The sequence below is a fragment of the Prionailurus bengalensis genome, chromosome A3 (genome assembly GCF_016509475.1).
Source record: "Prionailurus bengalensis isolate Pbe53 chromosome A3, Fcat_Pben_1.1_paternal_pri, whole genome shotgun sequence".
Lineage (NCBI taxonomy): Eukaryota > Metazoa > Chordata > Mammalia > Carnivora > Felidae > Prionailurus > Prionailurus bengalensis.
In genome coordinates, this window is record NC_057354.1 from 115,355,052 (window position 1) to 115,420,441 (window position 65,390).

Sequence of the window (65,390 nt, forward strand, 5' to 3'; positions counted from 1 at the left end):
CAGAGAAGGCAATAGACAAACACACCTACTTAAACTAACCCTTATCTTCCTTGTTCTTGTCCTAGATAAGGAAGTTCATGTCTTAGTTAAAGAGGTTTAGGACTAATTAGTTTTAGTTGGGCTACCACTAGCCCAAACTCCTTTGTCTGGTCAATTATTCTGATTTATTATTTCTTTGTCTAAAAGGTATGAAAGCTTTCTGCTTTGGCCACTTTGGGTCTTAATCCCGTGTTCCCACATAAAGGCCCCTATGTTCATGTAAAGAGTCAGTAAATCTGTGTGCTTTTCTCCTGTTAATCTGTCTTTGTCAGTTTCATTTTCAGACCCAGCCAGGACCCTAAAAGTGTCGAGGAGAACTTTTTCCTTCCCTACATCTCTCACAGAGTAGTTATCTGTATGGTGCTAGAACCCATTTAGACCAGAAATCTAGAAGTCACTGTGGTTGGAGCCATTTGCTGGCCTCTGGACATTAGAAGTCACTAACTGAAGCTCTGGATGATTCTAGAGGAAGGCAGTCAGCTCTCAGCTCAGTTTGTCATCCTTTTTTGTGGTTTGGGTCGGGATGCACCCTGGATATGGGTTAAACATTGTTCCAGAAATGCCAGGTGTAGTCTTCAGGAACTCAAGGCTAGGACAGTGATCCTAGCCTTGAGCCAGTGGAGTGGACCTACCTTTTTTGATCTGGGGAATCTCCCTGACAAGATAGGGTGAGAGGGTGTCTTTGACTTTTAGAATGAAGATTCTTGGACTTGGTGGGTGCTGACCATTATACAGAGTGAGCACCTTGCAGTGAAGAGAAGAAGGCCCTCCCTAGAGGGAGAGCCTGGCCACTGATCTTGATTTCCTTGTGGGCAGAAACTCTAATTCATCCTGTACTCCTATCATCAAGGGCAATGCTGGCCCATATAGAGGCACTCAATAAAGCCTTGTTTAAATGAGTTGAATCTACCACTTTTCAATCTCCCTGTAAATCTCTCTACTGACCAATCAATAGAAAGGAATAGAATAGACTCATCTATTAGTGGCATAATTGGCTTTGTGATAAATGTGTCCACCCCAAGGGTAACCAGTAAACTGGTTTCTAACACAGAGATTGGTTGTGCCTTTTTTTGAAAGTTACTTAAATGTCATCATAGGGTCGTTGTGCCTGGATTTTTTCACTCAGCACTGGTGTTTGTGAATTCTATCCGTATTGTACCAAGTAGTTCTTGTTTGTTCATTCTCAATGCTGTGTGGTATTCTGTTGTGTGAATGTAGCCCAATACTATTCATCCATGTTCACGGGCATATGGGTAGTCCATATCCAGTCCAGGCCTACTTTGAATAATGCTGTTATGAATGCTGTTGTATATGTATTTTTGTGCATAAATTTAAGCATTTTTATTGGGTTACATCCAGGGATTGTTGTATCATAGGATGTGTATATGTTTAGCTTTAGTATTTATAGACAAATAGTTTTCCTAAAAGATGTTTTTGATGGACTTACTTTTTCCAAAGTTCTGTCTTAGTTTCTAACTACACAGCATGATATTCTAGAGTAGTATAAATCATAACTGAAGATGTGGGGCTATCATTCCTCAAGTCTGGGACTGAGCCTTTGTGGGGGCAGGGAATGCTCTTACTCAGCATCCTCCTACCCTGTTCACACACTTGAACAATGGTCAAGTAAGCGCTAGGTCATGACAGATTCAGGACTGTCCTTTCCAGGCAGCTCCTTTTACAATGGTCTCTGTTGCATAAGATCAGAGACCCTTAGAATACCTTTTCTAAGGTAATACGTTGGTGCATCAGAGAGGAGACTCACCTGTGAGGAGAAGATCAAGTATGCTGGAGGGGCAGAGAAGACTCTGGGAAGGAAGGGAAACTTGGGCTGAACTTTGAAGGATGGATACATTGGAACCAGAGAGAGCAAGAAAAACCCTGTGTCTGTGTGCACATAAAAAGATAAGTTGAGATAGAGGAGAGGAGTGTGCTGCAGGTTGTTTACACAAAAGGGGGGCAAAACACCAAGAGGTGAGCCATTTGCTTTGAGGCTATGGACTGTGTGGATCTGAGGGGAGTGGTGTGGAATGGCCACTCAGAAGCAAATGTAGGATCAGTTGGAAGAAAAACTACCTCTGTCTGACCAGGTAATGTAGCACTAAGTCTTGGATGCTTTTAAGATGCAAATGCTCTGGAAAAAATAAGGGGAACTAATTTAGATCTATTTTAAAACTGATTCTTATTCAAATGTGTTTTGAAATGTTCAGAAAGGAGACAAATCAAAGGGGTTGGTCCATTAAAAGTGTGGACGGTGGTGGAGAAACATGGGCAGGGTGGGTGCTGACCCTGGGTGGGTGCTGTAAGACCAGAAGCAGGCTTGAGGGAACAGAGTGACCCCACTTGGGTTCTAGGTGAGGGCCTCACCCCCATATGGCTAAACAGGCTGAGGGCCCATTGAACTTCCTCAGATGTCTCACGTGTACACAGAGATGCTGAATGGGGTGACCACCAAATTCCTTCTAGCCTGATATTTGGTTCATATGCAATAAGTGACATCATTCCACACAGCTAAGTCAACATTCCTAAGCCCAAGGAAAGCTATCTCCCCAAAGGTGTCTGTATTTCTACGAGGCCACACATTTGTGGCTGTGCAGTGTCCCATGGAATCAGATGGAAGATGGGGCAGTTGGGAGTGGTAGAGAGCTCCAAAAAAGTTTAACATCTCCAAATGGGCATACAGTCAGCCCATAGGAACCTTCAGGAACACTAGCTAAGCAGGAGGCTTTCTGCCTCTCCTCCTCCCAATCTATTCCTAAGGTGTATGTTCCCTTTGGAGACTCCTTTCTCCTTGAAGGCTGACCTTAATTTTACTTTGTTCCCCAGAGTGTTTTGCCTTAGAATCTGCATAATTCCTCTGGAAAGTAACCCCAAAGCCAGCATGGATTAGAAGGGAGGGCTGTTAATGAAGCCCCCAAAAGCAAACCTCAACCTAAATTAGTCCTTAGGGATGTGATCAGAACAACAGAAGAGCAGCCAAATGATTGACGGCTCAGAAAAAAAAAATTCACATTTTATATCTCATTTAAGCTTCACATCAGGAGGGGCAGGGAGGGTAGGCTTTTATCATTCGTTACGTTTTGCAAATGAAGAACCATCCATTTGTTCATTTAGTCAGCCTGTCAGCAAGCATTTATCAAACATCTGTTTATTCATGATATATTGCCTGGCTTTGTTGAATCCAGAAAAAGATATATACCATTCTTATCTTCAATAGCTTATAGTTGGGCCACATTCCTCATTGTTTCCTCAAAGACAAATGTCTCATCCAATAAATAAAGGAATGCTTGGGGTCTTCTGTTAAAAACTATATCTAAATTAGACATATCTAAATAGTAAAAAATTTCATGATCCTTTCAAACCATTAATTTTGCTGTTGGGGAGGAGAACTTTCCTCTACCCTCCCAGATTCTTTTGCCTTGTCTAAGAATTAAATTGACATGAAACAGATTAACAACAGAAAATCAAATTTAATTATGTAAGAGGGGTCCAAAAGAATATGGCAATCAGGCAATTGAGGCTTATATGCCATTCAAAGCTAATGAAAAGGAGGTAGGGTTGAGGACTTGAAAGAGAGACAATCCACAGGAAGATGAAAACGAGTAAATGTTTGGTAAACAAATGTTTGCTGAGCCTATAGCAACAATGGGAGACAGAGAAGAATTTTAACCAACAGACTTTTCTAGGTCCTACCCTGTCTACCACACCTAATTCATACTGAACTGTAGTTATCTATGGTAATAGCTCCTTTTCTGAAATAAGTCCTCTATCTAAACTCTCTTACTTAGGCAGTCAGGAGAGAGGCAAAAAAAGAAATACTTCTTGAGTCCTCCGTTTCTTAAAAATAATCAGCCTAAAATAGTTCACATGCCAAAGAGACAGTTTGGGGTGGCAAATTTTGCTCCCCTACACTGCAAAATAATTTTCTCTTTTACAAACAGGTCATGATCTGTTCATAGAGATGTGGGTTTTCCTATTCATAATCAGTACCCGCAAAACCACGTGAAAGCTGCCCAGGAATGTCTGATGTCATCACATCTAAAAAAATTAATTAGAGACAAGACTTTAGCACAGAGAAATGGCAGGCCACATCTTCAAGTCTTTTTGAGACACAAATGTAATTGTAAATGCTAAAAGTCTATAAAAAAGTAATGAATCAATTAGAGATAAAATTCTGTTGCATTAAGATAAATTCTTCATGATGGACCCAGTTAATCACATTTTATTCTCTGAATTCCTCCTTGGAGCCTACCCCTGTGCAATAACAGTCTATGTGAATTACACAGTGCTTTAAGCAAACTTCTCTACAAAGGGCCAGCCAGTAAATATTTTAGGCTTGTTGAATATATGATCTCTGTTGCAACTACTCAACTCTGCTGTTGTAAAGTATGCTGCAGAAATAGCCACAGACTATTACCTTGTACAAAAACAGGTAAGTGTAGCTGTGTTTCAGTAAAATTTATTTACAAAAACCAGTGGTGGGCCAGATTTGGCCCATGGGCCACAGTTTGCCAACTCCTGCTTTAAAGTTTTTTTCAAACTACTTTACACAGTTATCTCTTTTGAGTTCTGAGAGGGGACACAGTATATGTGAGCTCCATTTTACAGGTAAGGAAACCAACTCAGAAAAGATAAGGGGTCTGCCCACAGTCACACAGGTAAGAAGGGACAAACCCAGCCACGTTCTGGGTGTTCTAATTCCACATCTAGTGCTCCATGACCACTGTACCTTGCCAGTGACACAAAAGAAGTATAGTCCCTGCCCAAGATAAATCAGGCAGGGCCGACACGTAGTCTTGTTCTTTTGTTCCAGCTGCCAAGAGCCTGGGATTGATCATGTTTCCAATCCGATGCTTTTTATCATGCAGACAGACCATGGTGTGAGAAGCCTAGGTTTCTTTTCTAATTTTACCTCTGACAGCTTGGTGGGTTGTGGCGGGATGCCAGAGTTCTCTGGCAATCAGTCATCCCCTAAGAGGATTCTTTAGGTACGTAGCACCTGTGAATGAGAATGTGGTTCTTACTTCTTTTGTTTCTTTTCCAGAGCCCCGTCTCTACCCTTATGTGAGTTAAGGGCTAAGTGTATGTGCCTAGCGTGAGTACAGTGTTTGGCACAGTGTAGGTGCTCAATAAACATCTGAATTCACTGAACATCAGGGCAGGGACTCAAGGCATGGAACACTCAGGTGTCTCACCTGGCCATGCCCCTCAGTGTTCACCAGCCAGTTAGCACCCAAAGGCCTCATCTGGATTAGGAGCACGAGGGACACCCCATCATAAATGTCCCTCTTGCCCTGAATGTCTATCGCAAAGTCAAGGACAACCAATGTTCACAAGTGAAGGTGGAGGCTCTGAGTACTAATTTGCTGAGTATGAGTGAACCCTGACATGAATAACGTGACAGAGGAGTCTAGCACCCTCTGGGGAGGCAAGGAAAGGACGTTCAGGCATGGGGGGGGGGGTGTCTCTAGGCTGCACACTTGCATATCAGGTGCCCCGGTCAGCTTTTCCACATTCATTTGCATAGTCTTATGCTAATGGCCTGCTGCAGCACTGTCTACTTATAATAGTTAAAATTAATTTCCAAATACAACCAAGATGCATCTGGCCCTTTGCAGAGAGCTGTGGCAATCTGAGAACAAGCTGATTTCACCCACAGCTTGTAACATACAGAGGACATATAAGAATCGCCAACTGCCCACATCTGGGTGTAGACTCTCCTTCAAGTGCCTTAGGAATACTTATTTAAAGGCAAGATATTTGTGTGTGTGGTTTCATTCTGAAATTTGGAGGGTGAGAGGATCTTGTGTTGGGCACTTTATCCTCTGAGCCCCACAAGGCACCAGGACTCGTTATGTGATGGGATGTTTTCGGGCATGGGGAGAGATCTGAGTGTGACCCAGCCCTTGGGAAGGAGGGCACGAGCCTGGGTCAGCTTCTGAAGCTGAGGGACCTGTTATTATTTGTCATGTCACAAGCTGTGAAGGATTGCCGCTCAGGCTTGAAGGGACAAAAACAGCAAGATTTAGCCTCTCTGTGGCTCTGTGTTTGTTTATAAGTGTAAATGTGGTGCAGGAAGCTTCGCCTGATTGTCCATACCAGTAAGCAACTCGCGGGAAAAACACAAGGCCCCAGTAACAGTGTTTGGATCCCTGTAACCCCGGTTGGGACGGGGCTGGGTCTTCCCCCAGGAAGCATACCTGAAACCGTGACATAGAAGAACAACCGGGAGTCAGGCTAACCTCAGAGAGAGGTAAGGGTGTGAGACAAACGGCATTCCGCCGGCATTAATCCTGTGGGGGATGAAAACGGGTGTTAGACAGGTGAGGTTTCAGTGTGTGAATCACTCAGAGCAGAGCCCGCAGGGGAATCCAAGGACAAGGCCGTTTCGTGAACTGGTCCCTCACGGCGCTTGATGAGCTAAATACAAAACCAAAGGTAAGTGTTCAGGAACTTTTATAGCAATGGACCAAATAATTGTGTTTCTGTTGAATCTGAAAAGAATTTTTAAAGGAAGGCTTGTATTTTGTATATCTTTTTTTAAATTTCATTTTTCTAATAATTTATATTCATTAATTTGTGTGACAAGTTGAAGATAAAAGAATATAGGTACTTCGCTAGTGATAATTTGAGAAGCACCAGTGTCCTAGGTGGTAGGCAGTGGGTCAGTAGACAGGCAAGGTGAGGGGAACTCAGTGAAGACCGGAAAGTCAAGGAAGGCTTCCTGGTGGAGGAGATAAAGTTGGACTTTGGAGGATGGGTAAGACCTTGACAAATGATGAGGACCTGCAGATCATCCTACCGCTGTGAGGGAGTACTTGTACTTGGCATAGACTTGATGGCAGACTGCTTTGAGTGCATATACAATCTGTCCCAAGCACTGTACTGGTGCAAATGAGAGCTGTTCGCATTGAGGGCTGAGAACTGTTATGGGGATCAGGGCCCTGGGTTCTGGATAGGGCTCTGGTGAAATTTTCCCATGCAACCCTGGGAAGATCATTTGATCCCCACTAGGCTGGAAGAACCATAAAGGCAGGGACTACCTCTGGGGAATGATGCCTACCTAGCTCAAGCTCACCAGATGACAAATTCCCAGTAAAATTTTTGATGAGCCAATGGATGAATGGGTTTTGGTTTTAATACTTAAAAAATGAGTGGGGCTAGATAAGACTGGTGGGTTTCAAACTATAAAATGAGAAACCTTGCAAAGATGCACTGTGGTCCAACCTGCCTCTACTCTTGAGTTTCTATAGGATTTCATTTGAAGAAGGAACCCCACAGCTAAAATAATTTTGGGGAAATACTAGATTTGATGATTTCGAAAGCCTATTCTAGCTTCTGACATTTTCAGATTCTAAGTAGACAAGAATGCAAATAATAGAGGCCATAAAACCATTGACTTATGGAATCACCACTGCACAAAAATAGATGTAGGAGATGTAAGGAAGCACTAGAATATTGGGGTTGGTGGGGTCCTATTGGCTTGCAGAGCTCTTAACATGAAGCTTGTTGATGAGCTTCAGAAGGAGGATCCATTGATCTCACGAAAATGTATGTAAAATTTTACATGCCATTGACTGTCACTTAGGAGTGCTGTGGTTGCCTGTAACAGACACAACAATGGTTGACGTAGAGAACCCTGCAGAGTCTGGCCACCACTATGGCTTAAATAAGCAAATGGCTTATCTTTCTCATGTAATAAGTCTAGAGGCAAGCCACCAAGGCTGTACGTTTGTTCAGGGAAATCATCAAGATCCAGACTCCTGGCATGTGGCTTTCTCCTAGTGATCCCAACACAGCTACTCTATCTCCAGGTGTTACATCTGCTTTCTAGGAAGGGGAAAGGGCAGAAGTCAAAAGTGGTGCCAACTGGGAAAGCTGGTAAAGTCACAGCTTTTCCAAAAGCCCCACCTGATAGATTACCATATTGATCTAATTGGCCAGCACTGTATTGGTGGCCAACTTGTCCTACAAGAAGGTCTTGGAAATCAAGTTTTATAATTGAGTGACCCAAACTGAGATCCTATTAATAAGGCAAAGGAGTGAATGGGTAGGTAGAGACAACTGTCAGTATTTGCCATGATATGTATGCGAATGTTTTTTTTTTTTTACATTGCCAAAAATGTCTTTAAGGAAGGAGTTAATTTTGAAGAGAATATAGAATGAGGAAAGCCAGAGATGGGGAAGGTGCAGGAGGAAGGATGCGTGCGAGTGTAGGGGTGATGGCAAGCAGGCTCTGCAGGGCAGGACAGAAGGTGCAACCACTGCTCCTTCCTTGTCTGGCACCGGGACCCTCAAGCCCAATGGACTGAGCTTCTGCTTCCTGCTGCCCTCCTCCCCACCTCCCTGCTAAGCAGAAGTGTCCCAGTGACATTGGCATGGTCACAGGCCCAGGACCCAGCCTAAGGCTGGTGACACCCCTCTTTTCCCTCAGGCCTTGGTAGTGGAGCCTGGACCCCCAACTCGAGCCCCAGCACTGGACAAGCGCTCAAGGACCCTCACTCTCTAGGACAAGAACTGGCCCAGGTGCCCTAGCCCATCTCACTTTCTCTCCATCCTTCTCTTCTCTGGATGTAGCAAGTAAACTGAACATCGGCTCTCCATTCCAGGAGCAACAGAGACCATCCCAGAAGACCCCGAGGGTCCGTATCCACACTCTGCCATGTCTCTGTGTCTGTCTTTCCGAGGCAGATGGAAGATGGGGCAGAAGAACTCACTGGGGGGCTCCTCGCAGCTCCCCAAGCAGGACTACAAGGCCCTGAGGGAAAGGTGCCTGATGGAAGGCCGCCTCTTTGAAGATGACAGCTTCCCGGCCAGCCTGTGCTCTGTGGGCAGCGGGCCCCTATTGCGGAAGCTGCCGCCCGGCCTGCAGTGGAGGAGGCCTCCGGTAAGGGGGGAATTGTGGGGAAGCATCCCCTCAACACACACACACACACACACACACACACACACACCCCCACACACCAAGTCAACCCAGACCAAAGAATGGTGGAGTGTTCCAGATGCAGCATCTTACTCACTGTCATTGATTTCTATGTGAGGGGAATGTGGGAGTGCCCACATTCCTATTTTCCAGATGGAGAAAACCAGGGGTGATGCTGAGAGAAGTCTGAGGTGTGCCTCTCCCTCAGCTCCTCCCCAGAAATACACTGGGCAGCTGTGGCCAAAGTACTGTCTGACTTCATCTAAGATGGTAGGACACCCTGAGTCTCTGCTGAGGCCATCTGCAAAGAGACACATTTTCACATATCTTCACTCCCAACCCCAAAGTCAGGCCCATGGAACACGTAAATTAAGAAGCTATTAATCACTTTACAACAATGTTCTTCACTTTATAAAGTGCTCTGATGGTTCCTTTAAAAGGCGACTTAATGTGTTCAAAGACAGTCTGGCCCCCGCCAAACTTGATTTACACAAACGATTTCCCAGTCACATCTATAACAAAGTAAAGTCAGTGTGTGCTACAAATTCTCTACTCTTCTGTGCCCGTCCAGACTTCTCATCAAAGTCTGCAGCCCCAGACCAATTCCCTTCTGTGCATAAGATTCCCAAGTGGGCTTCCCAATCTAGAGAGCAGCCAAGATTCTACTTTTCCCAGAAAGTTTGGAAACTGCTGACATAGAGTCTGTCATACACCTGACCTCAGGAGAGCTGTGCCAGTGCAGAACCCCAGGGGTTCGGTGCTTCCCATGAAGCACAGACCACCCCTCCCCACCTCCCACCACCACCTTGCCCCATGTCTCAGCATAGAAAGGCAAAGAAACCATTATTTTGGGGGGTGGGTTGGGAAGACGTAGGATGACAGTGAGGAGAATGTGAAGATCTCTAGGAAAACATAAGAACACCTTCCAAAAGACATACTTCCATTTTAAACAGAAACTCTAAGAAAAGGCATTGTGGGTACAAGCCCTGTACCTCAGTGCCCACACAGAGTTCTCCAGGACTCCGGCTTATGTGGGCTGCAAGAAGGAGTGAGAAGTATGGTGGGCTGAATCCATATGCCAGATTGTCTGGGCCAGCCCTGCTTTCACATGTATCCTATATCTATGTCCCCACAAGTCCAGTCCTGGGGTATGGGAAACTACAGTCGCTGTAGCTCCAGGAACTTCTTGGTCAGAAGGATGATTCCGTCTGTCACTGCAGGAGCTGCACAGCAATCCCCAGTTCTATTCTGCTGACACCAAAAGGCTGGACCTGTGCCAGGGAGTGGTAGGTAAGTCTGCACAGCCCCTGGAGACATAGGCCTGGCACCTGCGAGCCTGGCCCAGCCCAGAGTGAGGGTGGGGAAGAGGAGAAGTGAGAGATCCCAATGGGGGAAAATGGCCACCCTGAACTCCACCTTGAAGTGCTGTGGCCTTGCTGGGATAATGATAACAGCTGGTCCTCTGAGGATGTATGGGAACGCCCAAACTTGCCCAACAATAACCCTCATTACCAGTTGACAGGTGTAAGTTTTGTCTGGGGAGAATGTGCTCTCTCTACTCTAGTCCCCTTAATGAGTCCTTTTCAGCACACCAGTCACTAGATACCCCAGATAGAGTCCAAGTAAGCCCATTCTCATCCCAACTTTCCTTTTAGGGGAATAGAAAAAAAAAAACCTTGGCCACTGGGGAAGGGAAATGTAGTGATACCCATTTCACAGACAGAAAAATGGAGTCCAGAGAGAGCTGAGGCTTTCTCAGGAGAACATAAATCACTTACAGTGGTAGGACTTTAGAAAAGTTTCGTTGTGTTTGGGTCCAAGTTCCTGAGGATGTGGCATTCAGGAAGCTAAAAGCTGGTCCAGGAATCTGACTCGATTCTTGGTGTCAAGTTGAGATTACAGCCAATGCCCCTCTCCACCTCCTCCTCACTAACTGTCTTCCTCTGAGTAGATCTTTCTCTTCTGTGAAACTAGGCTACAAGTCCAGAGAGGATAGCAATTGGGACTAGGCATTTCTTACATGTGATAAGTCCTCAATAGATTCATGCAGACACTTGTAGAATGTGCCTGAATGTGTGGTACATCCATGCAGACACTGTACTCTCTGGCCTAGGTGACTGCTGGTTCTTGGCTGCTTTGCAAGCTCTGACTTTGCATCAGGACATCCTGAGCCGTGTCGTTCCCCTGAATCAGAATTTCACTGAGAACTATGCTGGCATTTTCCAGTTCTGGGTGAGTATCCTCCTGGTGCCCCAGCCCAGAGGAAGCCATAGGAAAGAAGGTTCTTGGAAGAGTCATGTCTTTGCCTCCTGAGCTGACTGCCTTCCATGGCAATCTTTACTCACCAGTGGACACTTTCTCCTTCCAGTTCTGGCACTTTGGGAAGTGGGTTCCTGTGGTGATAGATGACCGACTTCCTGTGAATACAGCTGGCCAGCTAGTCTTTGTCTCTTCCACTTACAAAAACGTGTTCTGGGGAGCTCTTCTGGAAAAGGCCTATGCTAAGTAAGAAAACCACCAGAAATGTTTTCCCTTCCCTTCCCTTCCCTTCCCTTCCCTTCCCTTCCTTTCCCTTCCCTTCCCTTCCCTTCCCTTCCTTTCCCTTCCCTTCCCTACCCCTCCCTTCCCCACTCTCTCTTTCTGTTTATAACTCATCAATGCTGGGAGAGTGCAAGAGGAAGGAGGTACAAGAGCCACTGAGGCATGGCTCCTTGAATATAGAAGTGATGTATCCAGAATCTCTTATGTAGACTTTTCCCCATCTGAACAAGCAGTCAGGAATTTTGTCTTTTCCCTAATGGATGGAGTTATTTAACAAGGACAGGAAGTCAGAGTGTAGATTTTCCTTTGCCCCGGGGATGGAAGGAAGGAGTAACAGGTGCATGCCCAGAGAAGGACCAAACAGGGGGTTCACTAGACTCACTTGGATCATCCTAGGCTACAATACAAATGCCCCTTCCCCTCTTCTCCCATGTTTACTCCTTCCCCGGGCAGGCTGTCTGGCTCCTATGAAGACTTGCAGCGTGGACAGGTGTCTGAAGCACTTGTGGACTTCACTGGAGGGGTGACAATGACCATCAAGCCGGCAGAGGCCCCTGGCAACCTCTGGGACATCCTTACCTGGGCCACCTACAGCAGAACCCTCATTGGCTGCCAGACACACTCAAGGGTGCGAGTGGGTTGTGTGCTGGCAGAATGTCCTCTCCTGTTCCCATTCCCTTCATCCACCAACTTCTGTCCTCACCTCAGTGTGGGCCCTGACACTCCCACCCAGCTCCTACACCTAGAGTCCTGATGTTCAAACCAGAGCAGCCATGCAGGGGTGGGCAAGGCCACAGTAGTATGCAGACGGCATGCAGACAAGGGTGCTGACAGTGACTAAGTATCACCCAGGGGCAAGATGCTTTACTAGCACAACTGGTCTTTACTGCCTGATTTAGTAACAACCAAGAACTTCTAACTAGAGTAGGGAGCTCTGGGTTCAGCCCTGCCTCCAGGAGCAACTGCCATGCCACCCCACATGATGGTTTAGCAGCTCTGAATCTGAGTTTGTCCTGTGTACAATGGGATGGGGCTCGCCACAGAATGGCACCCTGATTTAGAGGCTCTAATGAGACTGTGGGTGCCGAAGAGCTTTGAGCACTGTGAGGACACAGCGTGGGTCTCTCCCAGCCCTCCCCTTAAGCCCTTGCTTTGACCACACAGGTCCCTATGACCCCCACATAAACCATTAGCAGTGGGCTGACAGGAGTTCTCTTGCCTCCACAGAAAGAGAGGGTGCTGGAGAACGGGCTGGTGGGCGGCCATGCCTATACCCTCACAGGAATCAGAAAGGTGGGTGGAACCAGCCCCTTTCTTTCTCTTCAGGCCCCTCTCCTTCTCTCCCAAGGCTTCTCAGCAAGGCTCCGGTGCATGTTATTATTTGTGCCCAGTCTAGAGAGGCAAATTGTCTGATGGGTTTTCTAGGCCTGCTAAAGCAGGTGGTGGGTGCCCTGCACCTGTGCACCTGTGTTCTGGAGTGATGGGGTGGGTCTGGCCTTTGCCACCTGTGGGGCACCATCCCGGTCCCTCTTGCCCTGTGGCAGCCCAGCCGATCAGCTATCCAGCCCTGCTGGACTCCACCCCTTCCTTGAGACCCCTTCACTCTGGGCTGCCACTGATGACCTTCATATCTGGGGCTTCCCACCCAAATTCTTACTTCTTTCTCAGAAGTTCCTTTTCGTCAACCTCTCAGGTTCTTTTCATTGCTATTCATCTTTCTTCCCCCATTGAGGGAAAGATGAATCAGACAGGGTCCCTGCTTACACAGAGCTTATAGTCAGGTATGGAGACACATCATATGCAAGAATGGTAAGAAAGCAAAGTCGAAAGTTGGGGGGCCGATAGAATAGACAAAAGGATTTCAAGGTTCAGAGGGAGGAGAGAAGACATTCTCCTGATTGGGTTGGGGGAAGTCAGAAAAGACTTTGTAGAGGAGGTGACATTGAGCTGGCCCCTGAAGGGTAGCTGGTGAGGGCACTCCTGGTGGAGGAGGCCACACGGAAAAACATGCAGGTAAGGAATCTACCGGTTCAGTCTTAAACACCCTCTGATGTCCCCTGGAGGGCCTGATGTCCCCAAGTCCCTGATTTCCTTTAACTGTTTTAAATTTCTTGAACTCCACTGCAACCTGACTTCTTCCTCCTCCCAGATCTGCACCAGTCATATGTGTGTGTGTGTGTGCGTGTGTGTGTGTGTGTGTGTGTGCATGCCAAGAGCTTTTCACTTATTTTCATAGTCCTTTAACAAAACTTTGATTTTTATGTCAGTGTGCTGTTGCAGAAGAATGAGAAGTGCTTCATGCAGTGCCTCAGAAAATCTCCAGAACGCTGTTGAGTAGAAAAAGTGAGGGACAGGAGAATTTACATCGTATGCTACTTTTTCTTTAAGAAAGAAAGGGCAGTAGGGGCGCCTGGGTGGCTCAGTCGGTTAAGTGGCTGACTTCAGCTCAGGTCATGATCATGTGGTTCATGAGTTTGAGCCTCTCCTCGGGCTTTGGATTCTGGGTCTCTGTCTTTCTCTGCCCCTCCCCACTCATGCTCTGTCTCTCTCTCAAAAATAAATATTAAATTTTTTTTTAAAAAGGCAATAATAATATATATTCATATTTGAATACAGAAGCATTCAAAGTGTTTGGAAGGAAGCATGGCTGGAAATGGAGAGGTCTAAGTAGGCAAGAGACTACTTAATACAGCACTTTTCATATAATTTTTGTTTTGAACCATGTATTTTTACCTGTTAAAATCCATTTAAACAGGGGCGCCTGGGTGGCTCAGTCAGTTAAGCGTCCGACTTAGACTCAGGTCATGATCTCACGGTTCGTGGGTTCGAGCCCCGCGTCGGGCTCTGTGCTGACAGCTCAGAGCCTGAAGCCTGTGTCAGATTCTGTGTCTCCCTCTCTCTCTGCCCCTCCCCCACTCGCGCTCTGTCTCTCTCTGTCTCAAAAATAAATAATAAACATTAAAAAAATCCATTTAAACAAATGAGATGTAGTCGACTTGACATTTCATTGATTGATGTTCAGTTTCTTTAGTTGATAATTACACCCTGCTTATGCAAACTGTTAACAGTAGGGAAGGGCAGGGTGAGGTCAATAAAGAAACTGTATTATTTTTGCAGCTTTTCAGTATGGCAGTTACATGTTTATGCCTATGTTTTGTTGCATGTTTATTTAACATATTTAACAAAATTTAGCACTTACTCTGCTCTAACTAGTGTCCTAACTGCTTTACAAATGTTAACTCAATCCTTACAACAACCCTGGGTGTGGGCATATTAGCCAAGTGGGGCTGCCATAAGGAATCACCACAAATCGTATGGCTTCAGACAATAGAAATGTATTCTTTCCCAGTTCTGAAGCTGGCAGTCTGAAAATCAAGGGGTCATGAGAGCCTCTGAAGGCTCTGGGGGCAGATTTTTTCTCACCTCTTCCAGCTGATGGTGGCTCCCAGCTTCCTTAGCTTGGAATGCAGAACCCAATCTTTCCCCCCATCTTCACATGGCCTTCTCCTCTGTGTCTTTCCCCCTCTCCTTCCCTTCCCTAGTCACTAGATTTAGGATCCACTCTCATCCAGGGTGATTTTATCTCGAGATCCTTAATTTAATTACATCTGCAAAGAGCCTTTTTCTAAATAGGATCACCCTGACAGATTTCGGGTAGACCAGACTTTTGGAGGCCACTATTCAACCCATTGCAGTGAGATGTGACAATTAGCTTTACTTTACAGATGAGGGAACACAGAGGTTAAGGAACTTGCTGTAGGTCTCAGCAGCTAAGAAGCAGCAGAGCCTTCTTCTCTTAACCCTCAGCGCCTTTAATCTTCCCTTTCAAGGTCTCATCTGGCAGGCACAAGTCCCACCCAGATATCTGCAACATTTGCATCTGGCACTCAGCCCAGCCACCTAAATTGCGACTCCTTTTGCACAGGTGACCTGCAGACACGGACCAGAATATCTAGTCAAGCTGCGGAACCCCTGGGGCAAAGTGGAATGGAAAGGGGACTGGAGTGACAGGTGAGCGCCTGACACCGGCTGCCAGGAGCCAGGAGGGGGCGGGGCAAGCCGGCAAAGGAGCTGGCCGCCTGCACACAAATTCACAAGTGTTCTCTTGGGCTCCAGCCTGACAGGGGAGCTTTCAGATTGTGAAGGTCAAGCTCTCACATTCATGAGATGCTTAATGATATATAGATTGTGTTCTCATTCATTATAATAATTGAGCTAATGTTTATTGAGAGCTTGCCAGCCCTGTGCTAAGCGGCTTTGAATAATTTTTTTCTCCCTGCCCATGTTTATTTTTTTATTTATTTGGAAGTAAAAATTGCACTTACTTCACATGTGCGGAAGTCTCCCCTATTTGTGTATTTCCACCAAGCACTTTGAATTTTCATTACCTCTAGTCCTCTGACCAATGCTCTTGTAAGGTAGGGCGTTTTATCCCCATCTTACGGATGAAGATGTTGATGCATTAGCGAAGGAATTCCTCGAGGTCTCTCAGCATGACTCGAGCAAGGTGTTTGGAGTCTAACCCAGTGTTCTTTTCCTGGTTCAGCGTGCTCTTGAGCCTGCTGAGTCAGAGGTAGACGATCTGGATTGGCCTCAACCTTCTGGTGACCGGTCATGACCTCTGGGCTTTCCGCTATTATCGCTATTATCGGAATGTGATTCCCTGTGTCACCCTCCAGGTATTTAGTTTTGGGCGGAGTCTAGGTGAAACTGGTCTAGGTGACATTGTTCCCCTTCTCTCGGGGTCAGAACCCTATGCTGCCTGCAGTCTAACATCTGAGAACAGGTTTTTTTGTTTGTTTGTTTTGTTTGTTTCAATGTTTTTTCCCATTTTTAGTTGTTTATGGTGGGGAATTGACGCAGGGAAGCCTTAACTCCTTCACAGTCAGCAATGGAAGTTCAGAACCATGGGGTTTGAAAATACAGAGTACCAATGTAGGCTCAAATACTCTCAGACATTTCATAACTTTGTGACTTCTGGAAAGCGAATTAATCTCTTTTAACCTCTGTTTCCGAATGTGTAGAACGGCAATAAAAATTGTGGTCAGCTTATATGAGAGAAAGTATGTCGAGAGCCTGGCCCAGAGCTTGGGGCACAGTGAGGGATGAGTTAAGGTTACGTGTTACTTTTATAAAGCAGGACGTGAGGTGTGGTTGTCTGCAAAGCAGCATGAAGATGAGGTAAATAATGACATGGCAGAGGATTTACTAAAGCATCTCTGCCACGTCCTCTGCAACCCTTTCATCCCCCCTGGAAACATCCCTTTTCTATTTTCAGCTCGGGTATGTGGGAGCTACTGAGCCCCAAGGAGAAGATTCTGCTCCTGAGGAAAAGCAATGACGGAGAATTCTGGTATCTGACTCGGGGACTCGGGACAAACACTCTAGCTTACATTTGGGTACCCAGCCTATTTATCGGGTGCCATGTGTATGCCAGGCGCCTCTTGTGTAGAGATCAAGAAGACCCACTAGGGGCCCGCAGTCTAGTGGGCAAACAGCCCCTGCAAACGGTCACAGTCTCTACAGTGAGACCTATGACCGCTGGTGTGGGGCTCAGTGGACCCTCAAAGCAGAGCAGAGGGCTGGCTGGCCACCTCCTTCTCTCTGACTTGCGCTCTGTCTCAATGCACTCAATCCTGAGGTTTTGCCTTTCCTGGCCTGAAAGGAAGATGAGATTATAAACTCTGAGCCATCTCACTTGCACCCCCCAGAGCGCCATGACATGACTCCCACCCGCCCCAAAGCCACTCACCCCTTTTTTATGAAAAGCCACCAAGACACCCTGAGCTAATATGGTTTCTGGGTGTCTTACATGAGCCCCATTTGTTCCCTTTGCCCTTCGCTTTTTGCCCTTACTCTTAACTTCACCCTTGTTCCCACGGGCCCCCTTCTCCCATTCTGCACCTGTTCTAGACCGCTGCGACCCCTCTCTCTTTGGAAGTCATCACTGAACTGCAAAGCCCTGAAAATACTATTATTTCCACTTTACAGATAAGTAAACTGAGCATCAGCCAGTTCGGCTAGCACGCTTTGACCCACAAAGTTGGCAAGTAGGGGCTAAGAATTTTATCAATTTATAATTGAGAACCAACTTGTGCAAATATTATCAAATATTTGTATCTTAATTGGCTAGTTATGTGCGCCTCAGTTTAGCTTTATCACCGCAATCCGCGAAACAGGAACATTGCCTCCAGGCACCCATTGTGGGAGGCTGCTTGCAGCCACGGGTAGGGGGCAGGAGGGTGGTCCATCACCCCCGATGCACCCTCATGCTGATCTAGCCAGCTGTGCTCTCCTGTGTCCAAGGCCAGCTCAGCAGGGTGTGGTGTGGGGCTGGGGCTGGTGGGGCAGCTTGGTTCCAGCCCCCACTCTGGTCCTGATGAGGAGACGTCATGCTATTCCCTCTTCCTCTCCACAGGATGACACTGAAGGACTTTAAAACACATTTCATGCTTCTGGTCATCTGCAAACTGACCCCGGGCCTGCTGAGTCAGGATGTAGGCCAGAAGTGGACATACACCATGCGGGAAGGAAGATGGGAAAAGGGGATCACAGCCGGTGGCCCGATGAAGTCACCCCGAGGTAAGCATGCGCACAGGAGCCTGGGCCCTTGGGGCTAATGTGGCAGCTTGGCCAGCAGGGGTGGGGATGCGGGCAGAGCTGCTGGGGATGGTGGTGAGGCCCTCACCCTGCACGGGCCATCTGGCTGAGGCATGGAGGGACTTCACTGACCAAGCTGTGTGCTCTGGCCCTGGGCTGTGTCCTCCTCAGCACACATGCCACAGTAAAAGGGTGGCTTAAATCTTTGATTTTAGGACAAGGTCATTTCCATGCTGAAATAACCACCCTTTCTTTCTTTCTTTCTTTCTTTCTTTCTTTCTTTCTTTCTTTCTTTCTTTCTTTCTCTTTCCTTCTTTCTTTCTAAATCTTTATTTGTTTTTAAGAGAGAGAGAGTGAGCAAGGGAGGAACAGAGAGAGAGGGAGATACAGAATCTGAAGCAGGCTCCAGGCTGTCAACACAGAGCCTGATGCAGGGCTCGAACTCACGAACTGTGAGATCATGACCCGAGCCGAAGTCGGACACTTAACCGACTGAGCCACCCAGGCGCCCCGAAATAACCACCCTCTAAAGGCAGGAGTGAAATGGTAACTTTATCATCTGTATCGGCCCCTCCTTGCCTACGGTTTTGGTAGTGACATAACATCAAGGATTCCTAGCTCACCGGTTACAGGGGGCAAACGTGTCTGAACTCTCCAAGTGGAGAGGTTTGGTGACTGTGTCCCTTTCTCCACAATGGAGGTGCTGAGCCATCTCTTTGGAAGGAAAGACCCATGGGGTACGGTCTCAGCCGGCCAGGCGCCCTTCGCTCCGGCTCCCCCCTCCTGCCAGAGAGGTCTGCCCCAACGCTCAAGCTGCCCTTCAGCTAAGGCTTGGTCCGTGTTAAAATGCAAACCTCCCTGAGGTCATGGACATGTTCTCCTCCATTCATGAATGCAGTCACTTCATCGGGCAGTGAGTGTGCTGGGTGAAGGGGCTACAGCAGCGAGAATACTCCGGTCTGCATGTCTATGGCAGAACACGGGGTGAGGAGGTGGAGTGGGAGGGTGGATAGAGGGGAGGCTGAGAACCCGACTCTGTCCACATGGACCTCTGGGTGGCAAGCCCAGGGGAGGCGCCCTGGGTCTGTGGGAGCCAGATGCTAGGGGTGTGGGGAGGCCTGACCCACCTCTCTGTGTTCTGCTGCAGACACATTCTGGAAGAACCCGCAGTTCCTGCTGTCTGTCTGGAGCCTTCAGGAGGGCAGGAGGTTCCCGATGCCCTGCAGTGTGCTGGTGTCCCTGCTGCAGAAGCCCAGGCACAGGCACCGCAACTGGAAGCCTCACCTGGCCATTGGCTTCTACCTCTTTAGGGTAGGTGGGCCTCGGGGGCATGTGGCCTCGCGGGGCGTCTCCCACCACTGGTCATCCTTTCTTCCATTTCCCGACTTCCTCCCCATCTGCCTCTGTCTACAAACAGACCTGGGTGCAGGCTTTGGCTCCATCCCTTAGGAATATGTCATCTGGAACAAGTCACCTCCTTGCCCCTGAGCGTCAGCTTCCTCTGTAAAGTGAGGACGATGATATTTATGCAAAGGGTAGAGTAAAAGCACATCACGCACCAGGGCTTTATTGTGGTGCCCAGCACGCAGTTTCTATAATCAGTACTGGTGGCTGGTGTTCTTTTCCTCTCCCAAGGAGCCAAGGTTGCCTTCCCTCACCCTTTTCCAGAATTCTTGATGATGGATTAAAATGTCCCTGACTAGAACAGCAAGTCTTAAGGGAGGGAAGGGGGCCTCTGGCTAGAGCCTCCCTATACATCAGCCTCTGTCACTTAGGGCTTGTGCAAGAGTTGGATTCGTGCCTAATGAGGTCTTTCTTTTTTTGTGTGTTTCAGTTGAGCAAGGTGAGTTCCACACTTGACCAGCTGGCCCTGGTTTGGAGTGATGTCACCCGTGAGGTTCAGCTTGACCGTAGCAGCCTTACATAAGGAGCTACGAGGATGTCTGGCAAAAATGCTGGCTGCCCGTGTGTGTAGAAGAAATGAGTGCTTGCCAAGGACCCTGAGAAATCCTTCTGCATCTATAGGGAGGTCTCCGAGCCTGGTGCAGAACCAATAAATTTTAGAATTTATTAAATCCCTACAGAAATAGCTAGAGGCTGTCACAGCATAGGGACAATGGTAATCACATCCTTGCCTGAGTTTTGAAGCTCATAATAAAACAGATCTATAACATATGAGACATTGGGAGACCATGCAGCCCATCTCCTTGGAGACAAGGGGCAAAGGCTTGGGAAAGTGGGACAAAAATCCAGGCAGAGGGCAAGAACCACTCTGTCCCTTACCTGCAGTGGCAGCCTAGAAGGATCAATTAAGGTTTGAGGTATCCCAGCCTCCAAAAGGGTGGGAGATATTGTTTTGTTTCCCAAAGAAACAGGAGTGGAAAACTTAATTATTTGACATTAAACTGATTAAACTGAATTAAACTGATTTTTTTTTTAACAGAAACCATTTTTGCATTAGGTATCTTGGGTCAGTTTTGGTTTTTTCCCTCCTGTGGGAACATGAAGGCTCCCAAAGTTGCCTATAAAATTTTAAAAATAGTTATTTATATCATGCATCTCTCTCTCTCTCTCTGTCTCTCTCTCCATATATATATATATATATGGGATATATATGTATATGGGATATATATATATGGGATATATATATATGGGATATATATATATGGGATATATATATATGGGATATATATATATGGGATATATATATATATGGGATACATATATATATGGGAGATATATATATATGGGATATATATATATATATGGGATATATATATATATATGGGATATATATATATGGGATATATATATATGGGATATATATATATACATATGGGATATATATATATATATGGGATATATATATATATATGGGTCAACCTACAATTAAATTATAGACAGAAAAAACTATAAGCCAGTTCAAAATTTAAAAGACAAGGGGCGCCTGGGTAGCTTAGTCGGTTAAGCATCCGACTTTTGATTTTGGTTCAGGTCGTGATCTCGTGGTTTGTGAGTTCAAGCCCTGCATCGGGCTCTGTGCTGATAGTGTGGAGCCTGTGTGGGATTCTCTCTCTCCCTCTCTCTCTGTCCCTCCCCCCACTCTCTCTCTCACAAAATAAATACAGTTTAAAAAAATTTTAAAGGCACGAAAAAAGTCATACATAGATAAAGTAAGCAGTTGATTCTACCAGGAACCCTAAACCTAGGACAGCTAATATGACTGAATATAAAATTTAGTTCTGAGATTCCTAGAGGCCAAGGCAAAGATGGCAATAGGATGATTCCCTAGTTCTCATCATCTGATAAAGAAAGCATGCATCATCAGGAGATTTATTTTATTTCTGTGGCCTTGAGTAGAATCTGTGAAATATGTTTTTATGTGGGTAGGTCATGTCTTTGTTATCTGTATATAAACTAGAGTGAGGATCCTGCTTATGGTCCTTGTCTCCCTCCACAACCCTGAGTGAGAACAAAGGGGAGAGGCAGCAAGAGAGAAAGATAGGGAAAGATAGAGAAATAAAGGAGGAAGAAAGGACAGAGAGAGAGAGAGAGAATGAGGGTGAGAGAGAGAGTAAGAGAAAGAGAGTATGAGATAAAACAACAACAACAACAAAAAAAACCCCACACGTGTCCAGGCAATGTCAGAGCCAGAGCCCTGATTCAGGTCCTCTGAACTTTCGTCCTACTCTCTTTCCCCTCCACTGAGATGATGTAGATTGTCCAATTTATCCGTATGTAGCTGTTATAATGTAGGCGGGGAGATGTTTGGCGGTCCACCTGTATGGGTGACCATAATCATGTCATAATTAACCTTGAAGTTGTATCGCATACATGGGGACTGCCACGGGAAGTGTAAAGGACATGGACATTGGAGGCTCAGCTGCCCTGAGTTCCAACCGTGGCCGAGACTCTTACCAGCTAGGTGACCTTGGGTATATGACCTGACTTGTCTGAGCCTCACACCCTTAACCATAAATGGAAAGTACAGGCCTGGTGACGTTTCTCACATCATTTGTATATGATGTTGTTTTTAACATAAAGTCAAGTGAGTTGACATGTCTACTCAGCCTCGCACAGGGTTCCAGCAACGGTATCCATTCCTGTCATGGTCTATTCTTTTATCTCCACTCCTCACCCCTTCACCCCTCCCCTGGAGCAGTAGGGTTTGGCTAATCAGAGACCACCTTATCCTGTCGCCTGGCCAAGGGCCCCAGGCCAGGCTACACACCCTGGGGATCACCTTAACTGGGACTCTTCCGTCCTCCACCCACAGCACTATGGTGACCAGAGGAGACTGCCCTCTGAGTTTTTCTGGAAAAATGCCCCCATAAGATGGCCTGAAGCATTTCTCACAGAGAAAGAAGTGAGTCAGGAACTGCAGCTGGAGCCAGGGACATACCTCGTTGTGCCCTGCACATCCAAGGCTGGCCAGGAAGCAGAGTTTGTCCTGAGAGTATTCTCCAGGAAGCACATCTTTCAGTAAGGACATGGGACTTCCCTGGAGGTGGGGGCCTTTTGGGGCTAGGGGAGATACAGAAGGTGAGGTGGAAATGGCAGAGGACGGGGTCTGTGGCCAACACAGAAGAGGGGTAGGGAGAGCAGGGAGCTCCCTGCATGGAGAGCATCCTTCTCCTCTTCCTCCCTGCTCTCCTTCTAACAAATGAAGAGTCTGCTAGACATTCAAGAGAAATAGCTACAACAGGCGTGGCCCTTGCCCTCTGGAAGCTCAGGGCCTGGAAGGGATGGGACATATGAGTAGTTATTTATGCTATCCTGCATCCAGTGCAAACATTTATCTGCACAAGGTGTTAGGAGAACACCAAGGAAGAGCATCTGAGCCAACCTTCCATGGTCCTGGGGGGAGACAGGGCTGACTTCAGGGAGGTGTTAGTTTCTAGGAGATGCATAGAGGGGATTGGGCAGATGAGGAGAGGCTGTCATCAATGAGCAGGCTCAGATGCCATAAGTGTGTGTAGGTGAATCAATATACAAACACATTCCAGCCCAACTTATTCTTCTGCTTATGATTGTTTTGACACGACAGCCCTTCAATGCTTAGAATCCAGTTCCCTTTCTTTTTTTCTCCATGGTTTGGCTCTGGATAGTTTGACTTGACCTCAAGCCTCACTGCCTGTCGGTGCCGAGTCATACGTATGAGTAGGAGTAGTTTGATGTGGGTGGAGACAACAAAAGGGGCTTGGTGTGCGCAAAGGCGGGGAGATGAGGAACAGTGCCAGGCATGTTGGGAGGGACAAGCAGTGTGCTGGGCCACATGGCTGCTCTGTCGACTTCAAGCAGGAGATGTGAGAGTAAGGCATGAGAGCTGGGCAAAGCCCACATGGGACACGGCTAAGGAACTTGGAAGATGTGTTCCTAGGGGAGGGAGACTGTTGGCCAAAGTGTTCCCGGGATGATCCCAAGAAGTAATTCTGCCTTCTGTTTTCCCTCAGTGAAATTGGATGCAATTCCAGTGCTGTCTTCTCTAAGGTACGTAGGCAAGTGGGATTCTACATGCGGGACTGTTTCCAAAGCCAAGATGGTGGGCTTCTCCCCTCACATTCAGGCTGTGGGGGAAAGTCAGCAGATCCTGCAGACCCTACTCCATGGCACCCGTACTTCATTACCTGTTGTGCCCTGAGGGCACCCAGGTTCTGCTGTTTTTCTATAATTTTAAAAAATTTATTTATTTATTTATTTATTTATTTATTTATTTATTTGGAGATAGAAAGAGAGCATGAGTGGGGGAAGGGCAGAGAGAGAGGAAGAGAGAGAGAATCCCCAGCAGGACCTCTGCTGTCAGCACAGAGTTCGATTTGGGCTCAACCTCATGAACCATGAGAGCATGACCTGAGCTGAAATCAAGAGTCAGACCCGACTGAGCCACCCAGGCACCCCCAGGTTCTGCTGTTTTTGCACCAGAGGAGCTGTCCTGGTCACATCCTTCTGGTCACATCCTTCTGGTCACATCATTGTCATTGAGGGTCCAGAGCCCCAGGTACATGGGTGATACATTTACTTGCTTTTGCTTCTTTCTACCTGATGTTTCTTTTGCCCATTTCACTGTTTGCTACTTCCCCAAAGGCAGTGAGAATTGGAGAAACAAAGAATGTGTGAGCATGGTGGTAGAAAACTTAAGACAGTGCACAAGGTCAAACTTAGGGATTTCTGGGGCCTAGGGGTCATGAGATGTTAGTGTGCCCATGAGCGTCCACATATCCAGGTGAATGACTAAGTCTTTCTGTGTGTCTGTTCCTGTAGGAAATAGTAGACAAAAATGAAGGGCAGGATGAATTCTTCACTAAACTCTTTGAAAAGGTAAGTTGACCAGGTGTGGTGGCGAGCAGTGGGCAAAGCCGGGGACTGTGTACTGACCCTGTGTACGAAGCATGATGTAAGGCTGCTCTTTGCCAGACTGCCACTTTCTATTTAAGTCCTCAAGTTTTTAGACAACTGGGGGAAAGTGGACTGTCTCCAGAAGGCTCCTGTAAAATGCGTATCTCTTCTTGGAAGCAACATTGATCAGTTGTAGGAGAAACAGCTTTAATCTTTAATCCCTGAGAAAATGGACTATAGTAGAGCCAAGAGTCAGTGTCGCTAGTGGCTCAGAGCATGGTCATGACAAGCCCTAGCAGTCTGGGAGAGCCCAAGGAGAAAGATCCCTTGGGTGGCCACCTAGAGAGGGGATAGGGCTGGTAAGAGGGCATTAGGGAAGAGGAGGGCCTGGGGCTACATACCTGGTTCCCTTGAGTTCTTTCCTTGGGTTGACCCAGATCAGGAGGCCAGTGGTATGTGTGCAAGGCTCTGGAGGCCCCTCTGTCCCTAACCTTTAGGGCACTAAACCCATTGAGGAATATGGCAAGAAATACTCTAGAAATATGGGGTCTGACACCTTAGTGAGGTCATTAAAACTAGAAGACCATGAGCTCCTTGTGTTCATAACACTGGATTTAATTCACTATGTGCCTGCACCTATGTTCTCTCATATTCACCCCTGGAATTTTGCATAGTGTAGTCAGAGAGGATAGTCAGACTCTTACATAAGTTGTTATAAAGGTTTTCCTCCACACCAGAGGTTTCCAAACATTTTCTGTTGCAGTCCTTTTATCTAATGGAATCTCACCAAGAACCCCAATATGTAAAAAACAGATTTTAAAAAAAGGTATATTGTGAGTATGTATCTATTTCATAAGCTCAACTGTATGTTGCTTGTATTTCATTTATATTTTTTAAAGTTAAATGTTAATGTAAAGGATTGCTTCTGAGAAACTCTGAAATTAAAATTTGGAGCCTTGGCTGAAGATGCCTTATTAAGAATAAAATTCACTGGCACCTGGGTGGCTCAGTCGGTTAAACATCTGACTTCCAACTTCAGACCAGGTCATGATCTCACGGTTCGTGAGTTCGAGCCCCACATTGGGCTCTGTGCTGACAGCTCAGAGCCTGCTTCGGATTCTGGTATCTCCCTCTCTCTCTGCCCCTCCCCTGCTCATGTTCTGTCTCTCTGTCTCTCAAAAATAAAACATTAAAAAATGAAATCAAATTCAAACCAAATAGCTTGCCGAACTTTTGAAGCATCTTGATAAAACCCAATTTGAAAATCACCATTATTAGTCCGCTTCTTAAGAGCCCTGCCCTGCTGGGGTCCTCGGGACTTGACCCCCAGCATCACTTATTCCACCCAGAAATGGCATGTGTACCATGCTGAGCTGATGCGGGAGTGGACTCCCAGCCCTCTTTTGTGGCGGCCACTCTGCATCTAATGAGCCTTCGGTAATGATGGTTTCCTCCTGCCACTCTGCTTCCCCTTCAGTGTCCAGAAATAAACGCAGTGCAGCTGCAGAAGGTCCTGAACCACATGACCTGGTCAAGTGAGTATTTCAGAGTCATCCTGTAGGACTCCGGGGACACAACGTTGCTGAACCCTGGGTCTGTTCTCTTTCCCCTGTGGAGCACATGAATTGCTGCACAATGGTCCCCCAGACAGCTGTGTCTTACATCAGGGGGTCATGTGGTCTGAGAAAGCAGTAGAGAAGTTTATGTAGCTTGGAAAATAGTGTTTTGGTTTTGGAGGTTTTCTTGCTTAGTTGGGGTGTGTAGAGATACATGGCTGTGAAAATAAATATTTCTGAAGTTTTGCTAGCTTGAGAATTTGAGTAGAATATCCGAGTACTTCTTGGCATATAAATTCTGTGTGGAAGACCATACCCAAGCTGGTACATAAATCTTAAGTATTGACGAGCTGACCAGGGAACGTTCTAATGAACTCGTATTTAAATTGACCAACCTATAAAAATCGAAGGAGGGGAGCACATTCCCTTAGGGGGCTGCAAATGGCTAGTGTGGATGCCTTCATATGACGCTTGAGAAAAATTATTAGGAAAGCTTAAAGTCCATGGAAAAATGTTTATATGTATATTTTAAGAGAGAAGAACATGATTTCTCTGGGGAGGAAGAAGGACTTCAAAATGAAAAAAGTAAACCAGGGGCGCCTGGGTGGCGCAGTCGGTTAAGCGTCCGACTTCAGCCAGGTCACGATCTCGCGGTCCGTGAGTTCGAGCCCCGCGTCTGGCTCTGGGCTGATGGCTCAGAGCCTGGAGCCTGTTTCCGATTCTGTGTCTCCCTCTCTCTCTGCCCCTCCCCCGTTCATGCTCTGTCTCTCTCTGTCCCAAAAATAAATAAACGTTGAAAAAAAAAATTAAAAAAAAAAGAAAAAAGAAAAAAGTAAACCAAACAATTAAAGGGTATTTGCCACCTAAGATATGTTATTACTTCTCCTTTATGTGAAACCAAGACTTCAAGTCCAAACAAATTGTAGTCCAGGGTGTTGTATAGCTCAGGGCTTGGAATAATTTCCAGATGGTTCCTCAAAGCCAAATTCAGGTATCATAAAAGAGCCAGAAGGAGAGATTCTAGAAATTATAGACTATAAGAGCTCCCCCACATCTTGGGGGGAAAAATCTAGGGAAATTATCTAGAAGAGATAGCTTGTGCACATTTATAATTTTTTAGATTATTTGATCACAAGCATGCAAAATGGTGTTCCAAAGAGTGTATGGGCAAATTGCTTTCTTGTAGTTCTTTGAGAGAATTTCTGGATTGGCAGATCAGAGAACTGTGGATTTGGGCAAAATGCTTGGTAAACTATCTGATGATAAATTATGACATGTGGGTTGGAAAGTAGCAACATGAGATGTGTTCCATTCCCAAGAGTTATATAAATATAAAACCGGAGGGGTAATTCTATGTTATAGATGAGAGTCTCTAAGTATAGACGAGGGTCTCTGGTTTCTACCATTGGTGCCCTTCATTTCCCCAGCTTTTATCAATGACTCAGAAGAAGACATGGGAGATAGGCTTTTCAGATCTGCAGATGGCACAAAGCTGGGAGGAATCATTAACATAATAGATAGCAAAATTGAAAATGCTCACAACAGACTGTGCCCAAAACCAAAAAGATGAAACAGAGTCGGGTTGATAATGAAAAACTGCCATTTCATTATTTTTTAAAAAATTAATTGCATAAGTTCCTAACAGAAGAGATCTCATTTTTGTGGAGGTTTATGTGAAAGATATCTGGTTAATTTCATTGACCTGGAGCTTAACACAAGCTAACAGTTTCAAGTTGCTGCTAAATCAGCTCATCTGAATTCAGGCTATATTTAATGAAAACATTTAGATTTGTATTTTTGAAATTGTGTTGCAAGAAAGATTAGAGACTAAGAAGTTTTAGGAAGTGTTCCATGAAATAAAAGGGGTTAGATTCTGTGGTCAGTTGTGCTTGGGAAATTCTGCATTAAACAAAAACAAAATTTCCATGTTGGCTCCTCAGTACCTATTATATGCTAAGATGCATGGTGAATGGAGACAAAGGGTCTATAGATACAAAATATTTCAAATGTATTTGAACTCAAAACACTTTCTCTGCAGAACATCATTTTTGGAACATAATTTTTGGGAAGTGCAGCTTGAAAATTTGGGAAGTCATAGCCCCATTGTTCTCTGCTCATCAAACTGTAGCTGAAGGAGTACGTTCCCGTCTTGGTTCTGCATTTTAGAGAGAAGGTGGCAAAGCATAGGGTCTAGAAGAAGGTGGAGAGGGTTTAGAAGACATGTTTAGAATGCAGGAGAAACATCGAAGAGCAGATGGATGTCTGTTCATGCTCTTCTGGAGGCAGAACTTGGACTAGGGATTGAATTTTGCAGGCAGTTCTTTCAGAATTAACATAAATTTCTCCTGACTGGAGCTATCTGACCATGTGAAAAAGTGAGCACCCATAACTGACAGACCATCCACCAACCACCTGAGGAAAGAAACCTCCCATTTAGGTGGAAGTTGAACAAATTAATGTCTCAGATCTCTTTCAGACTTGGGAGCCCGTGACTCTGTGAGGGTACCTGTCTCCTAGGTACACAGGGCTCCATTCATCTGACCCTCTGTAGAAGAAGACCAGGCTATAATCAGGTGTTCTATGCAGAGTTTTATGGTGCTTTTTGGGTGTAGGAATCACCACTAAGCCTTCTCTCTTTTCCCTGCCCTCTTGTTCCTACTTCCCGCTACTCCCCATGAATGACAGTCATTAGAACCTACAGGTGGCCTAGATAGTGCTGCCTCTTACTGTTAAGAAAAGGGCTGTGCAGTCCTAGGGCAGGGCCCCATGCAGACTCTTTCTGTCCCTCTGCAGGTCTGGGGAGTGCCCAGCCTTTCTTCAGCCTGGACGCCTGCCAGGGGATCCTGGCCCTACTGGATGTATCTTTTCAGGTTTGTGGCAGGACGCATGCTGCTTGTGGAGAGCCTCACTCTGGGCCAGGCTGCCTGGGTTTGAATCCCAGCCCAAGCACTTACTATTTGTGTGATCTCGGACACATCATGTAGCCTCCTTGTGCCTCTAGGTCCTTGTGTGCACCATAGAGATGCTACAGCTCCTCTGTAGTATCAGTGGGAGAATGCAAATGGGGTAACCCAGGCAAAGTGCTGTCATCGATTACATTTTCACTATTAGCTATTGCTAAAAATAATCTTATTTCCTGATAGGGAGGATGAGGCAGCTGCTGGGTGGTGGTTAGTAACAATCCCCCAAGTAACAAGAAACTGTTACAAGAGCCTCAGGGTTCCAAGTTTTCATTTGGTGACAGGGCAGTGGCTGCTCGCCTTGACAGATCGGGAAATCAGAGCTCAGTAAGTTCAGTGCATGCCACAGACTCTGCCTTCCTGGTTCCGATATTTCTAGCAAACCCTCTTTCTACGTGAACCATTTAATCACGGTTTAATTATCTGTACTACAGAGAGGTGTGTGAATGCATGGTGGGAGGGTTGTGAATACAAAAGCAGTCTTTATAGAAACTTTGCAGACAGCATGGACATCACGGGACGGGAGTCAGGTGCACAGGCATTGCAGGAGGTCCCAACCTCATCACCAGATGCAGGAAGTTCATCAGCCCCCCTTTTATCATCCACTCTAGAGGGGAGTGAGTACCCACCTCACCTATGAGGTGAAAATGAAGTAACGTAATTAAAGTGTGTAACTCGGTCCTAGAGCCACCCGAAGGACCCAGATGGAGGTGTGTGTGACAATATTTTGACCCAGTCTCTCTGAGGCAGGGGTATTTGGACATGGCTCAAAGCCACTCATTAAGCTTTTAACCTTTTCTAAAATGACTAAATAAAAGAGCCACCCTGTGACTGACCCCTTCCAGAAGTTGGTTTGAGCAATTAATAACATAAAAAGAGCTACTGTTTTTTATTTAAATCACATCAAATTGGCTGGGTCGAACTCTCCTGTCTCACTAGACGGTAGCTGTTTTCATCACCATCATCACCGCCGTCATCAGACTTCTCCCAGTGTGGCTGTGTTCTGGCTCATTCTGTCCTTTCCTAGCAAGGGCGAGGGAGCCATGGGCTGGACTGACCAGCCAGCAGAAGCCAAGTAGGGAGATCAGACACGGGACAGGGCTGTCCACAAATCGTGCCCCGTCGTGTGGAGGGCCAGCTGCCGCTCTCAGAGGTGTGAGTGCAACTCCCCTGGCGGCTTTGACCTTAACCTTCTATCAGCTTAATGCGTCGGGTACCGTGAGCATCCAGGAGTTCAGGGACCTGTGGAAGCAGCTGATGCTGTGTCAGGTAAGAACGTGTCTTCACAACACGTCCCTGAGGGAGGGGCAGAGGCAGCAGCAGCTCTGCAAAGCTGGGTGAGGCACCACTACCCCTTCAGCCCTGTGTACCCCACTCTTCACCCAGTCTGCTCTGCTCTCCCTCCGGTGGGCCAGCCTTCCCTCTCTCCCAAACTCAGAGAGCCTGTTGCAATAGTCTCCTGGATTTCTTTTCTTTTCTTTTCTTTTATTTATTTTTTAACATTTATTTATTTTTGAGAGACAGAGCACAAGCAGGGGGAGGGGCAGAGAGAGAGGGAGACCCAGAATCCGAAGCAGGCTCCAGGCTCTGAGCTGTCAGCCCAGAGCCCGATGCAGGGCTCGAACTCACGAACTGTGAGATCATGACCTGAGCCGAAGTCAGACGTTTCACTGACTGAGCCACCCAGGTGCCCCGATAGTCTCCTGGATTTCTAAAGTGCATGTCTGATCGTGTTGCTTTGTTTGAGACTCTCCACGGTCTTCCGATAAAGTCTGAACTCCTTAGCATGGCATTTAAAGTCCTGCATCAAGTGGCTTCTTCCCATTTTTCCAGTTATTACTCACAACTGTCCCTCTCACCTTCCTGAGTCAGAAAGTTGGAAGCCCTTCAAGGTTTAGGATGATGTGCCTCAATCAAGTACATTTTGCTATACCCAGACTGTCTATCCCCGTGACAAAAACAAAAGCAAAAAAATGCTCCCTTTCTCAGAAGCCCGGATGCTCTGCCTCTTCTCGTGCTGGCAGCAGGTGTTGCTGGCAGAGCCTCACGATGGCCAATAGCAGCATGGATGCTGGGGCATGGCGGGGGGGGGGGGGGCGCTCTCATGTGGTGCACAGAAATGCTTGGTTCCCGAGCCTTTGGTGTGGCTTCTTTGCAGGAGGTTTTCCACAAGCACGACAGCAGTCACTCAGGATACCTGAACAGGACCCAGCTGCAGGCTGCCATGAGGGATGCAGGTAGGTGCAGGCCGAGCAGATGCTGCGGGCGGAGCGGGGAGGGGAGGGGTGTGTGGCTTCTGAAGTAATCCCAATGTGCACAGTTGCTCCCTGAGCCAGAGGCCCAAAGATGTGGATCTGCAAATAACAGAAGGATTTATTATTGCTATCACTATGGTCATAGCTAACATTTTGGGGGGGGGGGGTTGGAACATCCACTCTCTGATGTAATCTTCAACACCGTGGGATAATCCCTACTTTACAGAGGGAGAAGTTAGAGCTCAGGCAAGTTAGGTAAGTTGTCTGGAGTTTGAGTCCAGGATGATCAGGCTCAAAAGCAGATGCTCTTGACCACGCTGCATAGACTGCCTCCTGCCTTGAAGGCCAGTAACCCTCTCGCTAAAAAGATCCTCATGCTGGTGGCCAAAGGGGGCAGGAAGGGGGAGTTGAGATGAGACAAAGAAAATTGGCTAATAATTAAACTAATGAGCCCCATAAAAGAAGATCCCTGTGTTATCAGGATTCAGGTCCTGGAAGGGGAGGGACAATTTCAATCAAGGGGCCTCAGGTGGAGGGGAGGGGATATGAGGTCCCCAGCACACATGGGGAGAGTCTGTGTTCAATGCAGGAATCATGCTCAGCAATGACGTCTGCCAGCTGATGCTTATCCGCTATGGCGGCCCCAACCTCCAGATGGACTTCGTCAGCTTCGTCCACTTGATGCTGCGTGCAGAGTACATGGAGGGTGAGCTGGGGGGAAGGAGGCAGGGCCGGTGCTTCCTCTGCATGCCTCACAGATTGCCCACCTGCTCCCAGTCCAAGCAGGAGAGAAGACAGCTACCAGGGCGGAAACAATAGGCCAGGAGCTATGGGGCACGCTGGCTCTGCACCCAAGAAACCCAGCTATGTTGCTCCAAACTCATGTATACCCTGCCTGTCCCAGAGGCAAAGGTCTGAGGCAGTTCACTTACACTTGTAAAGTGCACACATGGCTTGCACACAGGCTAAAACCGGGTTTGCAGGTGAGGGGATGGATGGAGGAACCAGTTTGTAATGTCTCCAGACACATCTGTGTTCCTTTCTGGTGCATGTTCACAGATGCCTTTCAGAACTTAACCCAAGATGGCAAAGGGATCTACCTCCAGAAGCCAGAGGTAAGCCCTTCTCTGTGGGGTTGACACACCTCATCTTAGAGAGAGGTGGTCACGGCATGTCCATGTGAAGGACCAGGGTTCTGGGTCCTTCATTCTACTGAGTTTGGGATGTAGCCCTGCCTTGACTACACCTATTTGTCTATTTGCCAGCTCTTTACGAAGCACTCACTCTGTGCTGGGCACCTATGCAGGGACCAGGAGACTGACTCAGGGGACCCAATAACTATGATTACAATAATGCCATGTGACAAATCCACCTAACTTCAGCAGTGACAGCAACACTCATGGAGCTCCCCGGCCACGTGGCTGGAAGTCAGTGGATCTCAGCTGGCTGGCCCATGATCAGTGGGTGAACAGGGGGCTTTTCTGGTGTACCTTCATTGAGGAAGCTCTGGCCAGGCTAGTCTCATGGTCTCAGGACAATGGCAGAAGCACAGGGAAGTGAGCTTAAACATGCAGGGTGTCTGAGATCAGGCACATCGTGCCTTGCAACTCATTCTGTTGTCCAAACCAAGTCATGTGGCCAAGCCTACTTCCAGCACTTGGGGAAAGAGCCTTCTCCTTGTCATGAGAGGAACATCAAAGTCACTTGCAGAGGGCACGGACACAGAGGGGGGTGAAGACCCAGGCCAGCAATGAAGTCCAGCATAGACAGTAATAAGATAGCTGGTCTGAATAGGGCATTTCACAGAGGCCTTTCTGGAGGAGGTGACATCGAAGTTGAAACCTTAAAGATCAGAAGGAGCCAGGGAGGCAGAGTGGAGAGTAGGAAAGGCTCCCTCCTCTAGAGGGAACATTGTGTGCAGTCCTGGCTAGAGTATAAAGAATGACAAAATTGGCTTAAGATGTCTGGAAAGATCAGGGTCAGATCTTTCTCAACAGATGGCTTAGCCTTCCCCATAAAGGTAGGGATTCTGATCTGTCTGGATGTCCTCTTCTTGAACTTCATACAGTGTGCTTTGCATGTAATAGGAGCTTCACGAATGTTTGTTGAGTGAAAGAGGCGATAAACTGAGAGGACAAATCTGTGCCTGACACTGATTGTCTTGCCCGATCCTTCAAACCTCATGGATTTACTGTGTACCTGCTATGTGTCAGATGTGGTGCCAAGTGGGGTTTGCTGCAAAGACACTGAAATCTGGAATTAAACAATCTGCCCTTTCTTTGTAAAAACACATCTTCTATTTGGGCTGCTTAAAAAGGTCCTAGTAAAAGCTGAGGTTTCTTCCTTGACCTCAAATGTCCATTTCATGTAATATTTTCCCAAGATATTGGGACCCCCAGCATGTGTCTCACCTCAGTCATGGCCATGTCTGAGTGTGAAGGTAAGATTCAGCTAGAGGGACAATGGTTAGAATCTTTTGGGTCCATCTCCATCTCAAATCCCCAAGCTCATGTCCAGATCCCAAGCAGTGCTTCTATAGTGCAGACTCAGAGCTGGGAGAGCAGGACATCATGAAAGAGGGTAGTCCACAGCCTGAGCAGACCCCAGCAATGCAATGTGCCATCACGGGAAGAGAACTGGACTGAGCCCCAGGTAGAACCCACAGCACTCCTGTAACTAGCTGTGAGACCCTAGGCAAATCAACTTGAATAGATCTGGGCCTCAGCTTCCCCACATGTAAAATAAATGAGTTGCGCTAGGTGGTCTCTAAGGCCCTCTTCAGCTGTAACCACCTCTGGCTCCATTAGAAAGAGATCCTTAGGCCCATCCAAGGAGGCCTACAGGGAGGGGCAGCCAACTTGTTAGAATTTCATGCAGGTTTTCTCTGACGCCATTGGTAACTTCACATTATCATCTTCATCGCCACCATCATCAGTATCACCATTTTGATGTAATTGGCTTGGGGAGTGGTTTCTCCAAAGGTTCTCTCTGTGTGAGTTAGAGGGGCTGTTCATCACACCCACATAAAGCTGTCAGACAAATGGGCCCTTAAATGTAAACATGTAGAATAGACTCTAATGGATTTCTGCTACCCAGTTGGTCTACACACCTGCACACCGCTGTCATGAGCATGCCAAGTTGAATTCATGGCGGAAAATTGCATTGAGAACTGAATACAGAATCAGCCTGTATCTTGGTTATCATCATTCACCGGCACCATGAGAAGTCAAGGTTGATTATATTTCAGGTTGATTTATACTTACTACCAGATGGTGTGGTCCCTCTGGCTAAACCATCCATTAATGTCCTGTCTCTGTGGCTTCCCAGGAATGAGGGGGAGGAGGTCCTAAGTCTTGTGTCAGCCTCCTGGGTCTGGTGACAGAGAAATGAAGCACCCTTAGCTGAATGTCACAGGTGGGCCTGCACTGACCGTAATTTGCTTCCCCAATATATTCAGTGGCTGATGATGACTCTGTACTCCTGAGAAGGCTGGAGCCCTGTCTGCCTTCACTGAGAACTCTGCATGTGGCTCAAAGGTAGCCTTTGACTGAAACCAATCCACATTCAGCCCATTTACTGTTCTTCAGGACCGTGTCTCCAGTCATCGCCTTCTCAGCTGGGAAGATTTCTTTTCTGCAGACCTTCCCCTTGGATAGGCAGTGTGCAAAAAGGGAAAGGAGTTAGCAAAGATTGCCTTGGACTTGTAAAGACCAATTGTCATTCTCCAGCCACAACCTTGTCACAGCAGGGATGTCAGCTGACGTGGCCTAAGAAATCTGACTCCAGAGTTGGTATGTCAACCTTTAACAATACTGCCTCCATGGCTGTCCAATTTATTATTTTTTTAACTTTGAAAAAATAAAGATTTATTACTTATAAGACCTGGAAATTACATAGCACCCCTAGGGCTGCACAGTGAGGTCGTTGTGAGAGGAAGAGAGAGAGAGAGGGAGAGAATGCCTGGGGTTCTCCTTTTATTGGGGTTGTGGGCAGGGTTTCATGGGTTCATTCTCTGTTGGTGAATTTTAACACAAGAGTGGGAATTTAAAGTGGGAAGAGGGGGGAAAAACAGAAACAAGAGGTTCAAATGGTCAGTTATAGAAATGAACCAAGATCTCTCTATCTAGTCCTATGGCTGGTAAAGTGTTTATTCAAGATGCCTGGTCAACCAAAGCCTAAGTCAGACCCTTGCATTACAAGAGAGAAAATAACAACAGCTCTCAAGGCTTATGCTACAACAAGGCTGAGAATGAAATCCAATGTGTGAAGTTGGCACAGCAGATGGATGGAAAGAACCTGAGCCACTGATGACTTTATTGAGCTACTCAACCAACTCTGGAATCATCTATCTCTAGACTTACTGCTAATTCAATGATAAGCCTTTTTACAGTTTATGTTGTTGTCGATCACATTTTGGTCGCTTGAAGATGATGGCTATCCAATTTAAATAGCCTTAACCTTAAATAGCCTTAGCCAAATATCCCATTTGGAGTAATAGTCTAGGTTTCAAGATCTGAAGAGGGACTAATATGTCCTTAAACAACTGTACCAGCATCTATAAATTGGTGGAGGCATAGGCTAAATTTCAATTGTGTGGAGGTGGGGTGGGGCTATATTGAGCTTTTAAGAACACAGAATATGAGAGGCTTGGCAGAGTCCAGGTGGGTTGGGCTGGCTCTGGCATTTGAGGTCACTGGATGGTCTTCTGCTACCATATCTCCAGATGATTGAATTGGGTGGCGGAGGGTGGGGGGGGGGGTGTGTAGGTGGGAGCCAATGGATTTAAAACACCTGAATTCTCAAAGGGCTCCCTGCATGTAACAAGTGTCAATCTGTTTACTTGACCTATGGACTATCCATTTCAAATAATTCTCCATACTCTCTCCGTACCTACTTTATTTTTATTTTTTTAAGTTTTTATTTATTTTGAAGAGAGAGAGAAAGAGAGAGAGGGGAACAGAGGATCTGAAGTGGGCTCTGCATGGACAGCAGAGAGCCCCATGTGGGACTTGAACTCACAAGCCATGAGATCATGAACTGAGCTGAAGGCAGACGCTTCACTGACTGAGCCACCCAGGAACCCCTCTGTGCTACTTTAAAGAAGAACAACAAATCCATGCTATATCATAGAGTTAATCAGTGGCTGGTGGGTATATTTGATTTTTTGCACTACCATGCCGCCTCACTTTAACAGCATCCCAACCAACCCAGAACCTGGAAGAAAACCAAAATAATAGCCATTTCCCAAAGCCCATACATTTTACACATAGGTTAGCAACACAGAGCCACTCATTAAAATCCTATTTATTCTCGATTTTCAAACTGTCTAATAAACATGACCATCTGGTTTCCAAGCCCATAAAAAACTAAAGGAGGAAGCTGAATGATGGGATAAAAGGGTGCCCATTGGCAGCACAAAAGGAAACTTGACGGTCAGATAAATGGACCCTTAGCAGGAGAAAACACTTTCTAAGCCAGGCTTAGGAAGTATAAAAGAATTTTACTTAGAAAAACCTTTATTGATTCCAAATGATGAAATGTGAAATGGTTTTCCATAAAGTTCCAGGTACATGAGATATTACCAATTTTATAAGTGATGATCATGTATTATAGCCAAGATTTTTATGTTTATTTATTTGTCAGTATCTCTGTCTTTAGATTCTGCTATTGTAAATGTTTGTTTTAATTAAACAGCTATTGCTTTGGTCCCATGAAGGAAATTTGGAAGATTTTGGGGGTTGGGAACGTGATACTATCATCTCGTTCATGACACTTGGGCTACAGTGTGATGGTGTGGTGCAGATGGTATTTATTATCTAAGTTAGTTAAGCCTGATAGAATCTCCCTTCTAGCTTCTCGATGGTCTGAACTGCCCTCCTATGTCACTCATGTGTTATCCTCACTCACCTGAGGCTGTCATTGTGGCAACTCAGAGATGCCTTATGCCCTGCTGACCTCCTCCTCCATTCCTTCCAATGTCCCCCAAAGCTGAGTACTGGAGACCAGGAGCAGAGCCATTTCTCCCCCCAAATATCTCTTCCCCATCCTCTGTTACTCCAGGGCATGTGGGGTAAGTAAAGATCTGGGACAGGATACACTGCACAAGGGTCAGAATGAAGCCAGGTTGAAGGTCTGACAGGTGGACATCTCTATTTCCCGGAAGTCAAAAGCCAAAAGTTTTATCATGACCCAGATAAGCAGCAAGCATGCATACCAAAAGCCCAATGAAGGAAGAACAAGGAATCGGTCCTCAGGTGCCAAGACAGGTGAGGTCAGGGAGTCCAGAAGGTGCGGTTGTCCACCCATCCAGCATAAACAGGCAGAAAACACTGGGATGAGCACTTGTGCAAGCTTTTAAAATCTCCAGGAAAAAAAAGAAAAGGACCCTACCTGGTGAAAGAAAAGGACATTTATAAGAGGGGGCTTAAAATACCTGCCCTTTCTTTATCCGTGTTTTTTCTCTTTTCCGTCTCTCATGTTTTGTATAAAAACTCAGCCACCAAAGAGAACCTTCTAGATTCCAGTTGGAGCCTGGGGCAGGGCAGTCGGGAACTGACTGTAAATAGCACTTCTTTCTTGCCACCGTCACGCTGGGTTAGAGAAATGATTTGAGCCTCTGGGATTCTCAATCTGATGTTTCCCCAATGAAATATATGCATTTATGTTTATAATGGGAAAAAAGGAGGAAATGAGTTGCACGGGTCAGGGGTAGGCCAAAGTGGGCCAGCTGTGCCGGGCTTAGTGGAGAAGCAGGCTGTGTGTCGGGCTCTCAGGGAGCTTTGGAAAGACGTCCATCTGGGGCCGCTGACCTCATGTCCTGAGTACTGTCTCTTTTCCAGGGCTCTGAGGACTCAGGGGTACAAAACCCAACAGGAATGAAAGTGAAGAGAGGTTGGGAAGGAGCATTCTAGCTGGGCCTTAATTTACCCCTTTGTAAAATGGAGCCTGGAGTGTTTACATCACTGGCTCATTATGAATATGAAATAGTGCCAATGTACTATGGGCACTCAATAAATCAATCGTCTCCCTCGTAGTGACAGCTCTTTGGAAACACCCAAGATTTCGTAGTCCATTTCCACTTTCCTCTTCTCCCTCCACGTCCCTGCTCTGAACATTTCAAGCCATTTGTTTGTTCAAGCCATTTGAAGTGTGGCCTCAGGAGGACTGCCCCACTCTCCAATGTCAGGCACTCAGCTCTGGGGACCTCTGAAAAAGTGACCGTCTCATTATTAAGGCTCCTCTGAAGTCAAGCAGACAAGGACACTGCCCTCTGCTCGCCTGCAACCTTGGGAGCAGAGAAGTTTCCGCATCAGAGCCCAGGTTGCCAGCTGGGGGTTTTCTGGACCACTGACCAGGCAACTTCTGGGATTGTCTTCCATGAGACTGTATACTTGCCAGCACCTGTTCCAGACACTCTGCTGGGCAATTCAGGTGTGATCTAGAACTAACCTAATTGTGAGAAGGCGTGGCGAGTCCACAGTCCAGGATGAAGCCAGTCGCCCTTAGACTTCTGTCCTCACCATGATGCTCTGTCCTGACGGGCTCATCGGCTAACTTGGCTGGTCAGCGAGTGGTGAGGCCAGTTGGGTAGTGAGCTCTCGTCTCATCCATTTGTCCATCCAGCCATCCAGCCAGACATTCATCCACCTGTCGGAAGACACTGGTCAGCCTCCTACCGTGGATCAGGCACCGTGCTAGGCACCGGGGACCAGGGTGGCCGTCTGCTGGGGCAGCAGATGACTGACAGGTGGCCTGGCACTGGGACGGGTGGGGCGAGGCTTCTTGGCAGATGATGCTTAGTAAAGAAGCACCAGATTAGACACTGAGGGCAGAAAGACAAGGTTCCTGATGGAATGTACTACATGGGGCAGGGAGGTAAAAGACCCAGAAGTGAGGAAAGTGTGGAATGGAATGGAATGTCAGGAACGCAGCCAGTGGGGCAGAGGAGCCAGGGCTCAGCTCTGTTTGAGGGAGCAGCGTGGGCCCAGGTGGCATAGGCAGGCGGTGGCCAGGCCCAAGCAAGCTCTGTCATGGCATCCAGGTCCTCTCCTGCGGGGCTGAGGCATCACTCAAGAACTTCAAGCCTCATCCTGAGATGCTCAGGCCCTTCCTGTCCCCCAGCAAAGCTAGGAAGTCAACAGGGTGCAGACAATGACCTGGGAGTCAGAAGAACCGAGTTCAAATCCCTGCCTTACTTCATGGGACCTTGGTGAAATGACTTCATCTTTCTGAATCCCCACAGCGTCACTGGTAAAATGGTGACAACAACACTCACCTCACAGTATCGAGAGGTAACATGCCAGCTCTTCTGGCATTTGTCAGTGCCCTTGTGAGCTCCACCTGATTTACCTGGAGGCAGGCGCCTGCCTTACCCCCTTTGTGGCATGTGCTGAGGCCACACCAGCACTAGATGGCGCTCTGTCCCCACGCAAGGGCTCCTTAGCGGTGCGGGCAAGTGACACGTTCAGTCTCCAGCTTGGGAAACTGGGCTGCTTCAGAGACGGTTCAAAAGACCAACTTCAGTCCCATGGAACTCACTTTCCTTTCCGTTTTTTTTCTGCTTAGTTTTTCATGGATGCCCTGTACTATGTTTTACAAATACTGTCCCCTAAATAATGTATAGCTTTTTTGTTTCTGAAAAAGCAAAACCATTTTAAACCATTGTGAACGCAGCTCTTTGGGAGATTCAACCACGTCCAGGCCGCTCACCCAGGTACCGCAGGACCTAGCTTGGCACCTCACTTAATGCTTAGCTCATGTTTGGGATTTACTGAATGGATGAACAATTTTTTAAGTAATTCAGGTGAATCCTGTCCTTGAAAAGTCAGGGTGTGTTTGAGATGCTAACCAAAAGATGGTAGCATATAAGAGTTGCTTAAAGAAACACGATTTTCCTCTACCTGTAAAAGGGCCCCTCTGATATGGCTTAAGGTACAGTTTACTCTGATGTCCTATGCCGTGCCCTGGTACCAGGGGCAGGTCAAACAACTGTTGAAAGTCTCATCAGGCTTTGACATTCTGGGGACTTCTCTTATTTTGAAGAGACATTCTTCTAAAGACATTCTTCTTATTTTGACATCCTGGGGACGTTATTTTGACATCCTGCGGACTTGGACATCATTTTCTTTTACAAATTCAGAATTCACCCTCCCAGAAGCATTAACCAGCTGGGTCAAGTTCCAGAGCCTTTTGCTTTCAGGTTACAAGTGACGGTGGAAGCTTTGGGAGCAGGAGGTGGCTGGCCCGGGGTCAGACCCAGCCCGAGGGGAGTCCAGCTTGGTAAGTCATCATCTCTGTCCTCAGTGTGCTCAGCTTCTCTGGCTTGCCAGAGAAAGAGACCAGAAGTTGTGCAGCCCAACACAGGGGAGTTGAGGGGGCTGGGGGTGCAGGCGGAAGGCTCAGGCCTCACCTTATCAGGGAGTCTGGGTGTTGTTTTGTTTCCCTGACCAGCTATTCATGGGCTGCAGATGAATTCCCTAATTTCTCAATTCAACTTTTTTTTTTTTTTTTTAAGTCATGTGTGCTGTTAGAGGAGATTGTATTGTATCATTTCTAAATCTGCCTCTGGCTGGACTTAGCAAATTTGCAAGAGCCCAGGCTGGCCTTAAAAAAAACAAAAAAGGATGCGTACTTGAGTCGGGCTCCACCACTGACTGGTGTAAGTTACCCTGATGAGTCACCAGGGCTCATATGCACAGTCCAGAGGGTGCTCCGTGGATCACATGTGATCACGTACTTAAACTGCTTAGCACAGAGCCAGGCCTGTGCTGTGCCCTCTCGGCTAAGGGGAAGCTAAATGGTTTCTGAGCCAGAGCAAACCAGAGGCCACAAGGCCCTTGATGCCTGAGACCCAAGCTGCGATTCTGTTCGGAAAACATCTCTTGGAAAGCTTTTGTACAAAAGATCCCGTTCCCGGATTCGTTTTCGTTTTGGCCGAATCAAAGGATCGAAATGATTGTTGTCTTTGTGTTGGCTTTGCATTGGCCTCGCATCAAGGCTCCCCCAACAGGGAGCTTCACCAAGTTCACACTCCCACAGCTCTCGGGCCAATTTGTTCATCAACCATAACGGTGGGAGGCAGCCCCGCAGAGGCCACACAGCTGGCAGCAGCACAGGCTCAGGCTGAATGGACGGACCCTCAGGCTGCCTCCTCTGACCTTTCACCCCTCGGCACCACACACACTAGGGGACGTGGGCCTGGTTCAGGCCCCTCAGCAAGGCTGGCCTGTGTGCTAACCCTCATTCCCACTGAATGTGGTTGGGGGTTCCCTGGGTGCATCTCAGATGTTTAACTCACGAAGAACATTCTTTTCCTGGTCTTCAGCTTCCTTGAGAAGGGAGAAATCAGAGATCATTAGAGTGCCTTTGGCCTGAGGTTTAGCACTGAGAGAACCATGCTGTTCTTGGGGTGCAGACATTCCTTCCCTCAAACTACGACCGTTTTTTTCATGAGTGGAGGAACTTCTGGAAGGAGTGGGCTGCAGCCAGGCTTTCTGTGGACTCTAGGAGGTTGTAATATGCAGTTAGCTTTGCAGGCATCGCCTAGAAGTGCTCCTGTGAGATTGTTGCTCAGGCCTGTGCACTGTTCCCTATCCTTTGTGTGTGTGTGTGTGTGTGTGCACGCACACTCCACTCAGGCTTCCAGGAATGATGGTGGCTTCAGATCAGGCTGGGCCAGGCTGTGAGGCTCGGGAGTTGGGAAGAGAGGTCTGAATTCTGTGAGGTCTGCTGTGAAAGGTGGGGTCTTCCAGGGGGTAGAAATGATTGATCTTGTGGGGGGAGGTGCTGGTGAAATTGGAAACATACTTGACCAGAAGCCAGAGGTCTTGAGCTTACATCCCCTTGGCCACCTACGGGCTGTGTGATTGTGTAGTCTTGGGAAAGTCATGTCGCTTTCCGGATATTGGTGTGCTCATCTTCTGATTTATTGGTAACTCCTGCCTCACAGGACCGTGGCAAAGATCAGATAAGATTTTCAGTGTGAGAGAGCTTTGCCCCCAGTAAAGTAGGGGTTTTGCACCCAGCTGAGGGTCCCAGTTCGAGGAACAGACTTGGCATTATGTGCCTTTGCTGGATTATTTGAGAATATTTGATTCTGCTCTCGAAAATAAGAGAAACCAACTAATGAGGATACATCAAAGCAAGTGTAGAAGCAGACGGCTTGAGAGACAGGTTAGATGCAGATGAGGGGAAGCATGTGTGTAAACACAGGAAGGGAGGAAGGAGCTGAGCAGACACAGAATATTCATGACTCACTGAATATACATGAGGCATAGGAAGCACCAAACACTCGGGAAAAGTCCAACATACAACAGACCCAACATACAAGGCTGTCCATGTCCAATCAGCCGCCCATCGGTGCCACCCATACAGTCCCATTCTCAGCCCCGGAGGTGCAGGTAGAGAGCCACGCCTCCCAGCTGACTAACTGGTGAGCTACAGTTGTGGCTGGCCATCCCTCCCTCCCTTGTCTCTCTGACAGAGCCCCTGTGCAGCTGGGCTCCAGCCCCTTCTGTCCTTTGGGCTCCTTGCTCAAGCCTCCACTCTGGTGCTGTGACCACACCATCAGTGGAAAGGGCTGATGTGGCAGAGGTACAGACACATGGGCATTGTGCAACCCAGGATTCAGTAGGGTAGTCCTTTCACCCTCTCCCACGGCATTTTAAGTGTGTTAACTACCCCCCTCTCTCCCCTCTTGCTTTCCACTGTGTTTTAAGTTGATCCAGTTGACCACGTGATCTGAGCCTCTTGCTCTGGTTGTGAGCCCGTCTGTTCGGTGAGTGGACTGGTTCACTGGTAGTGGGGTTGCTGTCTACCTCTGCAACAGTGTCATTCCCCCCGGGACACCAGGGCCAGAGCAGGGAAGTGGAGGCTGGGGGCAGAACTGGGAGCTTTCAAGTATCTAGCTTGGCTACTGAGATGTGGGTGCTATGTCTACATGTGTGGTGGGTGGCCCCTCAGTGCCCCCTCTCCACCAGCCCTCAGCACACAGACTGGCTCCCATGCAGGGCACTGAGCAATGCTGAAGACCACAGCCCTGGACCATTTCCCAGCGACTCTTCCACTCCCTCCCCTTGTCCTAAGTGAAGAGGAAAGAAAAGGGTCAGAGTCCAGCCGCCACCACATATTAGCTGTGGGATTTAAGCTTAGTCAAACTCTGTCTTGGTTACTTTGTTAGTTAGACCAGGCTCTAGTAACAGCTTATGTTTATTCAACAACCCCAAGCACAGAGAAGACAGATAGGCCTTTATTTTATTTTACTTTACCATATGTACTTGAATTTATTATTTATATAGTTTTTGTGAGAAAAAATAGGCTAGGCTAGATCCCAGTGCCCAGGGATGAAAATGGAGCTCCTGTTCTTAAGGAGGTTGTTGAAGGGTGGTTGGAGGAAAATGCAAGAAAGTCAGCCCAGCACAGAGCATGAGGAGCACACTGGGGAACTCAGATTAACCTGGGAGTCTTGGAAGCATTCCTGGAGGACGTGTGCTGGGTGTGAATGCTAAGAGGTACCCGGGGAGAGAGGTGGAAGGAACAACAAGGGACAGGACTGAGAGGGACAGTGGCTGTGGCAGGATATAGTGTGTTTTGGAGAGATCATTCTAGTCGCTTAGCAGAGGACAGAGTGGCAGAGGTAGAAATGGGAAGTTCAGAGAACATTAAGTGGCCTACCCAAGGTCCACAGGAAGTGGTAGGTTCTCATGATTTATCTCCTTCTGGGCCTTCTCTCTCCTCCAGTCATGGAACCCCAGAAGGCCCTGATAGGTGCTTTTCCAGACAGGTCTGCTGTCAACCCCTCACGGCTAGAGGATGAGCTGCTCCAGGGAGGCAGGTGGGGCGAGGAGGCCACCCTGTCCCACCTCACGTCTCAGAGACCCAGACAAAGGCCAGGTTGAAAGTATGATGAGGACAGGGCATCCTGGGACAGGCTGTACAAGAGGCTACCCCAAGCCTTGCTGTCCTGCCCAGGCCATGCTCTATCAGGAGGGCACTGAGGGAGGCAGGGAAGGAAGGGGGCTAATAGGGACTTTACAGGTGCTTCTCAGGACTCAGCCAGAAAGGAATTTCTGTTCCATCTGTCTTGTGAGATGTGTAATAGATGCAGTCCAAGAAGTGAACAGGGCACTCAGTGGACAAGACAAGGCATTCTCCACCCAGACTCATACCAGTAAGACCAGGCCTTCTGGGCAGGAGCTTTAAAAACCCCTTTGTACTATATGGGATCTTACTGAACACTGGGGGGCTGTTGACCACAAGGCTTCCTTTCTAGGGGATGGTCCTTTGGAGGAAACTGTCTTATTGTAGGAGGCTCCATCAAGGCCCAGTTGGGAGAGAGAAATACACAGGAAGGTGATCAAGAAAGCTTCATGTAAAGACTCTGTAACCGTTAACAGGGGATTGGAGTAAGGAGAGATTGGGTGATAAAACATAATGAGAGGGTGAGATAATGTGCCATGAGTGGGGACAGAGTCATGTGCCCTCCCTGGGACTGCGATAGGGTGGCCAAGGGAGAGCCCCTTTCCCCCAACTCAGAGCTGATTCAGACTTCAATGAAGAGGGCACATCTGTGGTTCATGAATGGCAGAGAAGTCACTGTGGTACCATATGGCCGAACCTATGGAAATCTGAACTGCTGGAACATGCTGGAAATCTGCCATCTGGGGCACCAGGGAAAGCTGTTCATGGGAAGGTTCTCACCAGGGGTTTCTGCTGCTAAACTCCCTTTAGGTGCACTTTCCTCACCCAAAATACTGAAAAGGCATGAGTTCAAGAGTTAAGATTTAATAAAACGAGTCATTTTTACTGCTTCATCTAAGACCTTAAATGAAATTGGCATTTTTTCTTCTCCTTTTTTAACTGTGAGTGTGTGGTGGGGAGGAACACGATGAGAGTGTGCAGTCCAGTTACAACCAGGCAGATTCGTGTCAGGGCGTCTGCAGCTTACCCACCGTTGCTTCTGCACCAGTGGTGTAAAGGTCGACACAACCTGCAAGGACAAAAACAGCTTGGCACTTTTATTTATACAGTTTGACTCATCTGGGCCCTGGAAGGACCCACAAACTCTACTTGGGGAACTGCTAAGCTGAATGACTTGCCCAAGTTGCAACTAGGAAGTAGAGTCCAGGAATCCTGGGAAGATGGCGGTGTAGTAGGACGCTGGGCTCACCGCACGTCCTGCTGATCACTTAGATTCCACCTACACCTGCCTAAATAACCCAGAAAACCGCCAGAAGACTAGCAGAACGGAGTCTCCTGAGCCAAGCGCAGACGAGAGGCCCACGGAAGAGGGTAGGAAGGGCGGCGAGGCGGTGCACGCTACACGGACTGGCGGGAGGGAGCCTGGCGGAGGGGCGGCCCGCTGGCCAAGCAGAGCCCCCGAGTCTGGCTGGCAAAAGGGGAGGGGCTGGACGGAGTGTGTTCCAACAGCAAGCTTGACATCTGGAAGGTATAAGCTAACAGCTCTGCTCGGAGAATAGGAGGGCTGGAGGACAACGGGAGGAAGAGTTGTTGAGCCACGGATGACAGAGCTCAGCTTGGCAGGGAACAAAGATGCTTGCCAGCGCCATCTCCCTCGCCCATCCCCCAGCCAAAATCCCAAAGGGAACCAGTTCCTGCCAGGGAACTTGCTTGCACCTTGCAAACACCCAACGCTGTGCTTCTGTGGATCCATCCCTCCTGCGGAGGGTCTGACTCCCTCCCGCTGCCACAGGGCCCCTCCCGAAGTGGATCTCCGGATCTCCGAAGGAAAAACGAGCTGAGCCTGCCCCTCCCACCACTGTGCACCTTGCCCATCCACCTCAGCTAATACGCCAGATCTGCAGCACCACAAGCCTGGCAATGTGCAAGTAGCCCAGATGGGCCACGCCACCCCACAGTGAGTCCCGCCCCTAGGAGGGGGATAGAGAAGGCACACACCAGTCTGACTGTGGCCCCAGTGGTGGGCTGGGGACAGACATCAAGTCTGTGGCCCTGCCCACCAACGCAAGTTATTCAAGACAGCACAGGGGAAGTGCCCCGCAGTCCCACACCACTCCAGGGACTATCCAAAATGATGAAACGGAAGAATTCCCCTCAGAAAAATGTACAGGAAATAACAACAGCTAACGAACTGATCAAAAATGATTTAAACAATATAACAGAAAGTGAATTTAGAATAGTCATAAAATTAATCCCTGGGCTTGAAAACAGTATAAAGGACAGCACAGAATCTCTTGCTACAGAGATCAAGGGACTAGGGAACAGCCAGGAGGAGCTAAAAAATGCTATCAATGAGCTGCAAAATAAAATGGAGACAACTACGGCTCGGATTGAAGAGGCAGAGGAGAGAATAGGGGAACTAGAAGATAAAATTATGGAAAAAGAAGAAGCTGAGAAAAAGAGAGATAAAAAAAATCCAGGAGTATGAGGGGGAAATTAGAGAACTAAGTGATGCACTAAAGAGAAATAATATACGCATAATTGGTATTCCAGAGGAGGAAGAGAGAAAGGTGCTGAAGGTGTACTTGAAGAAATAATAGCTGAGAACTTCCCAGATCTGGGGAAGGAAAAAGGCATTGAAATCCAAGAGGCACAGAGAACTCCCTTCAGACATAACTTGAATCGATCTTCTGCACGACATATCATAGTGAAACTGGCAAAATACAAGGATAAAGAGAAAATTCTGAAAGCAGCTAGCGATAAACGTGCTCTAAGATATAAAGGGAGACCTATAAGACTCGTGACCAATCTCTCTACTGAAACTTGGCAGGCCAGAAAGGAATGGCAGGAGATCTTCCATGTGATGAACAGAAAAAATATACAGCCGAGAATCCTTTGTCCAGCAAGTCTGTCATTCAGAATAGAAGGAGAGATAAAGGTCTTCCCAAACAAACAAAAACTGAAGGAATTCGTCACCACTAAACCAGCCCTACAAGAGATCCTAAGGGGGATCCTGTGAGACAAAGTACCAGAGACATCGCTACAAGCATGAAACCTATGGACATCACAATGACTCTAAACCCATATCTTTCTATAATAACACTGAATGTAAATGGACTCAATGCGCCAACCAAAAGACATAGGGTATCAGAATGGATAAAGAAACAAGACCCATCTATTTGCTGTCTACAAGAGACTCATTCTGGACCTGAGGACACCTTCCGACTGAGAGTGAGGGGATGGAGAACTATTTATCATGCCACTGGAAGTCAAAAGAAAGCTGGAGTCGCCATACTTATATCAGACAAACTAGACTTTAAATTAAAGGCTGTAACAAGAGATGAAGAAGGCCATTATATAATAATCACAGGGTCTATCCATCAGGAAGAGCTAACAATTAGAAATGTCTATGTGCCGAATACAGGAGCCTCCAAATATATAAAACAATTACTCACAAACATAAGCAACCTTATTGATATGAATGTGGTAACTGCAGGGGGCTTTAACACTCCACTTACAGAAATGGATAGATCATCTAGACACACAGTCAATAAAGAAACAAGGGCCCTGAATGATACATTGGATCAGATGGACTTGACAGATACATTTAGAACTCTGCATCCCAAAGCAACAGAATATACTTTTCTCTCGAGTGCACATGGAACATTCTCCATATAGATCACATACTGGGTCACAAAACAGCCCTTCATAAGTATACAAGAATTGAGATCATACCATGCATACTTTCAGACCACAGTGCTATGAAGCTTGAAATCAACGACAGGAAAAAGTCTGGAAAACCTCCAAAAGCATGGAGGTTAAAGAACACCCTACTCAAGAATGAATGGGTCAACCAGGAAATTAGAGAAGAAATTAAAAAATATATGGAAATAAATGAAAATGAAAATACAACAATCCAAACGCTTTGGGATGCAGCGAAGGCAGTCCTGAGAGGAAAATATATTGCAATCCAGGCCTATCTCAAGAAACAAGAAAAATCCCAAATACAAAATCTAACAGCACACCTAATCGAAATAGAAGCAGAACAGCAAAGACAGCCTAAATCCAGCAGAAGAAGAGAAATAATAAAGATCAGAGCAGAAATAAACAATATAGAATAAAAAAAAACTGTAGAGCAGATCAATGAAACCGAGTTGGTTTTTTGAAAAAATAAACAAAATTGATAAACCTCTAGCCAGGCTTCTCCAAAATAAAAGGGAGATGACCCAAATAGATAACATCATGAATGAAAATGGAATTATTACAACCAATCCCTCAGTGATACAAGCAATTATCAGGGAATACTATGAAAAATTATATGCCAACAAACTGGGCAACCTGGAAGAAATGGACAAATTCCTAAACACCCACACGCTTCCAAAACTCAATCAGGAGGAAATAGAAAGCTTGAACAGACCCATAACCAGCGAAGAAATTGAATCAGTCATCAAAAATCTCCCAACAAATGAGTCCAGGGCTAGATGGCTTCTCAGGGGAGTTCTACCAGACGTTTAAAGCAGAGATAATACCTATCCTTCTGAAGCTATTCCAAAAAATAGAAAGGGAAGGAAAACTTCAAGACTAACTCTATGAAGCCAGTATTACTTTGATTCCTAAACCAGACAGAGACCCAGGAAAAAAAGAGAACTACAGGCCAATATCCCTGATGAATATGGATGCAAAAATTCTCAATAAGATACTACCAAATCGAATTCAACAGCGTATAAAAAGAATTATTCACCATGATCAAGTGGGATTCATCCCTGGGATGCAGGGCTGATTCAACATTCGCAAATCAATCAATGTGATACATCACATTAATAAAAGAAAAGATAAGAACCATATGATCCTGTCAATCGTTGCAGAAAAGGCATTTGACAAAATTCAGCAACCTTTCTTAATAAAAACCCTTGAGAAAGTCGGGATAGAAGGAACATACTTAAAGATCATAAAAGCCATTTATGAAAAGCCCACAGCTAACATCATCCTCAATGGGGAAAAACCGAGAGCTTTTTCCCTGAGATCAGGAACACGACAGGGATGTCCACTCTCCCTGCTGTTGTTTAACATAGTGTTGGAAGTTCTAGCATCAGCAATCAGACAACAAAAGGAAATCAAAGGCATCAAAATTGGCAAAGATGAAGTTAAGCTTTCACTTTTTGCAGATGACATGATATTATACATGGAAAATCTGATAGACTCCACCAGAAGTCTGCTAGAACTGATACATCAATTTAGCAAAGTTGCAGGATACAAAATCAATGTACAGAAATCAGTTGCATTCTTATACACTAACAATGAAGCAATAGTAAGACAAATAAAGCAACCGATCCCATTCACAATTGCACCAAGAAGCATAAAATACCTAGGAATAAATCTAACCAAAGATGTAAAAGATCTGTATGCTGAAAACTATAGAAAGCTTATGAAGGAAATTGAAGAAGATATAAAGAAATGGAAAAACATTCCCTGCTCACGGATTGGAAGAATAAATATTGTCAAAATGTCAATACTACCCAAAGCTATCTACACATTCCATGCAATCCCCATCAAAATTGCACCAGCATTCTTCTAGAAGCTACAACAAGCAATCCTAAAATTCATATGGAACCACAAAAGGCCCCGAATAGCCAACGTAATTTTGAGGAAGAAGACCAAAGCAGGAGACATCACAATCCCAGACTTTAGCCTCTACTACAAAGTTGTAATCATCAAGACAGCATGGTATTGGCACAAAAACAGACACACAGACCAATGGAATAGAATAGAAACCCCAGAACTAGACCCACAAACGTATGGCCAACTAATCTTTGACAAAGCAGGAAAGAACATCCAATGGAAAAAATGGATGCTGGGAGAACTGGAGAGCAACATGCAGAAGATTGAAACTGGACCACTTTCTCACACCATTCACAAAAATAAACTCAAAATGGATAAAGGACCTGAATGTGAGACAGGAAACCATCAAAACCCTAGAGGGGAAAGCAGGAAAAGACCTCTCTGACCTCAGCCACAGCAATTTCTTACTTGACACATCCCCCAAAGCAAGGGAATTAAAAGCAAAAATGAACTACTGGGACCTTATGAAGATAAAAAGCTTCTGCACAACAAAGGAAACAACCAACAAAACTAAAAGGCAACCAACGGAATGGGAAAAGATATTTGCAAATGACATATTGGACAAAGGGCTAGTATCCAAAATCTATAAAGAGCTCACCAAACTCCACACCTGAAAAACAAATAATCCAGTGAAGAAATGGGCAGAAAACATGAATAGACACTTCTCTAAAGAAGACATCCAGATGGGCAACAGGCACATGAAAAGATGCTCAACGTTGCTCCTCATCAGGGAAATACAAATCAAAACCACACTCAGATATCACCTCACGCCAGTCAGAGTGGCCAAAATGAACAAATCAAGAGACTATAGATGCTGGTGAGGATGTGGAGAAATGGGAACCCTCTTGCATTATTGGTGGGAATGCAAAGTGGTGCAGCCACTCTGGAAAACAGTGTGGAGGTTCCTCAAAAAGTTAAAAATAGACCTACCCTATGACCCAGCAATAGCACTGCTAGGAATTTACCCAAGGGATACAGGAGTACTGATGCATAGGGGCACTTGTACCCCAATGTTTATAGCAGCACTCTCAACAATAGCCAAATTATGGAAAGAACCTAAATGCCCATCAACTGATGAATGGATAAAGAAATTGTGGTTTTTATCCACAATGGAGTACTACATGGCAATGAGAAAGAATGAAATATGGCCCTTTGTAGCAACATGGATGGAACTGGAGAGTGTGATGCTAAGTGAAATAAGCCATACAGAGAAAGACAGATACCATATGGTTTCACTCTTATGTGGATCCTGAGAAAGTTAACAGAAACCCATGGGGGACGGGAAGGAAAAAAAAAAAAAAAGAGGTAAGAGTGGGAGAGAGCCAAAGCATAAGAGACTGTTAAAAACTGAGAACAAACTGAGGGTTGATGGGGGGTGGGAGGGAGGGGAGGGTGGGTGATGGGTATTGAGGAGGGCACCTTTTGGGATGAGCACTGGATGTTGTATGGAAGCCAATTTGACAATAAACTTCATATACTGAAGAAAAAAAAAAAAAAAAAAAGGAAGTAGAGTCCAAATTCAGACGTTGGGCTCCTGGCTTGAAACCCTGTGCTCTTTCCACCAAAGCCATTGAAGACCCCAATAAATAACATATCTCCTCCTTGTCCAGATTCTCAATAAGTTGAGAAATAGGACAAAACTAGTCTAAGTGTCATTTTTATTACTGGTGGAGACCAGGTTGGAAGACGTAGCCCCTGGTCTGTCAACCGGAGGGGTTTGATCCTGGTAAGCCCACTCAGCCACGCAGCACTGGCCATGTGTGTGTGGAAGGTGGGGTGGGTGTGGGGGGCATTGCCCCAGAGAGACCGGGCAGGACACGGGCAGTTTGTGGCTGGTCACCCCCAGGAGGTAGAGGGCAGAGCTGAGCTGAGTGTGGTCAGTTATTCCTAAGTCTTGACTTTCCTAAGACAGGGAAGAAGCCCAGCCTTAGGACACGATTCTCAGCTACCTACAGCCCTCCCATTCCACAATTGGGATGCCTTCCCTCCATCCCATATCTGTAACTTCATTCTACCCAGCCGAGGACAGTCTCCATGTAGTCAGTTCCCAGGATTTCTCATCACTTCTTGGTTATGCCCAGCATCCCTCCTAATGCCTTTTTCAACTTTCTACATCATATATTAAAATAATTTATATATATAAATTATATATTTAATATATTTATTTTAATTATATATATTTATATATATATATTTTATATATAATTAAAATAAATTTTTTTTTAGAGAGATAAAGCATGTTGGAAGTCTCCTTAATGAGAGGCAGTGGGAGGCTGGAGAAGAGAAGCAGGCTAGTTTCTAGCTAAGCCTCCAACAGCCTGTGGGACCTTCCCAGCTCAAGGCTCAGCTGGTCAGAAATCCCCAGGTCAGGGCACCCAGAAGCGACAAGTCTCTGGGAACCTGGGTCCCCACCCATTATGCTCACGTATCCATAATGTGTCCTGAGAGTTCAGTCCATCAACAGCCAATAGAGGATTCTCCTTTATTTTTTTTTTAATTTTTTTTTCAACGTTTATTTATTTTTGGGACAGAGAGAGACAGAGCATGAACGGGGGAGGGGCAGAGAGAGAGGGAGACACAGAATCGGAAACAGGCTCCAGGCTCTGAGCCATCAGCCCAGAGCCTGACGCGGGGCTCGAACTCCCAGACCGCGAGATCGTGACCTGGCTGAAGTCGGACGCTTAACCGACTGCGCCACCCAGGCGCCCCGAGGATTCTCCTTTAGAGTGACAAGATGGGGATGCCTACCCTCCGGGAAGGGCCACCTCTGGGCACCTGGAAAAGCAAACAAATCATTAGATGGCTAAACAGTGAGACGAGCCTGAGCCGTTGAAACAAAGGCCTTCCTAGTGATTAAATATTTGTGCTGCCAGCTGTGCACTCCCCTGTCCCCCTGACGGTCCCCCTCACAGCGGTGAGCTCTGCTTCTTGGCTGCACACCAGCAGCTGTCACTGTCATCTGTGCTCGTGCTTGTGTGACATCACCATCCTCATGTGAACGCATGGAGCTTCCACGGCCATCTACGCCGTCCAACTCTACAGATGATTTCGTGTTGATCTGCATCGCTCTGTGGGCGGACCCTCTGTCACCCATGGGTGTCCTCTGAGTCACTCCCACAGCCCAGTTCCCTTCAGCTGATCCCTCTCAGGAGTGTGGGCTCCCCTTAAGCTTAAGCAAAGGGACTCTCTGTGACCCGCCCTGCAGACTGCCCTTAAAGCACCACATGGGTCGGTTTATTTAACTGATAGCTGCTACCTTAAATGTTGCTAGGAGTCCATGGGAGCTTGTATAAATATCCCCTGAGCCAAAAATAATTGAAAGTGTGCAGGGACCTTAAGCAGAGCCAACCTTTGATTTTAAGAGTTTTGGAGTTTCAAACTGAAAGCTTTCTTTCCCTTGCAAAGAATTAAAAAAAAAAAAGGTAGGCAAACAAATGTTGCTAATAGACATTTAAAAGCTAGTCTTGGGGCACCTGGGTGGCTCAGTCGGTTAAGTGTCCGACTTCGGCTCAGCTCATGATATCACGGTTTGTGGGTTCAAGCCCTGCGTCGGGCTCAGTGCTGACAGCTCAGAGCCTGGAGTCTGCTTCGGATTCTGTGTCTCCCTCTCTCTGTGCCCCTCCCCTGCTCGTGCTCTCTCTCTGTCTCAAAAAAATGAATAAAACATTAAAAAATTTCATATATAAAAAAAAAGCTAGTCTTTAGGAGAAACAAACACCTTAAGCCCCAGGTCTGTATCTTCAAGTGTGAATTCCCTCCTTAGAGCCCCAGATTTATGAGGTTTCACTTGGGGATTACCCATTTGTTCCCTGTAGTTCGGTCTCTTCACTGGTTCTAAGATATCTTCCCTATTACAGCCCCAGAGGGAAAGTGGTCTGGAAAGGAGTCTGCTTCAAAACTGAGGCTTTTATCTTCATTGCTCCCTTGGTTTCAAGCCCTGAACTTGAGGACATGGGTATTTTATGCGTTGTAGGGTACCTGGACCCCTCCCTAGTGTGTCCAACCAGTGGGGCCTTAAATCCGAATGTCCTGGGGGGGCTTGAAACACACAGCTTCTAGGGCCCCATTGACCACCTTCTTTATTTCAACACGTGGCAGTTTCGTGGCATGTCACATTCTTCACATGATTCTGTATTGGTTGCATTTTAGAATGGCTGCTTCCCTGGGCATGCAGGGAGGCACCTTATTTCACCATTTAAATCTGAAATTCTGGGCCAAGGTGTGAAAATCCAGGTTTTCACAAAAGCTCATATTTAAAAAAACAAAAAAATCATTAAATGCTTCTGATATACGCAAAGGCCAGTGTTTCAGAACCTACCAACTTCTCTTTGTCAGGGTTCACATGTTCCATCCCTCTTCCTCCGGTCCTAGTTTCCAGGACATACCAGACTCATACCAGACACCTGTCCATCAGACGAGCAACTCTCACCTCATGGCCTAATGGAAAATGCTGGTGGTTTGTGCATTTCCTCACCCTTGCTCCTGCGCCACTCTCTCAGACCTGCAATTTGTCAGAGGTCCCCAACAAAAGACATCTGAAGACACCAAAGCTGACCTGTTTGGCAAGTTGTGTGCCTTGTTGAGGCGAGGGCGAGGAAGTGAGTGTTAGGCTTACTGGAGCTGGCATTCACACATTAATTTTAGGGTCTTCATCTGCTTTGGTAGATAAATCACAAACATTTCCATGAATAACCACGTCTGTTATGCAAATTGGTTTCCATCCGCTGGTCTGTTGAGAATAATGTTCCATAATTACAACAGTTACTTATGGGCAAATCAGCTTTCTTACCACCTTCTCTGTTTGGGAGAAGCCTCCAACTGCTGCAAGAGCCTGTGTGTCTGGCTGGGTGGACCAGCTCTGCCTCTGCGAGCCCCCATCTGAGTTCACTTGTCCTGGGGCCGAGGAGGATCTAGATAATTCAGCCAGTGTGAGGACATTAGGCTTTCTTTTGGCTTCTGTGTGCTAAGAGATGCCTAAGACATGGTCATCAAGAGTTTTACAGCCAGTTGAAGAAAGAAGTCACGTGGAACAAATGGAAGAGATTTAAGCCCTGAAATGTATGGTTCTACAGTATTCAGCAAGGAAGAAAGTGGTGTAGTGAAGAATTCTCATGTGGCTTCCTGGAGGGGAGCTTGCCCTTCTTGGAGGGACTCTGGAGGACAGGAAGGGTTTCTGGAGTGGCCTCAGCTGGGAAGGCATTCCAGGCCCAGAGCAGGGGCTGGAGGAAGGATCTGATGTAACATGGGCTGTCTGGGTGGGCCTCCCAGCCTGGAAGGAACTGATGTATACTGAGCCACTACTCTCTGGCCTGGGTCATGTCAGGTTGACTTAGTAAGCCACTAACCGTGGTAAGGCAGGAAGGAGTAGTTCCAGACAGGGAAGCTGAAGCAGAGAGAAGTTAAAACAGATTGCCTGAGGTTACAAAACCAGGAAAGACAAGGTTGGAAAAGGAGGCAGGATCAGAAGATAGTGGAAGTTCTAGAATCCCAAGGAGACATCCTGGAACATGACTCTATGGGATCTTGGTGTTTGGTGAAATGACAACATTGGGAGGACAAATCAGATTAGAGGGGTGGCGAGGGAGTGAGGACAATGGTCTTGATTTCTTTTCTGGATCTCTCAACTTCCCTTCCCCAAATGTCTTTTTCACCTCAATTTTGTAAATTAAACTCAAAGAATGTTATCCATATTTTTGTTTTCCGAGTTTCACAGATAAGGAAAATGAGACCAGGAAAAAGTGCGTCACCAACCACCTAAGCTTGTTTTACTAGTTAGTCACAGAATGCTGACTCTCTCTTGGGATGTGGTCTGTCACCTTAGTTATAACCAGTAATGATACTGGTATCATCAGAAATTCACTCCATACATTCAGTACTGTCCAGAGTGCCTGATAGAGTGTAGTCTTTTGCTTCAAACAGTTTCCATTCCAACATGGATGAATTCATTTTCTACTGAGCAGAGCTAGTAGAAGAAGAGTTAATGGTTCACATGCAGAAAAGCCCCCTTTGTTTGCCTGGCTGCCATCTTGGTGGAAACAGAGCAGAAATCTGAAAGACTGAGGGACACCTGGGTGGCTCAGTTGGTTAAGCATCTGACTTTGGCTCAGGTCATAATCTCACAGTTCATGGGTTCGAGCCCCACGTCAGGCTCCGTGCTGACAGCTCAGAGAGCCTGGAGCCTGCTTTGGATTCTGTGTCTCCTTCTCTCTCTCTCTTCTTCCTTCCCCCGCTCATGCTTTGTCTCTCAAAAAGAAATAAACATCAAAAAATTTTTAAGAAATCTGAAAGACTGAGTATCCTCGAGAGTGCAGGTGATACAAACGGCTGCTGACACATACATTTAAAAATCGAACCAGATAAACGAAATATAGGATTTTCCACCTCGCTATCTGGCAGATGGAAGGTAATTGAGAAGAGAAGGGAAGGCTTGTGAGAAAGACCAGATCAGCTGTGGAGAAATAAAAGAGTAATAGTTTTTTTGCACCGTAGTTACAATGTGGGTAACTCTGTGGCCCGATCACATGGGTCCAGGGAGTTTTATAGAAGAAGCGATTTGTACATTACTCATTCATACATTTATTCCATGAGTGTTTACTGAGCACCTTCTTCATGTCCAGCGCTGTGTGAGGCTGGGTGTTCAGAGATGAACAGACCCAGTCTCATTCTCCATGATTCATATTCTAGTCAAAGAGACCCAAATTTTCAGGTTTATAAAAATCAGCATGGTCCTCTGATGAGGGGTGCATGTAAGGGGCTGTGCAAGACTAAGGAAAGCCTTCCAGGCAGAGGCGACATCTGTTCACTATGCTCCAGCCACGCTGTCTTCTTGGAGTTACAGGTTCCTCCCCACTCCAAGCCATCTTCATTTACTGTTCCCTGAGCATCACATGCTGCTCCTTCTCATTTTGACTGCTCCCATACACCTCTAAGTCTTGGCCTCAAAGACGCTTCCTCTGGGTAACACCCCCCACCCAACCTAAATAATGATTACTCTGATTTTTCTTTTCTACTGCTCTATTCCTTTCCTTTACAATACAGATATATTTGTATCTATTAAATACTCATCTATTTGTCCCACCAAGATGTAACCTCCTCAAAGTAGACTTTACCGTGGTGCTTGGGTGGCTCAGTTGAGTGCCTGACTCTTGATTTTGGCTCAGGTCATGATCCCAGGGTCGTGGGATTGAGCCCCACATTCAGTTCTGCACTGAGGTTGGAACCTGCTTAAGATTCTCTCTCTCTCTCTCTCTCTCTCTCTCTCTCTTTCCCTCTGCCCCTCTACCCTGCTACCTTGCCACTCTCCCTCTAAAGTAAAAAATATTTTTTAAAGTAGACTTTCTTTTGCTGTGCATACAATAGTGTCTGCCACACAGAGGACTCTCAATAAATATTGGTGGGACACATGAGTGACCTTACCCAACAAAGACAAGTCAAGAAACTGACTTAATCTCAGTTTTTTTAATCTGCAAAATGGGATTTAGGTATCTACTACCTAGGGTTTCTGCAGTGTGGTTGGCTGAGTAATGTCTCCCAAAGATTTTCATATCCTAATTCCTGGAAGCTGTGAATATGTTACCTTATAAGGCAAAAGGGGCTTCACAGATATGATCTAATTAAGGATTTTAAGATGGGAAGATTTTCCTGGATTATCCAGATGGGTCTGATGTAATCAGTGGGGTCCTTGTAAGAGGCAGGCAGGAGGTCAGCGGGACACAAGGTGATGTGGTAACAGAAGCAGAAAAAGACCTGGAGGTGTTATGTGGCTGGTCCTGAAGGTGGAGGAAGGGGCCACATGCCAAGGACTGCAAGTGAGAAAGGGCAAGAGACAGATCCCTCCCCTGGAGCCTTCAGAAGGAGCCACCCCTGCTTACACATTGATTTAGCTCTGTAAGTCACATTTTGGACTTCTGACTTGCAGAACTGTAAGAGCAAAAAAAAAAAATTATGTTATTTTAAGCCTCTCAATTTGTAGTAATTTGTTACAGCAGCAATAGGAAACTAATACATGCTGGGATCAAATAAAATAATGCATGGGAAGACTCTGGGAAAAACACAAAGCCAGGAATCATTATTAGTTTATGACAGCTCACCCCTTGTTTATTACATTTCTGTGCGGTGCCACGTAAGTTCCAGCTACCATAATGAGGAGAGATGTTTGAATAATAGCCATACACCCCAAGGAAGGGCATTTTTTCATAGTTTATAATTGCCATAGAGCTTGAAAATCTTCCAGGTCTTACAGTTCTTAATTATGTTCTCATGCATATGCATCAATTACTCACATGCTCCTACCTAGCTTGTTACTGCAAAGATACTTAAAAAAATATTTGGAACAGCTCCTCTGCATGTATCTCCCTCTGAAAATATCCAATGAAATATTTCACCTCTGCTGCAAAACTCTGCTCCAGTTGGGACATGCTCACCAATCTTCCCTGCTCGACAGAATTAAACCTCCACCCTCGTCTGTCTGCAGTCTCAATGCCTGTTTATTCTACCTGGCAATTCTCTCCTCCTAACTCCCAGTGGCTTAATTGCAGGTCTGGTCCTATAGGTTTGTGTTTGCTTTGCTGGGTATGATCTGCAATCCAGGAGGGACCAGAGAGTGCCTGACCCAGGAGGTTATATTTAAATGGCAGTGGAGGGGGAAGAAAAGGTGTTGATGTTTTTGCTTGCTGTTTCTCCCTATAGAAGTGGCTCTGCAGGGAGTCTAAGTGTCAAAGAGGCCATTTTATCTGCAAACCAATGACTTTGTCAAGAGATAGCATGTGAATTACCCAGGTGATCCTTCCAGTGATTTTCTGGCCCACCTGACTCGATTTACCAGCTTGTGAATCAGTTTTGTTCCTCCTTGGCTCCCTCTTTTCCTTCTGTTCCTTTTCCCCCATGACTGATCCCCCTGAGAGATGTCAAAAGGAGTTCTACCTGTTTCTTTTGGGAAGATCACAGATCTTCACGGGGCATTTTCATCAAATGGCCCAATGCCATTCTGTTGCTGCGCTAAAAGGTGGTGGTCTGTCTCGAGTTTTGACTGTTGGACGGAACTTAAAAAAAAATGTCTTGTGGAACAGAACATCTCACCTTTGGAAACCTCCATTTTACAACACGTGTTGTATCATTAGGTAACTTCCTTAGCCTCTCTGCATCTGGGTTTCCTTGACTATAAAATGGAGATAATAAAAACATGCGTAGTATCGGGGGGGAGGATTAAATTAATTAATATGTAAAATGCTTGTCACATACAAAGCACAGTCACTTGGAGAATACTTGTTTCCTCCTCCGCACCCCTCCCCACTCCATTTTTGGGCTTGAGATGTATATACAGCCTCTAAAGATTCTGGGATCTCATTCCAGAGAGTCAGATTTGGTTGGTCTGGGGAGAATCCTGGGAATCTGCACTTTGAGCAAGCTGCTCAGGTGACATTGACGCAAGCGGTCTTCAGACTCTACTTGTAGAGACTGCTCCGTGGGCTGTGAAGATGGTGGGCTTGGACCATAAGCATATTAGGGGCAGCAACTGTGTGGTGTTGATTTGTGTATAATCACAGTGCCTGTCACAGAGGAGACATCCCACAAACATTGGCCCGTGTTCAGTGAATACCTCTGTGCACTTTCAAGATTATCTGACTTATTTTTTTCAAGTTTTACTCCTCACTGGGCAATGAGAAGTCTATGTGTAAAGTATACTAGCGCAATAACCCATCATCTGAACTGCAAAACATATTCCCCGGGAACATCTGGGGTCCCCATTCTCCCCCATTCCAGCATGTCCTAATCTAATCATGTTCAATAAGCCCCAGTTCAGAACTATGTTCTCTCTCCATAATGCCTTTCCTGGTTAGAGCTAACACTACCCTCCCCCGCTTCAACCAGTTTCTCTCTGTCATTTAAAATAGGTTAACTCCTACAGTTATGTACTCATGTATGTACATTAGCTCTCTCAGCAGATTGCACAGCTCTTGATGGGTTTCCCCCGAATATCTCTCAAATCCATACCCTTCTCCCAACTGGTCTGGTCCCAGCTCCATTGTCTTCCTCACATTTCCTACATTGCTTCTTTGGTCTGTCCACATCATTCCTCCCCCTTCCAAATTGTTTTTCTCTTTATAGCCAAAGGGAGTCTTTGAACACCGGAGTCTGGTAGTATTAGCCCTCTGCAACCCTTCCTCACCCACCTGACACTTAAAGTCCTCCCATGGCACTGCTTCCTTGTGCTATTGGGACAAAGCCCAAAGATTTGAACATGACCTTACAAGTTCTGTGGAATCTAGTTGCCCCCTTGCCTCTGTAGTCTCATTGGGAATTATCATCCCTTTGCTCGGGATGTCTTGCACTTCCTTAAATGCAACCTGCTGCCTTTGGCTACATGGCCTTTGCACATGAACATCCTCCACCTGGAGTTGTCTTCTCATCCTTGCCTGCTGGCCTAGGTAACTTTGTTTTCAGCACTGAATACAAATCTCACATCCTCAGGAAACCTCCAATTCAGCCCTGTCCCCAGTCTAGATAAAATTCTTCTGTTATATGATCTCAAACTGTGTTCCTTCCCTCATTGTCCTCATCTTACTTTATAATCATGACAGTAATACAGATACTTGATTAATGTTTGTCTCCAGGAGAGCAGGGACTTGTCTGTTTTTGTTTACCTGTGTCTCCTTCGCCTTAGAAGGTAAGACTTAACACACACCAGGTGAATCGTTGGTGAGCAAATGAAGGAGATAATGTGCAGCTTTTATTTTGAATGAGGGCTATTGTTTTGAACTCAAAAAGCACCTGGTCTCATTAAGTTCTAGGAATCAGAATTAAGCAGTCTAGAAAATAAGTTTGAATTGAAAATTTGTGAAAACTGGTTTATGGCTTAACTTGGATTCAGGGACCATGCTGATTGATGTGTTATGACTATCTTCATTAAGCTTAAGTCCTCAAATTCTCAAAGGAAGTCGATTTTGCTGACAAAATGACTTACGGAACAGACTTTGGGTAGACAGATGGCTATAGAGTATCGTGTCAACATGAGTTTTGGATACAAATGTTTTTCAGCGAGTAGGAAGGTGGCTGTGTGCTCAGATAAGTGGAGTACAAGCAGGTGAACGTGAGTGGAAGATGTGGAATGTCTGCATGGAGATTCTATACCATCATGCACCATATTGTATACGATACCCTTCATCCATAAAAGAATCTAGGAATATCATGCAGGAGTAACTAGAGTTGAGGGTAGGTGATGAGACCACAAAGGCCATGGTCAGGAAAAGGATGCTCAAAAGGTAAAAAGAAAATGTGGAAGAACAAAAGGAAGTATTAAATGACGGGCAGCAGTATATAGAAACTAGGGGAAATAAAAAGGCCCAGGAGATCCCCATCCCAGAAGCTGCAGTCAACATAGCTTGGGGTTCATGCTCCCACCCAAAGCTTCCTTCTTGGGCAGTTGCTCCCAGCCCAGATCAGGAAGGTTGACCAAGGTGGTCATGATTGTAGCATACAACCCACTCTTGCCCCTTACTTCTCATATAATTACTTGGTCTAGAGCAGTTTCCTGAGCAGAGCTGAGTCAATCAGATCCCTCTCTTGAAATCTGGAAGTGGAATAGTGAGGGACCGAGAGAGTTATTTGTCATCATGTGGGCCCAAAGTGCATATAGGGATGGGGTCAGAGTCAGCTCCAGTGCAGGCCAAAGCTTAAATTATGAGAGCAGAAACCATGAGTGATGAAGCAGAGAGGAAAAGATAGTAGACGTTGGAGAGAGGCTGAGATGCACGACTATTTGTGTCTGAGAGAACCAGAGAGGGTAGCTGCTTGGGCCCCACGCCTCTCAGTTACTTAGATCCTCTTTCCAAGAAGCCTGGATAGGTCAGGTGACTGCCAGTTCTTCATCTTTTCAATAAACTCTCCTTTAAGTGGGCTAGGATAAACGGGTCTCCCTCTGTTCTTTATTTTCCAAAGAAATGTGAGAAGCAATCAGTGATTGAGCATGTAATGGAGTAAACAGTTTCCACTTGGGTTTGAGATGTACCTGGGAGGACTCAACTTTCCTAAAGAGTACAGCCCCAAACATGGGCTCAGAAGAAACAAGCTGGAAAATCCATGCTTGTAACTAAGCTGAAAGCTGGTTCTTATGTTTATGCATACAGTTGGCATTCTATGTTACACTTGAGTGAGGGAGATTTTTCCTGCCTGGACGTCTGACCTAGCATGAGTTGGGCTAATGGCTGGCTATGTAGGAACCCCTGAGATTGAAGTCCAAAGTGGAGAGTCTTCTTTGTTGCCTTGGGAGATGGTAGTGGGAATGACAGGCAGAAAGAATTGCTCTAGTTTTCCCGTCTTCCTCTCCAATCACAGCCTGGCCCTAGTAAAGGGCTTATAGTCCCTTCCGTGCTCTTCCAGATTATTTCTAAGGTCACAACACCATGCTGATGCTCTTGTAGAATCACACTGGTTACTATTCCCTTTGGATGGTGTCTCAGCCACCAGCTCTAGATGCCTTCAGATGTTCAAGGCAGCGGACTAAGCACCCTCTTCACTGGCCTAGGTATTGTCAGCTAATCAGCAAGTGTTTACTGAACATCCCCTGGGTGCCCATCTCTGCACCAGGTGCTCTGTGCACTTGGCTTACATGTGTGAAGAAAACAGTTAATCGACTACTGGATGTGCTGTTCTGTTGGAAGGGTTCTGACGCTTTGATGAGCATTGCCAGGGCAACCAGACCAAGAGTCTGTTCATTAATTAATACCACAGTGATTGCACCCAACTCTAGCTATAGAGAAGAGGAAGCTGGTTGGGATGATTTTCTTCCTGGTGAGGGATGGATGAAAGAGAAACATGGAATTTTACAGCAGAGTAGGGTTTATGTCTCATTTTAAAGCTAACTTGGGAAAGAACCTGAAGGAACTGACGTGTGTGGCGGGGAACTGTGGATGAAAATAGTTCAGTTCATAGCCAACTGGATGACCAGCAGAAAAATAGCTGAAGGTTTTCTTAAGAGAGAAGCTCTATCGGGAGAGAAGCTTAATTGCCAAGTTAGGGTTCAGGTTCCGTGGAAAGCCAAGCCTTCTGGTCAGCGTTCCTGAGAAGATACACTGAAAAGGGATTTCATAGAGGGGTACCTGGGTGGCTCAGTTGGTTAGGTTCTGACTTCGGCTCAGGTCATGATCTCATGACTCATGAGTTCAAGCCCCAAGTCAGGCTCTGTGCTGACAGCGCAGAGCCTGGATCCTGCTTCAGATTCTGTGTCTCCCTCTCTCCCTGCCCCTCCCCACTCATACTCTGTCTCTCTCTCTGTCTCTCAAAAATAAATAAAAATTAAAACAATTTTTAAAAAGGCTTTCATAGAAACAATTGGGAATTCATGAAGAAAGGCACATACATGTATGTTTTGTGTATTTTTTTGGTGTAATATCATAGGTGTGCGTATATAACAACAAAAACCAGTTAGTGATTGTCCAATCTCCTCAGTGGGAACACAAAATTAAATAAAACAAAGACTTTGTTCATGATGGCTTTTTACTTAAAGATGCGAATTCTTCCGACAGTCCTGGATGCCTTTTTGTGCTCTGGGCTCCATTCTGCACCCAAAGGTCTTGGGACATAGAGTAGACTGCAAAGGAACTCATTTGCAGGACGACCTGAGGCAATCAGATTCTTTCTCTCTTCAAGGATTTCACGAAGATGGGGAGCCTGGGTGGCTCAGTCGGTTAAGCGGCCGACTTCAGCTCAGGTCATGATCTCACGTCCGTGAGTTTGAGCCCCATGTCGGGCTCTGTGCTGACAGCTCAAAGCCTGGAGCCTCTTTCAGATTCTGTGTCTCCCTCTCTCTGACCCTCTCCCGTTCATGCTCTGTCTCTCTCTGTCTCAAAAATAAATAAACGTTAAAAAAAAAAAAAGGATTTCACGAAGAAACTAAATTAGTCAATAATTAGGAGCTTGAATGGGGGATCAGGAGAGATCACAGAGACCCATGCTAGGCAGCCATTTTCCTCCATGAATACCCAGAAGTGGAGAACAAGACTGGAGAGAGGAGAATTCACTCACTCATTCATTCTTTATTCATTTTAAACTATTCAGTGAATACCTTCTAGGCATCATGCTCTCTTTGAGATGCAGATGATGCAATATTGCCTAAAACAAAGTCCTTTTCCTCATAGAGTCTACATGCTAGTGGGGCAAGGGAAAGATATAAAATAAATACATGCACACTATATGCTCAGCCCATAATACATGCGATGCAGGAAAAGGAAGCCCCTAAGGTCATAGAGATGGATGGCTGTGAGGCTGTTATTTTTTTTTTTAATTTTTTAATGTTTATTTTTGAGAGAGAGAGAGAGAGTAGGGGAAGTGCAGAGAGAAGCAGACATGGAATCCAAAGCAGGCTCCAGGCTGAGCTGTCAGCACTGAGCCCAACGCAGGGCTCAAACTCACGAGCAACGAGATCATGACCTGAGCTGAAGTCGGAGGCTTAACCGACTGAGCCACCCAGGTGCTCCGAGGCTGCTATTTTTGAGAAGGAGGACAGGGGAGGTGAAACAAGGGAACAATCCTAGGGGCTATCTAGCAGGAAATAATGAAGCAGGCCACTGAGAGGATTAGCGACAAGGCTTCCTGTGGTCCTAGAGAAATGGAGAGAGCAATTCTTTTGAGATCTGGCTGTCCTTACTGTCCTTGGGTTCTGTTAGATACTAGGCTATACATCCAATGAATTATCCCTTTCTGCTTAAGCCAGTTTGAGTGGTTTTCCTTTCTTGCAGTTAACAAATTTCAAAGTCATCTACAAATCCACAAGGTGAGTCTAAAGCAGTGATAAGGTATCTAGAATTTCTGTTAAGGCTCCCTGGTCAGAGCATGTGGCTTTTTATCACCACCTGAAGATATCCATAAAATGCAGGGGCCTTCACAAAGGGGCAAAAACCAACCAGTCCGTGAGTGAAAGAGATGTCAAAGGAAAATAACTCTGCAACTGTTTCTTATTCCAGTTCAGCAAATATTGAAAATGCAAGGAATTATAGTCTCGAAAGCCTTGAAAGAGTATTTGTGCCAAGATCATTCCATTTCATCTGGAGGGTTTGGGGAAACTTAGATATATTAACTGTGATTTTTTTTTTTTTGAAGTGAGGACCACAGTCCCCATCCTGGGTTCATTTTTTACAGATCACTCTTTTTTTTTTAAATTTTTTAATGTTTATTTTTGAGAGAGACAGAGTGGTAGCAGGGGAAGAGCTGAGCCATCAGCACAGAGCACATCACGGGGCTGGAACTCATGAAAGGCAAGATCACTACCTGAGCCCAAGTTGGATGCTTAACCGACAGAGCCACCCAGGCACCCCATCTTACAGATCACTCTTGAGGGCTCTGAGCCTTTCAACCTATACATGTGGGGTATGATTTATTCCTGGCCTCCTGACCTCACTCTAGCTAGAGAACCAACCAATGAGATGGTAGAATCATGTGGATCTCCAAGGCACACAAATACTCCAAAGTCAGGAAAGGAATCTAAGGTAATGTTGTGGCTGGAGACTATGACTGTCACCAGACTGATGTCATAGGAAAATAATATTTATTGAGTCCTCTGATGCTGGACGCTTGGCATATAGTACCTCCTTCTGTCCCTAAGTAATTCATCCCATTCTGAAGATGAGGAAACTGAGCTGCAGAGATT

General features: G+C 46.2%; 1 protein-coding gene across 2 annotated transcripts; it reads left to right on the forward strand.

The window, feature by feature from the left end:
• Positions 1-8,661: 8,661 nt before the first annotated feature.
• On the forward strand, positions 8,662-35,107 carry CAPN14 (calpain 14). Of its 2 annotated transcripts, XM_043553295.1 has the most exons (21): positions 8,662-8,926; positions 10,183-10,252; positions 11,076-11,194; positions 11,331-11,467; positions 11,957-12,131; positions 12,731-12,796; positions 15,429-15,514; positions 16,782-16,856; positions 17,922-18,085; positions 19,251-19,414; positions 19,938-19,946; positions 22,380-22,585; positions 23,557-23,593; positions 24,365-24,421; positions 25,917-25,974; positions 28,789-28,853; positions 30,156-30,224; positions 31,114-31,192; positions 31,800-31,916; positions 32,270-32,325; positions 34,668-35,107. In XM_043553295.1, the coding sequence occupies exons 1-21, from the start codon at positions 8,702-8,704 to the stop codon at positions 34,692-34,694; spliced, it is 2,061 nt and encodes a 686-aa protein (XP_043409230.1). In that variant the 5' UTR covers positions 8,662-8,701; the 3' UTR covers positions 34,695-35,107. The 2 variants fall into 2 exon arrangements, with proteins under 2 accessions (XP_043409230.1, XP_043409231.1); XM_043553296.1 differs by lacking the exons at positions 8,662-8,926; positions 10,183-10,252; positions 11,331-11,467 and having other exon boundaries at positions 11,092-11,194.
• Positions 35,108-65,390: the final 30,283 nt, after the last annotated feature.

Excerpts from the sequence above, each read along its gene's own strand:
- CAPN14 (XM_043553295.1), top strand. The coding sequence starts at position 8,702 with ATGTCTCTGTGTCTGTCTTTCCGAGGCAGATGGAAGATGGGGCAGAAG. Across the intron at positions 8,927-10,182 it reads TGCAGTGGAGGAGGCCTCCG|GAGCTGCACAGCAATCCCCA; the intron begins GTAAGGGGGGAA and ends CTGTCACTGCAG. Across the intron at positions 30,225-31,113 it reads AGCAGCTGATGCTGTGTCAG|GAGGTTTTCCACAAGCACGA; the intron begins GTAAGAACGTGT and ends GCTTCTTTGCAG.